The sequence below is a fragment of the Sminthopsis crassicaudata genome, chromosome 6 (genome assembly GCF_048593235.1).
Source record: "Sminthopsis crassicaudata isolate SCR6 chromosome 6, ASM4859323v1, whole genome shotgun sequence".
Classification (NCBI taxonomy): Eukaryota; Metazoa; Chordata; class Mammalia; order Dasyuromorphia; family Dasyuridae; genus Sminthopsis; species Sminthopsis crassicaudata.
This window is the reverse complement of record NC_133622.1, coordinates 227,301,243-227,373,331: the sequence shown is the minus strand read 5'-3', so window position 1 is coordinate 227,373,331 and position 72,089 is coordinate 227,301,243.

Sequence of the window (72,089 nt, the reverse complement as noted above, 5' to 3'; positions counted from 1 at the left end):
CAGGGTCCGGGTAAAATCTAATCTGAGTTTTAAAATATTTTGGCTTTCTCTTCTGAACTGCTAAATAATTAGCAGAGAAGAGCTAACAGCCTGTGCCAGATTCCTTTACCTCAGTGGCTTCTCTGATCCCAGAGCCCTTCCCAGCGCAATGGGCGCAGTGTGCCCCTACCCCACCGTCTGTGCTGGTCTTTCTTATTCCTCCCCTGAGAACTGACCTTTCCTGTTGAAACTCCAGATTCTCTTCAGCTGGTAAGTCGTGCTTCCAGTCCTTGTGGTATCTATCAGTCCTGAGCTAATTCTGAGACTTAATTTATCTAATTGGTTGTGAGGGAGTGAGGATGTTCACTGAGTCGTGTGTTTCCTCTCCGCCATCTTGGCTCCGCCCCCCAAACATTTTTCTAAAGAAGAAGTCAACTTAGCAAGCATTTTCTCCAGGGGACTACTTATATCTTGGGAGGATGAATACTTTTTAAGAAAAAAGAAACAGAAATATTATTGTTGATAATTAATATTGGGGAGTCTTGATTACAAAGTTGTTATAACAAAACCTTTATAAAGGGGAAAAGAAGGAAGCAAGTGGTTGAGATTTGCAATCTAAAGCAAGATAACCAAGATGGTATAAATGCAGAATGGCACATTGACATTCCCATGACTACAAACAGTCATTAAATGGAGCTAAATCTAACAGATTCTAAGAGTATAACGGGAAGCTCCAATTTTATAAAACTGTTCCTTTGAATTTTTCATAATTTACTCTCCAAACCAAATGAATTAGTAATACAACCAAGAAATTAGAAACTTTAAAGGAAAAATTATCAAAATTTTACATTTTTAAAAGGTTTGCTATAGTTTATTCAAAAGATATTGGTCACACACTCATACTCACACACATTCATAAATACAGTATTATGCATAAATATACAAAGAAATAAGTAACTTTCTGGAAACATTTTTCTTGAACTTTTTTTCTTTGTATTATTTAATCAAATAAATAAACAGCCTCTTTTTATTTGCATATTTATCTGCATAAATCAAATGTTCTCATGAGATACTAATACATTGTTGACAGGGTTGTGAAATAATCCAACTATTCTGGAGAATAATCTGGAACTATGCCCAAAGGACTATAAAACTATGTATATCCTTTGAACCAGCAGTGTCATTACTAAGTCTGTATCCCAAGGAAATCATAAAGGAGGGAAAATGATCGATTTGTACAAAAATATTTATAGCAGCTCTTTTTGTGATAATAAAAAAAATTGAAAAATGAGTAGATGCTCATCATTTGGGAAATGGCTGAACAAGTTGTGAGACAGGAAGGTAATGGAATATTATTGTTCTATAAAAAACAATGAACAAGCTGATTTTAAAAAGGTCTGGAAAGACTTGCATGAACTAATACTGAGTGAAACCAGCAGAACCAGGAATACATTGTACACAATAGCAGCAAGAATGTGTAATGATCAACTATGAAAGACTTGGTTCTCAGTGGTTCAGTGATCCCAATAGACTTTGGACAGAAAATGCCATCTGCATTCTGAAAAAGAACTAAGGAGACTGAATGTAAATAAACAACTTCTTTGTTCACTTCTTTTTTCTATTTTTTATCTCTCCCATGTTTTTTTTCCCTTTTCCTCTGATTTTTCTCTCCCAACATGATTCATAAAGCAATATGAGTCAAAAAAATAATTAAAAACAATTGGTCTCAATTTCTTCATTCATAAAGTGTAAACAAAAGATTAATGATATTATTGTCCTGCCAATTTCTTGACTTACGATTCTTTGCTCATGCAGTATAACCATAATCATTTGCATCCATTTTCTCTGTCCTTATCAACTGTCATATTGAAATATCAAGACTATTTTGTTTTGATGTTTGTAAACCTATTCACTCCAATAGTAAATTTTAAGAAAAAACTTACTAATTGATTGATTACTACTTTTGAGATTGACTGTCTCTTGTGCCTTACTTTATATTGTTGTATTATGTATCTTTATAAATTATCTCATTAATTAAGAAGAACATAGAGATTTTTCCTCCTGGGAGCCTAAGGCAGCAACAGAAAGAGTTGAATGGAAATTATTCTAAATTATCTAGGGAGTCATTCTTTACTATAAGTTGTTTAGTTTTCTTTGGCAAAAGTATTTTAGATCAGTCAGTCACCAAATATTCGTTTGCTCCTTTTATGTATGAGGCCATTTACTCAGCTCTGGAGATACAAATAAAATTGGGAAAGAAAAAAGATAAAGAACAAAATCAAAGTCATGGTCCTTCCTTTCACCTTCTCTACTCCTAACTAGTTATAAATAGAGATTCAAAGGTTTCTTCCAGACCTGCCAAGTAATACTACCTTAAATTTAAGATGTACAAAGACTATTCCTCCCAACACTCTTGTGAGATAGGACAGAAGCCTCAAGAGCAGACACACTTTTAAGTTTAGCTTTAAATTATTACCTGGTACATTTCTTGCTACATAGTAGTTAATTCATAAAAGCTTATATTTTGATTGAGGTAGGAAATGAAAGTATGATTCCATCTGTTTTATAGATGAAGAAATAATGAATCAGAATGCTTATAAGTGTCAGTCAGGACTCCGACAAATCCTATTGTGACAAAAATATCTCCCAGATGAAATCAGAAAAGTGGGAATAGAAGGTCATAGAAGAAAAACTGTCCTACATGAAAGAACCAGGCTCCTTAAAATATTATTGAGTCTAAGATCCTTTCAGTTAAAAAAATTCTAGGATAGTATGCTCTAAATGACCTATTATATTATTCCCTAATGAATTATTTCTTGTATAATATTATAACTTTCTATCACTTAAAAAGAGTTGACTCTTTACAGCAAATGCTAGAGGGATCCTTAATCCTTCTTTCATGCCTCACTCTTTCATCCGAAGCTATCAGAATTATATTTTAATAGTGATGATTCATTCAGATTATTGTGACACAGTGACAATAATTTTCAAGTACTACTTAAGTACTAGTAAAGAAATGATAAAACAAACACAAATACCTATGTGTACAAACACACTAGCTCCTACTGTATTCTTGTGGTGTAGGGTACGTTCAGGGAAAACCACCATTCATAGGACAGCTGCTGAGCTCTTCTCAGGGCTGCTTTCAACCTTTGGTTTCCATCTGATCTATCTCTCATTTGAAGTTTCAAGCTTTAGCATGCATATCAGCTGCAGGCCAGTAAACCATTTTGGTAACTGGACTAAAACAGGTTTAGGATAACCCAGGAGTCTCAAACTTTAAGGGGAGTTAGGAGATTTTCCACCCCAAACATGTGAATTATCCCCCTTTTACAATGGGTGGATCTGTGTTCCAATGGCCATGAATGCATCTGAAAATGGTGCTGTAAAGTGTTTAGAACTTGGTTAGACCTCAGAGACACTAAGATGATCCACTATATTGTAAATGATCACTAGTCATCTTGACTCTGTCCTATCACTGGATGACTCTGGAAGAGAAAGTGAAGTTGATAACTTCATGCAACTTTGCCTTACTTGAATCTAATTTATATACGAGTTAGACTACATCTGTCATAACATTTTACCATTTCTACCCATCTCAAAGTCTTGTAGTGATGGGCAAGTGACAAAGCAGCAGTTGTGGGTACACTTAGTCGTTTCCTGAAAACAGCAGTGGAATTTGGCAGCCCACCGGTTGTCTAGGCAGTTTTCTAAGAATTGTATAGCCCACCTCCAGATGTGAGGAAGGGGCTAGAAAATATGCCCTCTGTTTGCTTATCCAACATTTACCCGATTCCATGGCAGGAAGGGATCCCCACTACCCACACATATACACATTGTACAAAAACTTTTACAAAGATGATTCCACTCATAGTGGATAGTTATAGACAATATGACATCCAATTGAGAGCTGAAAGACAAACAATTCTTGTTGTAAGAGAACTCAAAATGTATCACATTCTACTAGCAGCCCTGAGTGAAACAAGGCTGACAAATGAAGTCCAACTTATTGAAATTTGAGCTGGCTGCATGTTTTCTGGATGCTTGCAATTAAGAGGAGTATCAGGAATGTATTACAGGTCTTTCAATCAAAACTAATCTAGGAAACAAGCTTGCATGGCTACAAAAAGGAATGGATGAAAGGCTTATGACAATGCAATTGCCAATTTCAGAAAAAAGCCATGTCATCATCATCAGTACTTGTGCTCCCCTCATGATGAACCAATAGTCATTTACTTTGAAGACTTGTGCATCACCTGACCTCATCTCCAATGCTATCTTATGTTTATCTAAATGCAATAAAACTTCATTGAGGCACTCTAGAAGGAAACATTAACCTTTAATAGTATGTGTCATTGTAAGGAGAAGAAACAGACAGAATTTGAGAATGATGAAGGTAATATGTGATGCAGAGAACTGGACTCATCATGGTCTTATCTTCTCCAAGTTAAATATTTTCATTCAACAAAAGTAGCAACCCTGAGTCAAAAAAGTACTAGAAGAATCAATCTATTTAGAGCTTCTCTAACAAGAATCAATTTGTTGCTAACAGTAAATACACAGTTGACAACAGTTGCACAGAAAAGGAGTGAGCAGCTTTCAGAGATTTTCTATGTAACACTGCATTTGCTCATCTGAGTCACTACACTTGCAAAATCAAGTCTGGTCTGACAAAACTGTGGGAAAATTCAGAACCAGCTAAATGAAAAATGAGAACTTGTAAAGGCCGGAACTAGAGAATTGTTAAGTACCGACTTAGCACTTAGTAAGAAACTAATAACAAGAACTCAACAAGAAGTGACAGCAGGACAGTACATTTGTCTCTAAAGAGGCAGAATTTGATTCCATCAAAAATAAAGTACAAATGAAGCTTAGAGAGAGATGCAAGTTCTTGACTCAGTAAGAAGGCAGATGAAATTCAGCTTTATGCCTAAAGTAACCATCCAAAGTGCTTTTATAATGCCCTCAGAGCTTTTTATGGGCCGAAGACCTAAGATGCAACTAAACTATTCAGTGCTGATGGAGCCACATTGATTAGAAATAAAGGCATGATATGGGAAAGATGGGATAAACACTCCCACAGCTTTTTCAACAGACTGTCATTTAGATGAAGACATTGACAGTTTACTTCAGGTTGAAATCCGTCTTTCCCTCCCTGAATTTCCAATTGAAGGAGAGGTTTTGAAGGCTAGTATACTTATTTCATGTGGCAAAACATCTAGTGATGATTCTATTCTCAGCTGAGAGTTAGAAGGTAGGGAGTTCATTGATCATACACAAGTAACTGAAAATTTCTATGTTATGTGGCAAGAGGAGGTTTTCCCCCAGAAGTTCAAGGATGCCTTCATTGTTCATCTCTATAAAGGTAAAATAATAGATTATCCTGCTGTAGTCACGGGAGTCTGTCTCTCAGTTATTTCTAGCAAGAATATTACCAGAGTATACTTTCTAGAGATGTACAATGAAGTTGACACACACATTGCCAAAGCTAGCTCAGTGTTTGGGAGGCTGGCAAGCAAAGTGTGGGAAAAAGAAGGGATTAGACTGATTACCAAACTGAAGATTTACAAAGCCATTGTGTTGACGTCATTGTTGTATACCTGTGAAACACAAACAGTATGCAAACATTATGCCAGGAAATTGAATCACTTCCATTGGAATTGTCTTGGGAAAATTGTGAAGATCACTTAGCAGGATAAAATACCAGATGCTGTAAACTGCCAAGCATTCAAACTCTACTGCAGATAGAGCAGCTCCACTGGGCTGGCCAAATTGAATGCCAAATGTAAGCTTGCCAAAACACTATTTTATGGAGAACTCACACAGGCCAAAAGCTTACACGATGATCAGAAAAAGCAATTCAAATACAATATTAACGTTATCTCTAAAAACTTTAGAATTGATTGCATGACATGGATGGCCCTAGTACAGGGCCATCCAGCATGATGTGCCTTCATCAGAGAAAATGCTCTGTCCTATGAGCAAAGCAGAATTTAAGAATCTCAAAAGAAACACAAGATATGTAAAATGAGTGAATTCACCCCAAATGTACATATGGACTAGTTGTACCAGACTTGTGGTCTACCACATTCTGAAATTATATTAGCATGATTAGCCACAATCAAACACCCTGTAACTTGACTCTAATATAGTGACATCATTTTGGCCTTTAAGAATGAAGGACAACAACCCACCATGTTTCAGGCACTATGAAAGTTGAATTTTACAATTATCTCTTTTGATATAATTATCCATCAAAAATAGTTATGTCTAATTAGGACAATGAGATTTAGTTTTAGAAAGGATTTTAAAGATCATACAATCTGACCCTTCAATTTTTTTTAGATGAGAAAATTGAGGCCCAGATATTTGAATGGACTCTGAAAGCTCGAATAAATGGCAAATAGCAGAGGACCTTATAACATTGTTTATAAACCAACCAGCAAAGCCTCTCAATCTTAAATAATGAATTTGCATCTTTTCCTTGTTACTACCTGAATGTTGTCAGCTTAACAGCTTTCCCTACCCATATGTAGACATAATCTATTTTCATGGCTTCTGGACACTTCTCATTTGCTTCAGCTCATTTTTAGATACTAAGAGTAAGGCTTTTAAATATCATTTTATCCATGATAGTCTCTGTACTAACCATCCCCAAACCCTTAACTTCTGATGCTATGAGCCTCTCTCTTCCCATTACCTAGGAATCTCTTTATCTTCTTCAAGCACTGCTATCATTGCTTTCATTCTAAGATCCGAACTGACTTCCGCAAAAGAAAGAAGTACTTATACAATATCTGCTCCAAATGTACTCAATTCTTTTACTCAAGGCTACTCCATTCCCTCAAAAAGCTATGAAATGGGAATTAGTCTTATCATTAGATAAAATTTTTTTTCTTCTGCATCATTTGAGAGAAAGTTTCAACAAGGATTTACTCAGTCATAGAGATTTCTTAAAAATTGCTTGCATAAAGCTCCACCAGTTAGAACCCATTTGTTGCCTGAGGACAAAACTCAGGAAATAATGTTTGGGATTTGTCAGCATTTGTCAAGGTTAAGTCATTAATGATAGGAGATATTTTACTTTTTTTCAGATGATAACGTGTGGAGTGCTGTCATGATGTGGAACCCTGAATTCTGCCAATGTGTGTGAGAAAATTTGTACAAATGCCATACATCTATGGTGCTATTTAGCGAGAGAAAACAATCCTCCCGGATTAGAGTTTGTTGATGGGTATTCCCATGTCTGAAAGCAACCCAGATTCTAATGAACCTAATTAAACCTGTTGTGCATGGCTCATTTTTTCTATCTTTGATCAAGTTGTCAGAATCTATTTTGATAACCATCCTTTCTCCTATTATTTACTAGCCAGAACACACCACAAATAGAGGGAAGCAACATATGGCACCTCCTTTTATGTTGCTATAATTGTTCCTTTTACCATTATTTCACAGTTCATAGGCAAAACATCACATGACATACTAAGGATTGGCGATTTTAATTTTATCTCAACAGTGTCACAAATAGTTGGAAGAGCCCTGAGATTTCTAGAGAAACCAAATCTTAGATAAAAGTTAAAATTGATTTGATGATTTAAAAAAAAAAAAAGAAAGCAAGGAGAGATAAAGAGTAGACTGTTCTTAGATTCATAAAGATAGATTAAGTCCTGAGTCACATGCTGGCAGTCAGGTTGGAAACAAATAATTAAACCCCTCAGTATCCCAGACATGTTTCTAAAACTATTAAGTGAAGTGCCAATCTGTGTCCATGGTTTCAGGGTTGGGAGGGAGATATTTCACTCTAGGAATTATTTATATTCTTGCAATCAAATAATAACAATAATAATAATAATAATAATAATACACAATAACTAAAAGACATATAACTCCTGCTATTAAATAGAAACAGTGCGAGGAACTTTGCAACCCTACAACAACCATGGGAAGTGGATGAAATTTTTGTTCACATTTTACAAATGAGGAAACTGAAACAAAGAAAAGTTAAGTGATTCGCTTGTTGTCATTGAGCTAGTAAATGCCAGGGAGAGATATGAATTAAGACCCAGTACTCTATTTGCTACACAACCCAGCTGCACCACACTCCCCAAAGAAGCACAATATAAAGAAATACAAATAAATGTAGAAAAATCTTTACTTTTAATATGATTTTGGAGGTATGTTGATGGACATAAAAATGACATGGAAATGAACATTATAAAATCAAATATTTGAGAGAAATCGTGGTACAACGAAAAGATGACTGATTCTAGGGATGAGAGATACATATAAATCTCTCCCTATAGTTTATTAACTTTGTTTTCTTGAGTAAATAATTCACATCATTTTTCAGTCTGTTCCTTACATCTATTTGAATTTTTCTCAGAGTATTAAATCTATGATCCTATGTTAGATGTCATCGACAGTGAGATATTTATTCCAAAAATATACATTGAATATCTCTAATGTATAAGTTAGCATACTTTCCATGCTGTACGGTATGAAGAAAAATAAATTATGACATTTGTTTTCAAGGATATTATGGTTGAGCATAGGAGTTAAAACATGCATATAAATAGTCAAAACACAACTTAAAGAAACAATTGATTTTGTTTGGTACCTTAAATTTTGTAAAGTATTTTGTATTTCATTTCAATCCCCAGCCTAGAAAACAAAGTTAATGACTATGTGATACCCATTTTATAGATAAGGAAACTGAAGCTCTGATGATTAGTGAACAAACTTAGCGAGCAAGGACTTCACTTCCCTTTGAGCATTCTGCTTAAAAGAACATATATCTACCTTGTTAGAGTGGAAAATTGCAAAAAGACAAACATAATATGTCATAGGAGTTCAGATGATGGGGAGTATGCCCTATGACCAGATGTAATTCTTTTCTTTTATGAATTAGTTGTTTTAAATGACATGCTGATACCCTTTATTCATCCTTTGAAGTAGCTCCTTGGTAAGTGGTGGGTAGTAGGCTCACTTTCACTCAGGAAGATCTGAGTTCAAATTCTACCTCAGGTACTCATTATCTATGTCATCAAGGTCAACCCCTTATCCTCACTGCAACTTATTTTTCAGTATAGATTGAATGAAGCTAATAATCTCATCTAATATATATTTGATATATTTGAAGTGCTTTACCAAATTAAATAAATCTATAAATACCAAATAAGCATTGTTATTCTAATATGCATTCACAGCCTGTGCCAATTAACTCTTCTCTAGAATTTCCAAAGCATGGACTTTAGGTCTTCTTTTAATTTTTTTCTTGAGAGCAATCCAGATTTATTCATTCTTATTATTTACTTATCTATAGTTCTGGTTATTTATTTATGTGGATATATGTATACATAGATATAGTTTGCACATAAATGTATATCTGCATTTATACCTATCACTGCTTTATAATTTTATCTGTAGCTATCTCATCTATCTATCCATTCATCTATTCATCCACACATCTATCTATTTGTCTGTCTATCTGTCTATCTATCTATATATCTATCTATCCATATATTTATATATATATATATATATATTAGCATTGTGACTACACTCAAACCATCCATCTCTTATGTCATCCTCATAATACAACCTTCTTTTATGACCATATGCTCCATGACTTACATTTCCTATGTCACTTTAATTATTCAAATTGTCTTTGAGAAATGTTCCACAACTTTATTACATCCAACATTTAAAGATCAGAGGCAAAGATTTTATTTTTTGTTTTCTTTATTTTTCTGGTTATCCATTCATATTGATTTTTAAAATAATATACATTTCTTTATAAATCATATTGATAGAGAAAAATCAGGACAAAAGGGAAGAGTCATGAGAGAAAAAAAAAACAGAAGAAAAAGGGAAAAAAAGTGAATATAACATGTGTTGATTTACATTCATTCTCCTCATACTTCTCTCTATCTGTATGGAGATGACATTTTTATGCAAAATATCTTGGGATTGCCTAGGTTCACTAACCCATTGAGTCCTTATAGTTGATCATTGAACAATATTTCTGTTACTATGTATAATGTATTCTTCATTCTACTTGTTTCACTCAACATCAGTCCATATAAATCTTTCCAAACCTTTCTACAATCAGCTTGTTCATTTCTTTTTATACACTCAATATAATCTACTATTCCATACACCATAAATTATTCAGTAATTCCTCAGTTGATGGACATCTCACTCCTTGCCACCCAAAAAAGAGCTATTACAAACACTATGGGTTTTTTCCCTCCCCAGTAGTGGAGCAAAGGGTAGACACATTTTTTTAAGTCTTAGGGCATAGTTCCAAATTTATCACCAGAATGGCTAATTCAAGAGACAAATATTTTAAAACATTAAAAATGGTTCTAGATTATGCAACTTTGGTCCACTCAGTCCTCAAGTTTCTGTAAAGAATTAAGAATAATATTTTGACTTTTAAAAGATCATACAATCTGACCCTTCATTTTTTTTAGATGAGAAAATTGAGGCCCAAATTGAGGCCCAAATTGTGGTGAAAAAGAAATCTGGGAAATGGAGGATGTTAACTGATCTAAGAAGAGTAAATGAACAGATGGAAACTATGGGAACTCTTCAGCCTGGACTTCCATCTCCTACTCAGTTGCCAAGAGAATGGCCTCTATGGGTTATAGACATTAAGGATTGTTTCTATTCTATTCCTCTAGATAAGGAGGATATGAAAAGATTTGCTTTTTCAGTGCCTAGTGTTAATTTGGCCGAGCCTTATAAAAGATATGAATGGACAGTTTTGCCACAGGGAATGAAAAACAGCCCTACTATGTGCCAAATGTATGTTGCAGCTGCTCTTGCTCCAGTAAGAAAAGCCTTTCCAAAAGTAATATTGTTACATTATATGGATGATATTTTGGGATGTGCACCTGAGGAACAAATGTTAGAGGCATGTCTACAAAGGACCATGGAAACATTAAAGTACTACAAACTGCATATAGCTACAGAAAAAATTCAAAGACATGCTCCTTTTCAATATTTAGGATATGAAGTATATCCTAAGACACTCACAGTACAAAAGCTTTCTTTAAGAACAGAGAAGTTGAACACCTTAAATGACTTTCAAAAATTAATAGGAGATATCCAATGGATGTGTCCAGTGTTAGGCTTAACTACCAATCAACTACAACCTCTATATGACATTTTAAGGGGAGACAGTGCTTTAAATTCACCACGCCAGCTTACAAAAGAAGCACAAAAGGCTTTGAGAGAAGTTGAACTGGCTTTATCCAATGTGGTTGAAAGAGTCACTCAAAAACCCTTGGAAATATCAGTTTTTGCTACAAAAGAGGCACCCACAGCAGTCCTTCATCAAGGAGACAGAATGATTGAGTGGGTGAACCTCCCAGCACAACCAGAACAAAGCCTTACACCTTACCCAGTGCTTGTGGCTAGGATTTTATTAAAGGCTATTAAGAGAGTAATACAATTATCTGGAATAAGTCCTGAAAAAATATACACATTCTATACTAACGCACAAATTAATGTATGCTGTGAGACCATCCCAGAATGGCAAATTTTATTGGCCACCGCTCCAAGTTTTGCACATGGATCTCCATTAAAGATTACCCGGCTACTACATAATTGGCGATGGATTTTTGAAGAAAAGGTTTCTAAGGTTCCTCTTAAAGGACCAACAATCTTTACAGATGCCTCCAAAGAAAATATTTGTGCCATATACTCTCATGATTTAACCATAAAGAGAGTAATCAGGACTCCTTTTCAATCCACTCAACAGAATGAATTATTTGCTATCATGCTAGCTCTTATTTATTACCCAGGAGACGTAAATATAATTACTGATTCAGCCTATTCAGTAGGTGTAGTACAAAGAATTGCCACAGCCCAAATAAAATTTGCAGCCTCCAATATTTATCAGCTCTTTAAGGAACTTCAAGAGCAAGTGAGAAAACATCCAGGCAAGATTTATATCTTGCATGTCCACTCACATAGTGGACTTCCAGGTCCCATTTTTGATGGAAATTCAAAGGCAGATAGCCTTCTAACCATGTTAGCCAGTAGTCCTTTATTTCAGGAAGCACAAGAATCTCATTCTAAATATCATCAGGCTGCTCGAGCTTTGCGTTTACAATTTGGAATCACAAGAGAGGAAGCTAGGAGCATAGTAAAAAGCTGTACAGCTTGTCTTCCTTTCCATGCTCCTATACTCCCTCCAGGGAAGAATCCTCATGGTTTGAGACCCAATGAAATCTGGCAAATGGATGTGACCCATTATAAATCTTTTGGTCGTCTATCTTTTATTCATGTCGTGGTAGACACCTTTTCAGGATTCACATTTGCAATGCCAGCAGCAAAAGAGACAGCCCGAGTGGTCACTGAATTCCTTATACAAGCTTTTGCAATTATGGGTGTGCCACAAGCAATAAAAACAGACAATGGACCTGCATATACGTCCAAACATTTTACACACTTTTGTGCACAGTATAAGATTTTACATACCACAGGCATACCCTTTAATCCTCAAGGGCAGGCAATAGTAGAGAGAAGAAACAGAGATATTAAGACACTCCTCCAAAAACAAAAGAAAGGGGGAGCCACAGGTAGCCCTAGGGAACTTCTAAATTTAGTTCTCTATACCATTAATTTTCTAATTTTTGACAAAGATGCACTGGCTCCAGCAGACAGGTTTTATAACCCACCAGAAGGGCAGTGTCCAGTGAGAGCATCTCCACTGTCCTTAGATAATCGCCAGGTGATGTGGAGAGATCCAGAAAGTGGTGAATGGAAGGGACCAGATAGGTTAACTGCCTGGGGGAGAGGGTTTGCTTGTATTTCTTCAGCAGGAGAAGGAATCAGATGGGTGCCAACGAGTCATATTCGCCTTGTCCATCAGAGAGAGACAGAAAAAGAGAAAGATCTCAAAATAAAGGAGAAGATCTAAGAAACATCTGACACTGAAAGAGCATGGATAATAAGAAGACTGTTAAAGAACTTTAAAACCAGCAGGAATCATTGGACTTCCTCACACAAGATGAGACTAATGGACAATGGACTTATGGACATTTATAAATTTTCAATTTATGATTATTTTATATACTTCTAGCATGTGTTACGTTACTATGTTACTATGTGCTTATGTAATTTATGTAATTATCTGTAATACTTCCCATATTGATGGATTTATGTTTCAAGGTCATTTATGTAATTATCTGTAATACTTCCCATATTGATGGATTTATGTTTCAAGGTCATGACTGTCCTATGTTCTAAATCAAAAGAAAGGGGGAGATGTTAGGATTACTAAGTGAGAACTCAGGTTGTCTGGATAGTGACGAGGTGAGAATTCAGGTTGGACAATTACAAGGTGAGAACTCAGGTTGACTTGATGGAAGGAGCAGGCTCATTGGCTGAGGTGGTTCTTCCCAGAAGCCCTTGCATTATCCCATGCCCATTCTCTGGGAGAATAAAAGAGAGGACTCCCAGAGATAAAGAGAAGACTCTGAATTGCATCAGGCTTGACGGGGCTCTCTGCAGGAAGGGAAGTCACTTCTAAGGACAAGAGTTAACAGCAACTGCCTGGAGACAACGGTTCGTTACAGGAAGAAGAATCTGTCGGAGAGATTTGAGTAGAAGACACAGCAGATCTCTTCCCAGAGAGCGATCCAGCAGCTTCTGGAGACGACAGCTCGTTACATTGTCTCATAGATAATGAGTTCAATTCAGGTTGCCAAGGACTTTGATTATCCTAAATTCAATTGTAATGAAAGACAATTAAACATTTGCTTTCTGTGTTCTGTGAAGAGTAAAATATATTAGCCTATTAAATATTAGTAATGGTCTTTAGATTTTGCAATTGTAAGTTAAACCAGGATTATTGGCATAGTAGTGTGTACAATGTTGAAAATAGAACCAACAAAGAATATGAAGAGTCATATATAAGATATATTACTATGGACAAGTCACTTAATCTCTCTCTCTCTCTCTCTCTCTCTCTCTCTCTCTCTCTCTCTCTCTCTCTCTCTCTTTTTCTCTATCTGTGTGTCTCTGTGTCTCTCTCTCTGTCTCTCTCTTTCTGTTTCTCTCTCTGTCTCTCTGTCTCTCTCTCTCTCTCTCTCTCTCTCTCTCCTCTTTCTCTCATTTTATATATGTATATACACATATTTATAAATATAATATGTATGTATATATCTTTGCAACTCTCTAATAAAATTATTGTAAGAATTCAATTAGGTTAAGTACATGAAACATAAACCAAATTTAGCAGTGTTATTATTCTACTCTACAAAAAGGCAGTATAGTATTTGAGATAAATAAACATTGGATAGATACAGAAAAAGGATTTGACAAAATCTAAAACCCATTCCTATTAAAACACTATAAAAACACTATATAGTATAGAAATAAATAGAATGTTCCTTAAAATGATCAATAGTATCTATTTAAAACCATCAGCAATCACCAAAGGTATTCAATTCAATATTGTATTGGAAATATTAGCTTTGGTGATAAAAGGAGAAAAAGAGGTTAAATGAATTATAGTAGATAATGAGGAAACCAAATTATCACTCTATGCAGGTGATATGATGGTATACTTATAGAATCCAAGAGAGTCAATTAAAAACCACTAGAAATAATTTACTACTTTAACAAAGTAACAGAATACAAACTAAATCTACATAAATCACATTATTTTATATATTATCACCAAACTCCAGCAGCAAAAGATGCAAAGACAAATTCCATTTAAAATAACTGTAGATCACATTAAAAAGATGGGGATCTACCTACCAAGAAAAAGTCAGAAGCTATATATGAACATAATTACAAACATTGCTGAAGTATAGACTAAGCTAATATAATAAAAATGACAATACTGCCTAAATTAATTTATTTATTCAGGCCATGCCAATCTGACTTCAAGAAATTACTTCACAGAAATAGAAAATATAATAATAAAATTCATTTGGAAGAACAAAAAATCAAGAATTTCAAGGGAATTAATGAAACAAAATGCAAATGAAGGTAGCCTAGCTGTACCAGATTTAAAACTATATTATAAAGCCCCAGTCATCAAAGCAATTTGGTATTGGCTAAGAAATAAAGTAGTCAATCAGAAAAATAGGTTAGGTTCACAGGGGAAAACAGTTAATGACTATAGTAATCTTGTGTTTGACAAACCCAAAGACTCTAGCCTTTGAAATAACAACTCACTATTTGACAAAAACTGCTGGGAAAATTGGAAATTAGTGTGGCAGAAACTAGGCATTGACCCACACCTAACATCTTCTAAAAAGATAAGGTGCAAATGGATTCATTATTTAAACATAAAGAATGATATTATAAATAAATTAGAAGAGCAAAAGAGCTCTGTGGAGAAGGAAGGAATTTGTGAACAAAGAAGAACTTGAGTAAATTATTGAATGTAAAATGAGTAATTTTGATTATAATAAGTTAAAAAGGTTTTGTAGAAACAAAACTAATGCTGACAAGATTAGAAAGGAAGCAATAAAGTGGGGGAAATTTTACATTCAAGAAATCTTACAAAGGCCTCATTTCTAAAATAAGTGGAGAATTTTTTTTCAAATTTATAAAAATTAAACTCATTCTCTGATTAATAAATGGTCAAAGGATATGAATAATATTCAGAAGAAATTGAAACTAATTTTAGTCATATGAAAAGATGCTCTAGGGGGCAGCTAGGTGATGCAGTGGGTAGACCACCAGCCTTGAATTCAGGAGGACCTGAGTTCAAATCTGATCTCAGACACTTAATACATCCTAGCTGTGTGACCCTGGGCAAGTCACTTAACCCCAATTGCCTCAGCCAAAAAAAAAAAAAAAAAAAAAAAAAAAAAGAAAAGATGCTCTAAATCACTATTGATCAGAGAAATGCAGATTAAGACAACTCTGAGGTACCACTACATATCTCCCAGATTAGCTAATGTGACATGAAAAGGTAATGGCAAATGTTGGAGGGGATGTGGGAAAACTGGGACACTAATACATTTTTGTATGAACTGATCTAATCATTCTGGAAAGCAGTTGTGCAAACAACAGCAGTGTCTCTACAGGGTCCATATCTCAAAGATAGTATGAAAGAGGGAAAGAGACACACATGTGCAAAAATGTTTGTAGCAGCCTTTTTTGTAGTGGAAAGAAACTGGAAACTGTGTGGATAGCCATCAGTTGGAGAAGGGCTGAATAAATTATGGTATGTGAATGTTATGGAATATTATTGTTCTGTAAGAAATGACCAGCAGGATGATTTCAGAAAGGCCTGGAGAGACTTACATGAACTGATGCTGAGTGAAATGAGCAGGACCAGGAGATCATTATACACAGCAAGATTATATGATGATTAATTCTGATGGATGTAGTTTTCCTCAATAATGAGATGATTCAGAACAGTTCCAATGGTCTTTTAATGAAGAAAGCCATTTTCATCTAGAGAAAGGACAATGGGAACTGAATGTCGACCACAACATAGTATTTTCATTCTTTTTATTGTTGTTTGCTTGTATTTTGTTTTCTTTCTCATTTTCCCCTTTTTGATCTGATTTTTCTTGTGCAGCATGATATTTGTGAAAATATATATTTAAGAATTGCACATGTTTAACATATTTTTGGTCATTTACCATCTAGAGGAGGGAATGGGAGGAAGAGAGGGAAAAAATTAGAGCACACAGTTTTGTAAGGGAGGAATGTTGAAAATTAGCCATGTGTATATTTTGAAAATAAATAGCTTTAGTTAACAAAAAAGAAAGCTAAGAATAAACAACAACATTGGAATAAATAAGATCAGATATAAGACACACACTGGCTGTGAGATGCAAGTACATTTAACCTCTTAGTATTCCAGAAAGATTTCTAAGACTAAGTTTCAGAGGAGGGACATTTCAGAGTGATAAAAAGACTTTCTTTTTTAGAAATCCACAAACAAAAGAAAGCATGGGTTCAACACCTATCCTCATTCTTATTTACAAGCAGTTGGAAATTGCGATATCAAAGCATTAAACTAAGAAATAAATAAGACTACATAACCATGTCTATTTGGAGTTACATTGGATTTGGGAAGATATAACCAGTATATTACATAGTTAGAAAGAAGAATCAGTAGGTCTTTATTTACAAGTAAAACTTATGTAAACCTTTTCTCTATCTATTTCTTTCTCAAATCATTCTAAAGTCATTTTCCTTATAATTCTAATTCATATCCTCCAATGCCTGCTATATACACAACTCTTAATTAGAAATTTTATACATTGGTCAGTAGGAAAAATGTGATACTGCAAGCATCATGATGAAAGTGCAGAAAAGTGAGCTTTTAATTAATGATGTGACAGTAATACTAGAAGTATTTTCTAGGAAATCACAAAAAGAGTTTAAGGTATGAGGAAAATAGTTATGATTGTGTATCAATAAGGAACATTGTTAAGAATGCGTGTGATATGGTGCTTATTATTTAACTAATTATTCTTTCTAAATACTAAAGTGAATTTGACTCTTTGAAATGACATTTAATTTATCACTTTCTAGTTTTGATAGGAAAATCCAGATAGCAGTTCTTCTTGTAATTCTAATTCAACACATATAAAACTGAGTGCCTCTCTCTTAAAAAAAATTCCCTTCCCTTCTCACTGACTTATTTAGTCCCATTATATAATGGTCCCCTTATTTACATAATTTGGAAATCTAGTCATCTGTGATTCTAGTCTATTCTGTAACCCAATTACTTGTTCTGTCCTTTCATCTATATCACCTCAATATCACTATTACTAATTACCACAATTCTACTATCACTAAAGCCATGGATCTTCATAATTTCTAGTTTGGATTATTATGCTGACCTTTTAATTTGCCTTTCTTTTTCAATCATATGCACATTTAATAATGTTTCAAGTAAATAATAATGAGCAATTTTCTAAATTCTAACCTCTGATCATATTTCTCCTTGTTTCAAAAGTCTGCGTTTCCCATTATTTACTTAAGGAAATAGAAACTCTGTATTCTGTGGTTCACAACCCTTTATAATCTGTTACCAATAGTTATCACCAGACATTTCACATGATTTTCTTTAATGTAGTTTATATTACAGGCAAATTGGAATATTATTAGTCCCTTACTCTTATTCTCTGTTTATTAGAAGTTGAAATAATGAGGCTTATGGAAAAATACAGAGGGAAACCAAATGCTCAGTATTCAGACTTAATATGAATTCTGATCCAAGTAATTGAATTAATAATAAATAAGTGTTTGAATTTAATTATACCTTTGACTATAAATTTTAGGATAACATTGGATGTGAAAGATTAAATTTATATTTTGCACAAATTTCCTTCTTTTAGGATACTTTACCATTATCATTTCTGATGTACGTATGTAGTTATGTGTGTAGATACACAATACATGCATACATATATAAGTAGTATATATATATATATCTACATATATATGTGTGTGTGTGTATATATATATATATATATATATATATATATATATATATATATATATATATTTATATATATATGAGATAAAGTTGTGGGGAGCTAGCTGTCATTCACTAAAGAGAATATACAATCCAGTGAAAATGTATATCCACTGAAAAAAATGAAGGAATAGAATCAGACTTTATTCAAGGTAGCAAAACATTTCTTTCTTTTTTTTTAACATTTTAAAATCTTTTTAAAATATTTAAAATATTTAAAGTATTAAAATATAAAACTATAGTGGCTAGCACATAATAGGTATGTAATAATTGTTTTTTTTTTTGATGTATAAATTAATTTCCTTTATAGAATGAAGAAAATAAAATGATTTATGAGATCCTTTTTGGCTCTAAATTTATGAGACTATAAAAATAAATATACCAAAATTTTGTGATTCATCTGTGTGGGAAACTCGATCTATGCAAACTGTCATTAGGTTTAAGATAGTACACATCAAACTTGAATACATGAAGGACCTTTTAATTCATTAGCATGGGGATACTTATTTTATGCCCCAACACCAATATAAATTGACATCAATCTATGACTTATTAAATCAATTTTAAGGAATTATTTGATGTCCATGAAGGTTGTATATGTTGTCCAGAGTCACACAAGGCTTGAACTCAGAACTTCCTGATACCAAGCCTGGAATTTTATCCATTATTCTATGTTGCCCTTATAATAAATTTTATGGAAGTATATCTATCAAAGAAAATTCCTTTTAATGAACGACATGTTTTTCTTCACAAATGTATTAGGGCAACAAATATCTGCTGAAGCTACCAAAATTGGAGCGGCCAGATTTTCCGAAGATATTTGGTGGTTGACTTTACAGTGGGAAAAATACTTTGCATCTGCAAAAGTACCAAATTGGGCAATACCTTTGGGGGAAAAAAAAAAAAAGTGTGCTGATGCTTGTGGAAATAAAGAGGCTAAAACAACATTCACAAGCACCTGGAATCCTGGAGCTAATGGCCTGTGTAATTTTCCCCTCCGCAGCTCTACCAGCATGACTGAATCCTTCCTCCTTACCATGTTCATGCTACTTAAGTACAGCATGATGTGCAGCAAAGCATGGGGCTGGCTGTGCCAAAGAGCAACCACCAGGGACTGAGCGACTCATACTTGGCCTGGGCACAATCCTCAATGTAAAATCACAGAACTGTGAGCAGAGCTGCTGATGCTGGCAATCCTCACTTGTCATAAATGTACTAAGCTGTGTTCCAAGCCTAAGGAGTTTGTGGACTGGCACAAATTTATTTTAAAAGGCAAGATAATAATGAAATTATTAATAATGATGATATCAACAACTGCAATCATCACCATCTGATTTCATTTCCTCATTCAGACAGAGACAAGATGTTCTTTCTCCTCATCTCAGCCTCCTGGCTGGCTTCCTTTGATACTTTCATGATTCAATTCAAATATTACCTTGTGCAGGAAGCCTTTCCAGGTCCCTATCTTCAGTTCTCCCACTGTTAATGTCTCACTTATGAGACTATCTTCCATCTGCTTTCTACAATTCTTGTATGAATATACATAGTCATTTAATTGTTCTGTCCTCCACCAGAGTTAGATATCTTGATAATGAAACCATACTTTGCTCTTTGTATCTTCAAATTTTAGTTCAATTTCTAACTCATGGAAAGTCCTTAACAAGTAGCAGCTAGATGGTACAGTGCTGGTGCTTGAGTCAAGAAGAACTGAGTTCCGTATGGCCTTAATTACTTACCAGTTGTATCACCCAGGGTAAGTCACTTAATCTCAGTTTACCTCAGTTTCTTTATCTATGAAAAGGAATAATAATAGTGCCTACCTCCTAGGGTTGTTGTGAGGATAAATGAAATAGTAAGTGTCAAGTACACAATAAGTGCTATATGTTTATTATTGTTACTTTTTAGTGTTTTTCTAGTAATTTACCCAATTTTAAACTTAAGAGATTATGAAAGATGGGAGAAATGTAATTTTAAGAACTAAAGATCTTTCAAATAAAGGAGAAATATATTTCTGAAACAACCTCTCTAAATAGGTAATACAGTTACTATTATCACCATTTGTTTTTAGATGAGAGACCTTAGAAAAGTAAGTGACTTTCTTATCACCTATTAAATAGGATATATGAGGTGTTTGGGGAAAAAAAAAAAAAAAAAAAAAAACTAGGATGAAAAACTAGTATGAAAGGTTGCTGAGCCCTTGCAGAGCTTATGCCCTTACTGAGCTTAAGCAATTTACTGCTGCTTAGATGCCATTGATGAACATCTTCACCTGATTCTCACCTGCCATTTTGGCAGATAAAATAAACCAGATTGAGGATTACCAAAAGGCTTCAAACCTGTTGGTAAATTAGGGAGATGTCTACCCCAAGCAAGTGATAATTTTCTCTCTATTTTTTTTAATTATTATTTTCAGGTACAAAGAGAAAGTATTTATTTAATCCCAGGAGAAAAAGGCCCAGACACACACCTGGGAACCATCCCAGCTCCCACCATATGCTCATGCAACCTGACCAGCTTCTGCTTTATCTAGTATTTAAAAGACAAAAGACCCGATCCTTTTTATTGGATAGCTTAAAAGGATGCAACCATCCTTGACCAATGGTCACCAATGTTGTCTGCTTCCCACAGAAAGGGACAGTTTTCTCCAGTGGAATGGACTGATGAAACACATTTGTTCCAAAGCCATGAAAACAAAAAAAGCAGTTGCTGTGGAGAATTTAAAGCATAGTCAGATATCTAAGATGCCAAAGTCACCCACTATATCCTGGGTTATTGCCAGTAATTCTGACATTTGCTTTGTTACTAGACTGTCATAACTCACGAAGAGAAAGTGATAATTTTATGTATATCTGTGTCACTTCAATCCAATTCATGTGCAAGTCAAGTCATAATACTGTGATGTCATTGGTCCACTTCAAAAATGGAGGATGAGCAACATTATTACTGAGTATTGGGACAGAACATGAATGACTCTAAGTCCAGCACTCTGTCAAGTACACCAGACCATCAATATGATCAGTGAAAAGAGCCTCCATTGATAAGTATCGATAAAATAGTCCATCATTAAGTCATTATATCATTTTTGCTTCTTATTATAAATATTATAATGTAGTTATTTGAGAGGGATATTAACAGATACATACATATAGAGATACAAAGACAGATATGTAGATTGTTAGATATAGATATAAGCAGATATAGATAAAAACAAATATAGATAAATAAATACATATAGATAGTAGATGTACACATAGATAGGCAGATATAGATATAAGTAACCATAGATGCAGATATAGATAGATACAGATAGATATAAAAGAGATAAGTGTATATGTGTATATGTCCATTTGTATATATATATACATATATGTGTATATATGTATATGTGTGTATGTATGTATTTGTGGATATATGCTTATTTATATATGTAGTAGAGATCATGAGATCATTTGTTTGAACAACAAAAAGGTTAAACTAAATTGGAGTCTTAGTCCTGCCTCTCACATTCCCTTGTTGGACCCACATAATTCAATAGGCAGAACAATATTAAGAAAAGTCCTGAGTAATAAAGAAGCATTACTTATTTTTATTACCTCTGTGATCTTGTATGAGTTATCTCATTTCTGTAAGCCACATTTCTTTTTATGTCTGGAAAAAAAAGCATCAAACTATGCTTCCTAAGGTTCACTCAGTTTCAAACCAAATGGATATTATTTTTCTCCTTGTATAATTTGTTTTACTAACAAGTATACAATTTGATTGCTCATATAGAGACTTGATTCAGAAATATGTCTACATTACTTAATAAATTTTAAATTCTTCATGTTTTAGTTCATCTTTCATAGCTTATATAGATTTAAAGCTAGTAGGATACTCTGAGATTATAATTATAGAAACCCTACTATTTTTAAGAAGGGGAATACAGACCTCAAAGAAGTTAAGTGACTTGCTCAGGGCCACACAGCCAACAAGTAGTAAGATTCAGATTCATTTGATCCATTTTCCAAATCCAACAGTTTTTTTCTACTCTGTCATCTCACTCCTTGGGAATGTTAGGACATAAATCCCAGTTATTTTTAGAGAAGTCTACTGAGTAAGATTTCTCATTGACTCTGACAACAAGATGAAGTATAAAATGAATGGGTTTTTTGGTTTGTTTATTTTTCAATTAGTGACCAATTCTTTTATCTGCCCCATGCCATGAAATTCCAGGAGACATTTATCTACAATTCCTTTTCTCTTTCAGAATATTGACAGCAAGAATGTCAATATGGATAGAGCTTTGTACATTGCTGGGTGTATACATTGCTTAGTCATTGCAATATCTTGGAGTAGTCCCAGTTAAATTTTTGTTTTGTAGGTGGATTAAAAATAATGAGATTATTATTAGCCTATGTCTTCTTTTCTGCTATTTTATGAAAAATCTGGATGACTGTGTGTGGGTAGCTAGTAGGAGAAGCACAAAGCACTAAAGACAATTTTTGTTATAGTTCTCTTTCATGGTGAATTCAGCATAAAATACAAAGAGCAAAAAAATCATGATGTAGAAAGTAATTGAATGTAATGAAGTTCCATTTGAATCTAGGCTAGACACAATGTACCATGCTACACAAGCCTTAGCAATGACCTTCCAGACTCATTGCTTAATGATCATAGTTATCAAGAATCCAAAGTCTGATGAATACTTGTCTGGGTGCTCAGGAAAGTAAAATTAGACATTTTTTTTCTATAATAGTATAACAAATAACCAGCAGGCACTCAATTAAATTGGACATAGACTTACATTATTAACACCCACATTGTCTCAGGCTCTTTACATGGTACAAAAAAGGGGAAAAAAAGGTGAGGTTGTTAATGTGTTCTAGAAATTCAAACTCACCTCTTTGTAAAGCCCCATCCAAGGTGTAATATTCTTCTCTAAAATGTAATATTCTCTGTTAAAGCTTTCTTGGGGTCTCTGGAGTCGGTCTTCATTTTAGTACAGTAATCACCACAAGTGCAGATAGGGGTTAATCCAAATCCTTTATCGTCTCTTTCCAAGTCTTGTCTCATTATCTGCGGCCCGGTTAGCTTTCTTATAGTCCAGATCCTTTATTATCTCCTTCCTGGGGCTGGGCAGCTTTCTGGAGAGCCTTTCAGTCTGGCCTTGGTTCTGAGAGCTCCAACTCCCGCCTGCCTTCTCCGGCTTCTGAATCTCCCCGACTGAATCCTGGCTGAGGCTCCTAGTTTATATATGCTCTCTTATCAAAGGTGTGAATCTTGTAGAACTATAGTAAGTACTAATTACATGTACTGAACTAGAGAACTATTAAGCACCTTGTTAAATAACCATTGTCTCTATCAATTCCACTGACTTAGCACCTTGTTTCAAGTTCTGGCCCATTATACAAAATACTGCAAGAATTACAAAATTTGGCTAAGGTATAGTCCCTGCTTTCCTGGAGCTATGTAGTCAAGCACACCAGGAAAAGGTAGTGGTACAACCAAGGCTGCTAGCTGATTCACTAGATAAATTATAGAAGGATAGAACCATAGAAGTCCTGATTTCCAATATTATCCCAGAAATTTCTTAGATGATAATAACTGTAGTACCTGTCTTACAAGAATATTGTGAATCTTAAGAAAGATAATGAGACAGGTAAATGCAAGTCATTTAAGCTCTATTTTCCTTAGTTTCCTTATCTGCAAAATGAGATAGCAATAATGCTTACCTCCTTAGAGTAATTTTGAAGGTAAAATGAGATAATATTTGTAAAATATTTTATTAAAATGATATATACCTTCTAAATTAAATTCTATGGATGTCCATCAATTGGAGAATGGTTGGGTAAATTATGGTATATGAAGGTTATGGAATATTATTGCTCTGTAAGAAATGACCAGCAGGAGGAATACAGAGAGGCTTGGAGAGACTTAAATCAACTGATGCTGAGTGAAATGAGCAGAACCAGAAGATCACTGTACACTTCAACAACAATACTGTATGAGGATGTATTCTGATGGAAGTGGATATCTTCAACATAAGGAAGATCCAACTCACTTCCAGCTGATCGATGATGGACAGAAAGAACTATACCCAGAGAAGGAACACTGGGAAGTGAATGTAAATTGTTAGCACAACTGTCTATTTACCCAGGTTACTTATACCTTCGGAAGCTAATAATTAATGTGCAACAAGAAAATGGTATTTACACACATATATTGTGTCTAGGTTATATTGTAACACATGTAAAATGTATGGGATTACCTGTCATCGGGGGGAGGGATTGGAGGGAGGGGGATAAAAAAAATAAATTTAAAAAATAAATAAATTAATTAATTAAATTCTATATAAATTCTGTTGTTTATTTGGGACAACTAGGTGATACAGTGGATAGAGTACTGAAGAGATTCATCTTTCTAAATTCAAATCTGGCCTCAGATGTTTCCTATCTCAGTAACTCTAGGCAAGTCACAATCTCCTTTGCTCAGTTTCCTCAATTGTGAAATGAGCTGGAGAAGGGAATGGCAAACCACTCCAAAATCTTTGCCAAGAAAATGCCCAACAGTCTAGAAGATTCAGGTACAAATTAAATGACTTAACAACAGGAAAAAACAAATAAACAAATAAACAAAAAACAAAACAAAACAAACAAACAAACAAAAAACTTGAGTATCCCAGGAGAAGTAGTAAATGAGAAACCATGTGGATATTTTCCAAAGGAAAATTTCAAGTTCAGGTCAGAAATATTTTCTGATGATGTTTATACAAAAAGAGTCATATAGAAGGCATGACTTGACTAGCAAGTGTGAGAAATATTAAGCTGGCTTGGTTATTGAGGTCCAACCCCTCCTTCTAAGTGCCAGTAGATTCTGAACAAGGGCATTTAATCTTTCACTCCTCCATTTCTTCCCAATTGAAATGTCACTAGGGTGTTCTAAAGTAAAGAGAAAATGTTTTGAACAACTCCTAACAGGGAAAATAAATGCAAAGATGTCATATAGTCCAGAGTGCCTGTGCGTAATGAACACTTTGTCAGACCAAGCAATCTAGCTAGATTTGGCACATTCAGCTTCATAAAGAACCATTTCAACTTTATTCAACACCTCTCATTTGAACTAATCAGGACCACTTCAGCAAATGACCAGGAAGAGGAAATTCATAGACCAACTGTTGAATAAGTCTGTACTTTCAAATGTCAAGGACATCCCTAAAGAGAAAAATAAAGGAAGAAAATTTATTCTGGGGAGTTTAAATTTGATTCAGTGGCTAAAATTGTCTGAGAATCTTGACTTCCTACATATAAGTTTAAAGAAATAATAATTTCAAAGTAGTAACAATCCCTCCTAATTTTCTTTTTCTTTATACTGAATGGGCAAAAATCATACAATTTGTAAATCACTTATGGATTGTTCTAGTGAGCAAACCAAGAGCTAGGTGAAGATTCTGTTCTTATGTAGAAGCTAGGGATACCTAATTGGACCTTGACAAATCTGACATCAGTGACAAAAATGGCATGTTTCTAGTACATATTTTTATGACATAACCCCCTGCCTCTAAAAAGCCCACATTCTACCCACAGAGAAACATATATATCTATAGTAATACACACAAAATAAACACAACATTTCAGGTTGAGAGCTGGTTTCAGTTGAAAACTAGTTTCTGCAGTGTTTAAAGTACTCCCTCACAATAATACTAGAGTCGTACAATACTAGAAATATTACTTTGGAAATACCAATGAGGCCAGGTCAAAATAAGTAAATAAATAAAGTTATACCCCTAATTAGGCTAGGTGGCACAATGAATAGAACACTGGGCTTGAATCAGGAAGACTCAACTTCATGAGTTCAAATCTGGCTTCAAATACTTACTAACAGAGCAAGTCACTTAAGCCTATTTATCCCAGTTTCCTAATCTGTAAAACAAAATCCAGAGAAGACAGTGGTGTACCACTTTAATATATTTTCTGTGGTGTCACAAAGCCATGCCATTTCATATATGGAACAGACTTCCAAAAATATCTAGACCAACTCATACGTAAAAAAGGACCATCTTTTCAATATCTCCAACTAGTGTATTTTCTTAGAGCTTTCAAATGACAATTATCTCCTAAAGCTGAGCAACCTACTTTTGGATAATTCTGTCAGGAGTCAGGGAATATTTTCCTTCGATAGAGTTTAAATTTGGATCTCTTATCCATTATTCCACTTCTGTTTTACTAGGATAATAGAACATTTCTGATTCTTCTTCCATATAACATAATAATACAGAAAAAAGTAAGATAGAGACAGAGAAAGAGAGAGGGAAAGAGATAAAAAGAGAGAAGGCAAGAAAGGGAAAGATAGGGAGAGAAAAGACAGACAGAGAGACAGAATAGAGAGACAGAGAGACAGAGTGAGAGACACAGAAACAGAGGGACACAGAGAGGAAAAGGGAGAGAGAGGGAGATAGAGAAAGAAAGAGAGGGAGAAGGAGAAAGAGAAAGAGGGAGAGAGAGGAAGAGACATGAAATCAGTTCTAGATTTTCACAGTTTTCACTATCTTGTTTGCTAAAGGACATGTGGATTTCATTTCTCACAATTCCACTCACTAAACATGTGATCATGGTACATGAACCTCCTTTTCCTAATCTCTAAAGGATAGATGATAATAACTGTAGTACCTGTCTTACAAGAATATTGTGAATCTTAAGAAAGATAATAAGAAAGGTAAAATGTGTATGGTTAAAAGATCAAAATATGGATGCCAGCCCTCATCAGAGAAAATATTCAGTAGCATAATAGCTAACATTTATATAGCAAATTAAGTCATGCAGAGCATTTAGAAATATTGTCTCATTTAATTCTTATAACAGCATTGGACAATATGCTTTATTATTTTCTCTATTTTATGATAAGAAAACTGAGACAGGCAGACATTAAGTGACTTTTCCAAGGTCACACAGTCAGTATGTATCTAATCTTGGATTTGAACTCAGGTCTTCCTAAAGCCAGGTCCAGTGACATCCTCAGAACTCTCTATTATCTTAATTGTATTCTTCATGGGAGGGATTATGAATGTTACATAGGATAAATGCATCATTTTATAAACAAGAAAATTCAATCCCTGACAGAGAATTTTCCTGAGGTAACATGAAAGTAATAGATAGAGGGAGGATTAGGAATCAGAGAGGATCTTTGAATATGAATCAACTGTATTCACTTGATAAAAAATTAAGTGACTTTTATGTTTGAGACACTGAGAGAGGCTCTATGTAAACAAGGACAAAAATTAGTCTCTACTCTTAAGTGGATGATTTTCCCCTAAGATACAAAACATGGACTCAGCTTAGTGTTTATAAATATTTAACAACTAGTTCTCTATTGAGGTAGGACATGTACAAGGCACACTTAAGTTTAGTCTACCTTATTTCCACTTTTTCCACTCTTTTCTTAAGCCTAAACAATCAAAAATCTAAAAAACCATGCCAAAATTTGTGGTTTTTTCTTGTTTTCATTATTAAACTTTATTTTCAATTTCTAGAATAAAACATTTTATACAATATAGTACAATTATAAGGTGATTGTACATGAAAATGAAAATCTATCCACAACTTACTTTCTTCCAAATACACAACAAAATCATGATTTTTAGATATAAATTGCTCACATTGAAAAATAAATTAGCTAGTTAGAGTTGGCTCCAGCACACCGTGGAGATGGGTAAGTGCAAAATATATAGAAAATTATTTCATGATGGGGAAAATATAATTATATGAGAAAGACATTTTGGAGGTCAGTTATTCTCCTAGGTGGAAATAACTGGAGATTATGTTCAAGATACGAAGGTAAAGATGCACAAAACAAATGATGGTAGGAAATAGTATCTCTTGAAAAATAAAGTGCATGTGGCAATTTTGCTGAATTGACAAGTACACAAATGGGAAATGATTGGGTAGGTACCAAGTGGAATGTAAATTATGAAAGAACATACACCTAGAAGCAAAAAGATACCTTAGAGATAATCAAACACAACCCCTTCATTTTAGAGATCATAGATTCATAGAGTTAAAGTTGGAAGGGGTATTGGAAATCATAAAGTCAAACTCCATGTTATATTTGAGAAAACTGAGGCCCAATGAGCCCAAGATTTCAAACTCAGTTCTGCTAGTTACAGGGTCACATATTTTTCCACTGCAATAGGCTACCTCCTTCTAGTAACCTTATTTCTAGCAAAATATGATGTATATTGCTGCAGCTAGCTAATAATATAGAGATAATGGAATTTAAAAAATTTAAATTTTAAATTTTTAAAAGTTCTTAATAGCAGAATCAGAGAGGGAGAGTAAAGGGAGTGAATATGGTCAAAATACCAAGGATTTTCTGTTAGTTGTTATTAAATCTGTAAATGAATTAAAGACTTCTCTGTGGCTAAAGGTAAACTAGAAGATACATATCAGAGACATGACTCAAAGACATATCTTCTAGGCACCAAGACCAGGATATCAGATATAGGTATAGACATATCTATACATGCATTATTGATGTTTCTTGTCCTTTATTATTTTAAAAGGACCGATAATATCACAGGTGATATCTTGACCCATCCATAAATTTAATTTTAGTGAGGTTGAATTTTACAAAGTTATCAGTTTTGCTCTCTCTCCCAGATTCATTGAAGTCCAGAAGCAAAATAAAAATCAAGATGTATGTCAATGTCCCAGGATGCAGTGGATGCCCTTGGAATCCTAGATTTCTGATCAAGCTCTAAAGCTCCAAAGCATTAGCTTCTACTACTTTCATAAATTTTGGAACACATAGTTCTAATCCACCCCATTCCATTGGGGGAAGTTTTCACTTGCTTGGGGTCATTATACGCTTAACTTATCAATAGATTTTAGGTCTGTCTATTACCCTCAACCTGATATAGCCCATCTGTCAAGATGGTTCACCAGTCTATGGCTTTTGTACACACTGCTATTGCTTTCTGGAATTGGTGAAATATGGAAACCAAAGGTAGATGAGCAGCCCTGAAGACAGTTTAGTAAACCCTTTCATCAGAAATGCTAATTCTCCCCAGCATTATATGTGACAATTAGATGGCTAGGACTTGTGATCAGGAAGATCCAAGTTCAAATCTGGCCTCAGACACTTGCTAGTTATGTAACCCTAAGAAAGTCACTTTATCTTAAGCCACTGGAGAAGGAAATAGCAAACTACCAGTATCTTTGCCAAGAAACCCCAAGTATAGTATTGATATTCTATGGTCCAGGAACCCTAAGATTCAGATAGTAACAACTACAAATATGCATTGTATAAGCATACACATATGCATCTATGTAAATTATCTTAATATAGTGATAGCATTTTGGTCCTTTTCAAGCATGAAAAATAAACAAAACAAAACAAAAACAATCTAACGTCTCCATAAAAATGATTATGATGAGGAGGTGGAGATAAGAAGGCATTTCTTAAGTTGGTGTGAGTACACATTGGTCCTAATTCTTCTTCCTGTGGGAGCAGGATCATGAGTTACAAAATATTTCTAAAAGCAGGGGTCTCTAGGTAAGAAGTTCTGTCTCATAAGTAGTCTCTTGTTCCCTTAAAAAATTGTTTATTCTTCATTCCAGTATAATATTCATGCAGGAGGTTAGAGACATGACAAATGAAGACTCCAAGCAGAACTGCTGACCCCTGAAGAGAATAATTGAAGAAAATGGGTAATTTCTACGCTCAATTGCCATTTACTGGTTGTTTCTGGAATTTATAGAATTATTCTTTAGATTGAAGACAGAAATTCTCAAAATATTGTCTAAGCATGCCTGGGATTGCCCAAGTCATTTTCAGGGTATCTATAAAGTCAACGCTATCCTTAATAATACTAAAACATTTTTATTTTGAATATGGTAAGCATCAATAGCTTTAATCCACATAAAAATGCTATTTGGAGTCTTCAATAAAGTTCAAGATTGTAACATAATCCTTAGTCCAGAAAGTTTGAGAATCACTGGTTTAGGACTTCAGACTGAGAAAGATGAATGCATTTAAAGTAAGATTAATGTGGCTACTAAAATGCTGATGAAATTCTAATTGATATATCCAGTCTGGAAGAATGACATATTAATATTTGCCTTTTAAATGATTTTATTGCTGATCTATGGTTATGATTATGTATAGTTCTTGTCAGAAGGATTCACAATGTTTCTAATTTGTGAAGACATTAGGAATCTTGTTCATTAGTTATTTCTCACAGCCAGTATGTTTTGTCTACACCTACTTCCTAGAATAGACAATTAGAAGATGAGTGCTATTAATCCCCTTGCCCTTACACCCTTAGGATACAATGAGTGAGAGCTGGAAAGGACCTTTTGGGTATTCTAATGCACCATCACCCCCATTATACATATGAAGGAAACTGGGATTTAGGAAAATAGTTCAGGGATAGGATAATGAAAGCAACAGTTAAATGATTTTCAAGATAATGCAGTTTGATTACCTAATTTTCATTATGTTTTATTCTGAACTTAACAAAACATATCTCTGAACAGAATAGAATAGAAAAAAGTATGAATATGTTCTATATATAATTTGTTTTACCCCCAACCAAAAATTAAACTCGAAATACAAAAATTAAAAGGAGAAATCAATAAAATTGAAAGTAAAAAAACTATTGAATTAATAAATAAAACCAAGAGTTGGTTTTATGAAAAAGCCAATAAAATAGATAAACCTTTGGTAAATTTGATCAAAAAAAAGAAAGAGGGAAATCAAATTGATAGTCTTACAAATGAAAAGGGGGATCTTTCCACCAATGAAGAGGAAATTAGAGAAATAATAAGGAGTTACTTTGCCCAACTTTATGCCAATAAATTTGATAACTTAAGTGAAATGGATGACTTCCTCCAAAAATATAGGCTCCCTAGATTAACAGAGGAGGAGATAAATTGCTTAAATAGTCCCATTTCAGAAAAAGAAATAGAACAAGCTATTAATCAACTCCCCAGGAAAAAATCCCCAGGGCCAGATGGATTCACATGTGAATTCTACCAAACATTTAAAGAACAATTAGCCCCAATGTTATATAAATTATTTGAAAAAATAGGGGATGAAGGAGTCCTACCAAATTCCTTTTATGACACAGACATGGTACTGATACCTAAACCTGGTAGATCGAAAACTGAGAAAGAAAATTATAGACCAATCTCCTTAATGAATATTGATGCTAAAATCTTAAATAAGATATTAGCAAAAAGACTTCAGAAAATCATCTCCAAGATAATACACTATGATCAAGTAGGATTTATTCCAGGAATGCAGGGCTGGTTTAATATTAGGAAAACTATTAATATAATTGACCATATTAATAATCAAATTAATAAGAACCATATGATCATCTCAATAGATGCAGAAAAAGCATTTGACAAAATCCAACATCCATTCCTACTAAAAACTCTTGAGAGTATAGGAATAAATGGATTATTCCTTAGAATAATCAGGAGTATATATTTAAGACCGTCAGTAAGCATAATATGCAATAGAAATAAACTGCAACCTTTCCCAGTAAGATCAGGAGTGAAACAAGGTTGCCCACTATCACCATTACTATTCAATATAGTACTAGAAACGCTAGCCTCGGCAATAAGAGCCGAGAAAGAGATTCAAGGAATTAGAGTAGAAAATGAGGAAATTAAACTATCACTTTTTGCAGATGACATGATGGTATACTTAGAGAACCCCAAAGACTCTGCTAAAAAGCTACTAGAAATAATTCAAAATTTCAGCAAAGTGGCAGGATACAAAATAAATCCACATAAATCCTCGGCATTTTTATATATCACTAACAAAATGCAACAGCAAGAGATACAAAGAGAAATTCCATTCCAAACAAATGTTGAGAGTATAAAATATTTGGGAATCCATCTACCAAAGAAAAGTCAGGAATTATATGAGAAAAATTACAAAACACTTGCCACAAAAATAAAATCAGATTTAAATAATTGGAAAGACATTCAGTGCTCTTGGATAGGCCGAGCGAATATAATAAAGATGACAATACTCCCCAAACTAATCTATTTATTTAGTGCTATACCAATCAGACTCCCAAGAAAGTATTTTAATGACCTAGAAAAAATAACAACAAAATTCATATGGAAGAATAAAAGGTCAAGAATTGCAAGGGAACTAATGAAAAAAAACTCAGAGGAAGGTGGTCTAAGTGTACCTGATCTAAAGCTATATTATATAGCAGCAGTCACCAAAACCATTTGGTATTGGCTAAGAAATAGACCAGTAGATCAGTGGAACAGATTAGATACAAAGGACAAAAAAGGGTACATCTATAGCAATCTAATCTTTGACAAACTCAAAGATTCCAACATTAGGGATAAAAATTCATTATTCGGAAAAAACTGTTGGGAAAACTGGAAATTAGTATGGCAGAAATTAGATATGGATCCACACTTAACACCATATACCAAGATAAGATCAAAATGGGTCCATGATTTAGGCATAAAGAGGGAGATAATAAATAGATTAGAGGAACAGAGGATAATCTACCTCTCAGACTTGTGGAGGAGGAAGGAATTTATGACCAGAGGAGAACTAGAGATCATTATTGATCACAAAATAGAAGATTTTGATTACATCAAACTAAAAAGTTTCTGTACAAATAATACTAATGCAAACAAGATTAGAAGGGAAGTAACAAATTGGGAAAATATTTTTAAAAACAAAGGTTCTGACAAAGGTCTCATTTCCAAAATATATAGAGAACTGACCATAATTTATAAGAAACCGAACCATTCTCCAATTGATAAATGGTCAAAGGATATGAACAGACAATTCTCAGAGGAAGAAATTGAAACTATATCCACTCACATGAAAGAGTGTTCCAAATCACTACTGATCAGAGAAATGCAAATTAAGACCACTCTGAGATACCACTACACACCTGTCAGATTGGCTAAGATGACAGGAACAAATAATGACAAATGTTGGAGGGGATGTGGGGAAATTGGGACACTAATACATTGCTGGTGGAGTTGTGAAAGAATCCAGCCATTCTGGAGAGCAATCTGGAATTATGCCCAAAAAGTTATCAAACTGTGCATACCCTTTGACCCAGCAGCGCTACTACTGGGCTTATATCCCAAAGAAATACTAAAGAGCGGAAAGAGACATATATGTGCCAAAATGTTTGTGGCAGCTCTTTTTGTTGTAGCTAGAAACTGGAAGATGAATGGATGTCCATCAGTTGGAGAATGGTTGGGTAAATTGTGGTATATGAAGGTTATGGAATATTATTGCTCTGTAAGAAATGACCAGCAGGAGGAATACAGAGAGGGTTGGAGAGACTTAAATCAACTGATGCTGAGTGAAATGAGCAGAACCAGAAGATCACTCTATACTTCAACAACAATACTGTATGGGGATGTATTCTGATGGAAGTGGATATCTTCAACATAAAGAAGATCCAACTCACTTCCAGTTGATCAATGATGGACAGAAATAACTATACCCAGAGAAGGAACACTGGGAAGTGAATGTAAATTGTTAGCACTAATATCTGTCTGCCCAGGTTGCATGTACCTTCGGATTCTAATGTTTATTGTGCAACAAGAAAATGATATTCACACACATGTATTGTACTTAGACTGTATTGTAACACATGTAAAATGTATGGTATTGCCTGTCGTCGGGAGGAGGGAATAGAGGGAGGGGGGGTAATTTGGAAAAATGAATACAAGGGATAATATTATAAAATATATATATAATAAAAAAAAATAATTTGTTTTACTTTAAAATTTCTAATAAATTATAAGTGTAATGTTCAAAGCTATTCTTGGTTTCTTTCCGGAAATTATTCCATTTCTCTTATGTGTGCAAACACAAAAACATTTTAATAGCCCTCCCTCCCTCTTTTTTTTCCTTCATTCCTTCCTTTCCTCTTTCTTTCCTTCTTTCCTCTTACCCTCCCTCTTTCCTTTCCTCTTTCACCTTTTCTCCCTCCTTCCCTTCCTTTCTTTTTCCCTCCCTTCTTCTTTCCCTTCATTTTTTTCTTTCTTCCTTTCCTCCTTCCTTTCTTCATTTTTTCTTCCCTTTGTCTTTTCCTCTCTCCTTCCCTCTGTTGCTTCTATCTTCTTTCCCTCACTTCTTCTTTTCCTCTCTTCCTTCCTTCTTTCCTCCTTCCCTTCCTTACATCCTTCTGTCCTTCCTTCCTTCCTTCTCTTCCTTCTTTCCTTCTTTCCTTTTTTCCTTTCTTCTTTTCTCTTTTTGTCTTTCATTATCTGGCTGAGGTTTCCATCAATCTTTCAATCTCAGTTCCCTCCTTAATAAATGAGGACAATAAGAATTCCTGCCTTATGAGTTTGTGATGATCTAGTAGAGAAGTGTTTTGCAAAAGTTAAAGTACTACATGAATATTAGCTATCCTTTTTTATTTTTAATTGATTTTTTATTTTTTAATTTTTACTAAAACTTTTTATTTTCAAGACATATGCATGAATAATTTTGTAAAACCTTGTAAAACCTTATGTTCCCATTTTTCTCCCTCTTCCCTCCATCGCCTTCCCTAAATGGCAAATAATCCAATATGTGTTAAACATGGAAAAATATGTTAAATCCAATATATGCATACATATTTATACAATTATCCTTCTGCACAAGAAAAATAAAATCAAAAAGGGAAAAAAAAAAGAGAAAGAAATTAAATTGCAAGCAAACAACAAAAAGAGTGAAAATGATATATTGTGATCTACACTTAGTTCCCACAGTCCTTCTCTCTGGGTGTGTTTTGTTTGTTTTGTTTGTTTGTTTGTTTGTTTGTTTTTAATCACAAGATTCATTGGAAACTGACCTGAAATTCATCCCATTGTTGAAAAAGAGGCCATGGCTTTTCAGAAATGGATCATCATATAATTTTTCTTGTTGCCCATGTAACAATGATCTCCTGGGTCCCTGCCTCATTTTCACTCAGCAATCAGCCACATGTAGGGTCTCCTCCAGGCCTCTCTAAAATCATCCTGCTGGTCATTTCTTATAGAAAAATAATGTTCCATAACATTCATATACCATAACTTATTCAGCAATTCTCCAACTGATGAGCATCCACTAAGTTTCCAGTTTCTTGAATGTCTATTATATTATAATTTATTATTTTTAATATATTTACTTATTAAAAATTGAAAGCAAAATAAAAATAAATACAACAAGAACAGAAAAAGAAAAAGAAAAAGAATGTCGTCCCCACTCTATGGAGGGCAGTGTCTTGCTGGGTCCTAGTGAATGGCCAAGTGTATGCAGGCTGCTTTGGGGTAGATGTAAAAAAAAAAAAAGTGCCCAGCAGAACATCAAGGATTGGATTTTGCAATTTAGAGATTAGGAGTCTTACTCAAGATCACAGAGCTAGGATATGGAAGAATTTAAGTCTTGAATAGAGTTCTTTCTCACTCTAAGAATTGGTTCTCTACTCAATAAACCATTCTATATTTTGAACATCTTTCTATCTGTCTGCCCATGTGTGAACGAATACAAATGTGATACCTAGTTCTTTGGATAATCATGGAAAAATTTGAGATGTATCCTTTGTAGGTCAAGTCAAACATAGGAACATGATATTTGACCAAATTTTCAAAACAATGGATTTTTACTGACATGTTAAGGCAAATTAAATCACATGTATGTCAACAATTATACAACATCATGTTGAATGAAAATGAAATCAAGTGAAAATTTTTCTTGAGTCCCTCAAAATAGAAGTCTTTCTTTATTATAAACAATAAACATTTAAAAGGCATATTTTAGTTTATCCCAGTGCTCCTGAAGATTCATTTCTACTTTGATTCTTCTCAATGCCAATCAAAAGGGAAAAAAAAAAAGCAAAAAGACAAGCTGTTATTCTTTTCTACTATTAAATATTCATTGAGGATATCTGAGATATATATATATATATATATATATATATATATATATATATATATATATATATATACATAAATAGTACACAGACCACACATTTATATATGCAGTCAAGAAAACATGTAAAACAGCCTTCTGTATGCCATCCTATTGATGATAATGATATCCTTAATACTGTTAATTATTAACTTCTCTCACTTCATTATTTTAAGATAACAACTAATATTTTGTAATGTATTAACAGTTACACCTTACACATATCATTATATTTGATCTCTACAACAATCCTGGGATTTAGATGTTATTTCTCCATTTTACACATGGGGAAACAGATACTTGAGAGAGATTAAGTACTTTAATTACAGTTATATGCTGAGTAATTGTTTGAGCAGTATTTGAATTCTGGTCTTTTTGTATTTAAGTCCAACCTTCTTGGACCACATAGCACATTATTTACAGATATTGTGTCTTGGTTAAGGTCAATCCTCATTTCTCTGATACAGACCTCAATTCCTGTGCACCTTAGGTGATTATGTTCTGGAACTCATCAATCAATAGCATTCATTAAGTATCTACTCTGTGCCAGGTACTGTGCTAAATTCTAGAAACACAATTAAAAAAAAAAAAAAAAAAAAAAAAGATAGTCCCTTTTCTCCAAGAGAACTCCGTCTAATGGAGGATATATATGTGTGTGTGTGTGTGTGTGTGTGTGTGTGTGTGTGTGTGTGTGTGTGTGTGTGTGTGAACAAGATATTTACAGGATAAATAAGAAATGATCAATAAATATAAAACATTATAATTAAAAAGGATCAGAAAATGATTCATGTAGAAGGCAGAAATTTAGTTGGAACTTGAAGAAACTCAGAAAAGTAAAAAAGTGAAGAAGAGGAAAGAGAGAATTCTAGGGATTATTAACAGCCAGAAAAAAATGCCCAGAGATATGAGATAAAATATCTTGTTTAAGAAGCAAAAAGTTGTCCAATGGTTTTGCATCAAGAGTGGGATGAGGTAGTGATAATGTACAGTGTAGAATGCTACAGCCACAAGATTCATCTTCTTCTTTCAGGCCCAGTTCCAATAGATTTGTGATGGAGAGAGCCATCTGCATCCAGAAAAAGGACTGTGGAGACTGAATGTGAATTATAGTATTTTTACTTTTTATTCTTGTTTGCTTCATTTTTTATTTTCATGCTTTTTTTTTTCTTTTTGATCTGATTTTTCTTGTGGAATGTGGAAATTTGTAAATGTTTGACATATATTGGATTATTTTCTGTCTACGGGAGGATGTGGGGGAAAGGGAGAAAAATCTGGACCACAAGGTTGTGCAAGGATGAATGTTGAAAACTATCTTTGCATATATTTTGAAAATAAAGCTATTATTTAAAAAAAATATTCATCATCTTGTGATTTTTTTGTGTATGTGTGAGACAAGTAATATACAGTTCTTTATGGAATGTATATTCAGTATCTTTTCAGTTTGATTATTTTTTCTAGAAACTGAGTTTTATTTGGATAGTATTTGGAAAAACCTGGATCATTGTCCTACTTAGTTGTTGAGCCACAGTTCTCTTTTAATGCCCTGACCTCATTTCCCTAATTGTCCTATTCAGTTATTCTGCCTCAGGTTATAACCATTCCCTTTTAATGTTAGGATAAAGGTGTTATATCTTAGACCTTAGGCTATACTTATTCCCTCCTATTGTTTGATGGGATGAAGGTCTTTATCCATTTTAGACATCATTAGAATATCAGGAGCCTCTCCAGTACCTCCCATTATGTCATCCTAGGTTGCCTCCTCTCCATTAGGTCAGACCCATCCAGGTACCTCCTCCATTATGTCATTGTTCCTGTTAACCTATAAAAAATCCTGTATCCCATATTCAGTGTTGGATTCTTTTGAGAAGATAGTCTCCTTCAGCCCTGGGATCAACTATGGATCCATTGGTCCCAGTAAATCTTTCCATTTAATAAAGTATATATTGAATACTCTCTAATCTCTGTCTTGCTCAGTTTCTCTGGCATTACATAATGAAGGATCAAAAGAGATTATCATAGAGGTAGCATTTTTGACAGTTGGGAGAAGTGTCATAAACTGGGCCAAGATCTGCAATGAAATGAACATTCAATTCAACTTTATTATTATTATTATTATTATTATTATTATTATTATTATTATTATTATTATTATTATTTGCTGAGTCAATTGGAGTTAAGTGACTTGTATAGGATCACACAGCTAGAAAGTATAAAGAGTCTGAGACAAGATTTGAACTCAGGTCCTAGTGACTTCAGGGCTGGTGCTCTATCCATTGAGCCATGTAGTTGCCCCTCAATTCAACTTTTTAAAGACAAATTCATTTAGGAAAGGTGAATATGGGGCACAGATATGGAAACTTATTGTTTGATTTTTGTTGTCGTGTGATTATTATATGGTAATGATAGATGTGATGAGATTGGGCATCCCCACATGGTCCAGACTAGAATTTCAACAGCGACTTTCCTTTCACTTTCAACTTGCTCTATTTCCTCCTGGATTAATCTTATCCCTATTTAGGTAAACTGGTAGTCCCCTGTTTCCAGCTCCTCATACTCCGGATAGTCTTTTTGAAAATAATCACTTGAAAACTTTAGACTTACTAAAGTTTAGAATTCCCAAGCCAAATGATCTACCAGCCTTGGCCTCCATCAATAGCAAAGGGATTATAGGCAGGTTTCAGTACTTTATTGATTGTTCAACCTAAGTACTAAAATCAGTTAAGCTAATAAATAGATGATGCTGATGGCCTCTTAATATAGATGCCTTGATGCAAACCTTATCACTCCTCTTGAGTTTTAGGACTTTGGGATTTTACAATAATAAATATCATGCTGTATTCCCTATACATTAGGATATAATGAATATATATTCTGAGAGTGATAAAGCTATTCATGAATGTATCTGAAAAATTTAAGTAGATATTTGCATTCACTAGGGTGTGGTTTTTTTTTTTGTTTTGTTTTGTTTTTTTTAATACAAATTGATGTTTTCTTACATAAAGTAGAGTTATGGTCTCCTGGATACACCATGGTTATTCCCACCAGTGTTCCATTATTCATGTTCTTTATACTCCTCTCATTTACTCTGATCAGAATGCATCACCCTAGTTATCTGTCTTTCCAGATTCTAGTGTTCTTGTAAACTTATTTTGTCCACTCATTTATGATGATGATTTATGATGATCTAGCTCAACCTAAAATGACTTTTTTTTTCACCTTTAGTCTGACTGTATTTATCACAGGCAAAATTCAACTTTGATAAAGCTTATTGGCTATCCCCTAGATAGCAAGTACTCTAATATATAGTAAACATGTACACTTCTTCTATACATATTTCCACAATTATCATGCTGAACAAGAAAATTCAGATTGATCTAATGTTTAGAACAGAAAACTGAGCTAGTGAGATCTGATATGTCCCTGATCATGTTGCTAATAAGTGGCAGTCAAGATTCAAATCTAGGTCAAATTTCAAAGTTCATTCCTTATTTCTTTATCTCCTAGGGTAGATTAGATTATGAGACATTATTGTTGTTAATTTGTTTTTCAGTCTTATTCACCTCTTTATGACCCAATTTGGAGCTCTCTTGACAGAGATACAGCAATGGTTTGCCATTTCCTTTTCCTAGTCTGTGTGATAAAGATATTCTATTTTATTTACACTATTCATAATTTATGGCCCAGTTTTAAACAGAGTAGGTACAGTTTAAATGGGTGTTGAATAAGGTAGGCAGAATTCATGAATGTTTTGTTGTTCCTTCTCAATATATAAATAGAAATAGAAACTATTTAAATGGAAACATTTTAATAAAATCAGGTAATGTGTTAGAAAATAGTTTTGTAATAATATGTTATTTGCAACTTCATGCCTTCATTCATTTTCAGGCTTCTTTTTTTTTTTTTTTCTTCTGTTTATTCTGTGATCCAGTAATCCTCACTTTCTTGTTGTTTCTCTTAGATGAAACACTCTTTCTTAAATCCATGGTTTTCATGGCTGTTTCCTAAACCTAGAAAACTTTCCCACATTCAAATGACATCCTGGATTCCCTATTTTTTTTTTTTTTTCCCCAAAATCGACTCTCTGCAAAGGGTATCTTTTTTTGTTTGTTTGTTTGTTTTGTTTTGTTTTTCTAGTACTTCTCAACACTCAGGCTAATTCCTTCCCTCTAAGACTACTTCCCATTTAGTTTGTATGAATCTTGTACATAAATATTTGCTTATATGTGGTCTCCTTACAAAACAATTAGAACTCCTTAAAGGAAGGGAACAAGTCTTGTGGTTTTGCCTTTCTTTGTATTCCTAGGACTTCATACAGTGCCTAACACATATTAGGTGTTCAATAAGGCTTGACTACGTTAATCCTGATCATGGTGAAGAGGAAGAGAACAATTATCTTATGAGCATAGACTATCCTATTTTATACTTATATGAATGTTTATTCTTAGAAGACAATTGAGAAAGATAATTTCTGCTGATATATCTACTAAGGAGTAAAATGATTTAATATTTGTATGGATGACACCTTGCTATAAAAGAGCTTATATGTTGTCAAATCAAAAGCTCTTTTGTAATAAAGATATAATAATTAAAATAGTATAATTCTCTACAAGATTCAATTAACTTTGAAACAGTAAAGATATAAATATTCATGAATATATCTCATGAAAGCTATGTTATTATCTACTAATAGTCTCATCTGGTATGCCCTGTTTAATTGTATATTTGATGCAATGCTTTGTATAAATGGGAGCATAAATATATTGGTTAGTAATTGTTGATATATACTCTCATTAGTGTCTTTATTTTTTCAATATTAATAAAACATGAAATATTTTCCATGTCTTCGATATCCTCCCTTCCTTCAGATCATATATCAGTCCTTCAATGCCTTCATGATTCTATTATCTTGGCTATGTAGCTCTTCACATACATTGATTTCTTCTGCTTTTTTAATATTATTTAATACTTTTAAAAATCTGTAATATATATTGATACTATTATTGTTGCATTCAGAAGTGGTGGTTTGATTGTGTATGATGAGAAGAAAGTTTATAAAAATGTGTTATTACAAATCTTTTACATTTTCTATTTTTAGTGCTGATTCTATTTTCAGTGCTGATTCTATTTTCATGCTACAATGTTTTTGGAATTCCTTTATTGAAATAAATATCTTATCAAAATTTCTTTAATCTAATTTTGTCCTCTAGTACTCCACTTTCTATTTTATGGGATAATGCTTCTCAAAATTCTTAGAATTTTATAAATATGGTTACTTGTGTCTGGCAGCTGTCTCTTATAGTTCAGCAGGTAAAATTTGTGCAACCTTGTTCTCCTTTCTATGAACATTCACTTACATTTGATACCTGGATAAAATCATTAAAGCCTAGGCTGCCAGGGCCTTACAGCAGTCTTTGGGGCATAAACTTGAAGACAAGCAGATCAGGAGATGCAAACGATCTGTCTTTATTCACTCATCCTCTCAGTGGGGGAGCTGAAAGTAAGAGAGTGAGTTCCACTCAGAGCTGTCTATTAATGCTTTCTCTCTTCTGGGATTACTTTGTGCCCACCCACTCAGCACTACCATAGATAGATCCACAAAAGGGAGACTTGTGGAGTTAGCCTTGCATCCCAGGAGGAGATCCAGCAAGAGGACACACTCCTCACTACCTCAAGAACCTGTTAGGAGTTCCTTTAATTTCTGCAAGACACAACCTCCTGTCTCAGAGACCAAGCCCCTTTTTACCTCCTGGGCCTGCCCTGCCAATTTATGAGACATTCAGTCTATGTGGCATGTCTCAGAGAGAGAGGGATTCCCCTAACAAGAATCTTTGAATGTAAAATTTTTCCCAATTTATTGCTTCCATTCTAATCTTGTCTGCATTGATTTTGTTTGTACAAAAAATATTTTAACTTAATATAATCACAATTATCCATTTTGTATTCCATAATGTACTCCATTTCTTTTTCTGGCCACAAATTCCTTAATTCTTACTTCCTTACATGACATGATGTCATGACATGCATGTGAATTGGATTTAAGTGAGAGAGGACTGTACAAAATCACCAGTCTCCTTCTAAGGCATCTAGGTCCAATGGCAAAATATATATCAGAACAACCTTACATGCAATGTAAAACCTTGGCTTTTTTAAGCTAAGGTTTTTAATAGATCTCATTTTGACTGATGCAGTGATCACTCAGTTATTAAGGCTAGGTAAGAAATAATGCAGAAAACTATCTCTTTTACCTAGTCAAAAAATATTTATCTCAAAATGGAAAACCCTCAGGATTTCTGGCTTACACAAAAACAATTGCTGTTACATTTACTCTAAGGATAAAAGGCCCCAAAAAGGAATAAATCTGAACTTGAGATCTATTGTTGGTTAATCAGTAGGATCCAGAGTTATTTGGGCTTAAGATGTTGTCATTGCTCATAAACCTTGACATATTTTGTAAGGTTTCAGTGATCAAAATTTACATCCCTTTAGGAAGAGCACTCACATGTAAAGTATGATACAGCATGTGGACAAGGGAAGGGAAGGGAAAGAAGAAAGAAAAAAGAGAAGGGAAGAGAAGAGAAGGAAAGGAAAGGAGAGAGACAGGAAGAGGAAGAGAATGTTGCCCAAGTGGTCAGTTCCAGTTGGATATCCAGTGGGACACCTCTTATTGTTAAAAAGTTTCTTGTTTATCTTTTATTCTCAAGGAGAAACATGACATCAAGGAAGGAATGCTGTGGAACACACATGAATTGAATTAACTAAGTAAAAGAATGAGTAGAGATATTAGCTTGTTGGTGATATTCTTCATTATGGAGTGATCCCTAGAAAAATAAAATAAGCAATTGCTAGAGTATTCGAAGTCTTTAAAACCCAGAACTTATCCTCTATTAGGATGGTCTCTTCAAAATTCTCTTATCACAGTGAGAAAACTTCCTCTACAATCCACTTTTTTTGTAATTTATAATCTTATATTGTTGTTTGGGTCATTGAAAGATGAAATACCTTTGCCAGAGTAACATAACTCAGTTCATTCTGTCCTTGAGGCTAGATATCTATTTACTATGGCAGAATGAATCTCCAGGACTGAATATTATTATCCCTATTTTCTGGTTAAACAAACCAACGCAGAATGTGCATTGACTAGTCCAGGGTAACTCAGATACGATTTAAGCAAGTGTTGCAATTATTCTTTGATCCAAGGACTTTCGATTCTAGCTTAGTCCATCACTCACTTCATTAAAGTATTTACTCTTCTGTAGGAAATATAAATAGTTAAATGACTATTGGGAAAATAGTGGAAAGTACCAAGGAAACTATTTCACACAGAGAGAACATCATGCAGTGACAGACTGGGCATATTAAGTGAACAAAATGGCATTTTTATTGTAAAGATGGAGTGCATTAGGCACAGCCAATTTCATTCAAATGGCTTCATTCCCTTTGCTTGTGCTTAAAATGATGGTGGATTGAATAAATAAATAAAAAAAAGTCAAAATCTGAAATATCAGGCTTTAACCCATACAACAAATCTGCAAAAAATTGAATAACAAAGGGCATCACATTAGACAGTGAAATGTTGGCCGTTGTTTCTTTATTCTTATTCTTAGAATACATTTTCCAACTTTATAAGTTAATGGATGGCTTTACTGACATACAGATCAAAAACTTTCTAATTTTTCCCAAGATTATTTATAAATCACTTGAAAGTAAATCACTGGACAGAGATGAATAGGACTTCTCTGACCATCTCAGATTATATCTAAATCATGTCCTTATAAGTGGGTCACAACCCAAACTTAATTTTAAAATAATTATAACGTAGTTTGGGATTTTTATGGCATTATTAACTTGATAGATTAGATAAAACAGAGCATGTAGTTGCTTGTAATTCTAGTTCTGAGTATATTTGTATCTTTAATATAATATATTTTATATAAGTATATGTTGTACTTATATATATAGAGTATATAAGTATATATTATACTTATATAAATATATATGCACATTTATGTGTATACATGTACATATAAGTGTGCTGGTATATATGGATACACATGTATTTGTAGATTTGTATGTATGTCTTTCTTTTTATTCTGGCCAAAGAATAAAATGTCATATTAGAAATATAAGTATTTTTAAAATCTAGTTAAATTTATAGATCATGAATCTGAAATGAAAGACAATTTTATAGTGGTGATAATAACCAATAGTAAAATAGTAGAAAGGACAAAACCATATTATGTGATTTCTCAAGGGACAGTTAAATATGGTAATGCTCATATACCCTTGGCCAGGGTATTTAACTATTATTTGAATTTTAAAGTTAGGAAAATATTAAATGTACTTTTAGTATCATAACCTACATAAAGCTGAGCAAGGTCTCTCATTTGATCTCATAGGATTTTACAGACTTTTACATTTTCTTCATATTTTAATTTGTAGGTGACATAACGGTGTAGTAGATTCAAGATGACATAGTAATATCTAAAATATCTAAAACCCCTTAATCCTGATATAATGAAAGGAAATGTAATGGAAATGAATGTAAACCCATACACTGGGATTCAAAAAGTCAATTATGGACATATAGGGTAGGATATATGTGTTTAGATAACATATCATGAAAAAAAAAGATTCAGAGCTTTAATGATCTTTTTCTTTTTAATAATCTCTTTGACAAAAAAAAAAAAAAAACTCAGTAGTGATACCAAGTCAAAGGTTTTTAGTTTCTCAATTTTTCCACACCTCCTCTAACATTTGTCATTTTCTTTTTCTGTCATAATAGCCAATTGGATAGATGTCAGATGCTACATCAGAGTTGTTTCAATTTACATTTGTTGAATCAATAGTGATTGAGATTCCTTTATATGATCATAGATACATTTGAATACATTGAAAACTATTCTTTTATATAATTTGATCATTTATCAGTTGGGGATCAGTTTTTATTTTTAAAATTTTGATTCAGTTCTATATATGTTTGAGAAATGAAATATATTTCATATTTCAGAGATAAGATTACTGTATATTTCCATCTGCATATATATTCTCTTCTGTAGAGGACCAGGAGGTAAGAATCCATTCCAGGTCGTGAGTCTTACAGTAACTTGACTCACCAAAACTTCCTTTTCTTATTGAAATAGCAAAGACTGCTTGTCAATATATAAATTAATAATCTAGAAATTGAAGCAAAATGCAAAGACTACTTTTTGGATTATAGGAAAACCTTTGAACTTGGGACAGGAAAAAAAGCCCCCAATAGAGACTAAAGTCATTTGGGAGAAATATACTTGAGACAACAGGATGATAAACTTGTGTATCTCAACTATTTTTATCCCAATCTAATTAACCAAGATCCAGGGCTTAGTCATTTAGATCTCATTAGATCTTGTTTATTAGAGAAAACTATAGGAATTTCTAATAGTGCAGTTTATATCAAGTCTATGAGCATTTGATATATATATATATATATATATATATATATATATATATATATTTGTCTCTCTGATCAATAAATTTTGAAGTGTTCAAAGCATTCATATTCTAGACTCTCTTGCCTGGCTCCAAAATGTTTTCACACCCTTAACTCACTACAGCAGCTGGACTCCAATACTCCTCCACCTCTGTTTTTTTTTTTTCCTCTTTCATCCTGTCCATCTCAAAAAAATATTTTGCTCCTCACTGTTATCTGGTCCAATCCACTTTCATATATATATATATATATATATATATATATATATATATATATATATATATATATATATATATATATATATATATATATATATATATATATATATATATATATATATATATTAATATTGAATGAACCATGTATGTTATTCTCTCTTTAAGCCAATTCCAATGAGAAGTTTCACATGCTCTTCCCACAGAGATACCTCTACTATCTTTACCTTTACTATAAAAGCTCGTATGTGTCTTTTTATCCCTTTCCTCATTCTATTTCACCCCCTGGCCCTTCTCCCAGCATATTCCTTTTTCTCACTCCTTAATTTTTTTAGATTTAATTCCATCATATTCAACTTACACTTGTGACTTCTGTTAATGCTCATTCCTTCTAACTGCTATAATTATGACAAAGTCATTAAGAATTACAAATATCTTTTATGTAGTTATATATTTTTAAAAATAACCTTATTCAATCCCTCATGATTATTCTTTACTGTTCATCTTTTTTATGTTTCTCTTGAGTCTTCTACTGGAAAGTTAAATTTTCTATTCAGTTTTTGTCTTTTCATGAAGAGTACCTTAAAGTTATCAAATTCATTAAATGTGTATTATTTTTTTTCCTGAAGGATTATATTTAGTTTAATTGATTTATGTGATTCTTGGTTGTAAGTCTAACTTCTTTGCCCGTCAAACTATTACCTTCCAAGCCCTTCAATCCTTAAAGGTAGAATTTGCTAAAATAATTATTCTGATTGGGGCTTAAAAATATTTGAATAGTTTTTGCTTTTTTTCTGGCTGTTTGCAATATTTTCTCCTTTACCTGGGAACTCTGGAATTTGTCTATAATATTCCATTGGAGGTTTTCATTTGGGGATCTCATGAAGAAAAGCAACAATTAATTCTTTCAATTTATATTTTACCCTCTGGTTCTAGAATCTCAGAGCAGTTTCTCTTGACAATTTTTTGAAAGATGATATTTAAAGTTTTCTTTTGTTTTTTTTAGGTCAGTCAATAATTCTTAAAATTATTCTCCATCACTGTATTTGAAGTCATTTTTTTTTTCCTACAATGAGATATTTCACACACACTCTAATTGTTTCTTGATGTCTCCTGAAGCCATGCTTCTACTTGCCAAGGCCTAATTTTTAAGGAGCTTTTGAATTTCCTTTTGTATGGGGCCAATTCTGCTTTTTAAAGCAATATTGTTTTCATTAAACTTTTGTGCCTGCTTTATCATTTGTCCTATTCTGTTTTTAAGTTGCTGATTTCTTCAATATTTTGTCTCCTTTACCAAGCTGTTGATTTTTTTAATGATTTTCTTAAATTTCTCTCATCACTCTTCTCCAATTTTTCCCCCTTTCTCTTTTTTGTTTAATTTTTCAACTTTTTGAGGTCTTTTCAAACAAATTTCAAACAATTCCCTTTGTCAAGGCTTTGGATGCAGCAGTTTTACTTAACATAACCAGAGAGAGTTTTTGTTTGTTTGTTTATGATGATGGTGGTGATGGTGGTGGTGGTGGTGGTTTGTGTGTGTGTGTGTGTGTGTGTGTAAAACTGTCTTCAGGGCTAACTCTGTGGGTCTATGAGTTTTCAGTTCTTCCAAGGTAATATTATCTAAAAAGAGGTGTGATCAGTACTTTCATGTTCTGTGTTTGATATATGAGTGACTGCAAGCATATTTTTTTTTCCTTGTCCTAAAACTATGAACAGGGTCCCTGTCCTTTTACTGTCTACTGCATAGTGTTTCTCCTCACCCTTGAATCATTAGTGTGCACTACAATTTCCATTTTCGTACAGACAATGCAATAGAGTCCTGCACACAATCCCAGTAAAATAACTCATGTAATCTTTTTCTTCTGACCTTGTTGTCCAACCTTCTTACCATCTGTCAGTTGAATATTCCGGTAGCCACTATTGCCACTGCTGATTCACTCATCACCAAGGCTTGGAGTGTGGCCTGCATGAGTGTAGACTGCATTTGACTCTCAACTTGTGCAATAAGTCTTTTTAATAATTTTAATCAATCCACACTGGCAAAAAGGCAACTCCTCTCAGCATCAATGATCATTTTAAAATATTTAGTATTACTGAATAATTACTAAATATTCAGTGTGAGCATTTGCACTTTAGAAATTAACAAATAGCATAAACTCAGACTTCTGCAGAGAGGATAGAGTTGGGAGGTATCTCCTTCCTACTTTGCACTGACCTTAACCAAATAAATTTTAATTCATGAATTTTAAAAGATCAGAAGATTTTGGACTTTTTGTTGTAGTTGTAAACATAAATATAATGGTTGATTGCAAAGTCAGCATCAGTAATTAAAACAAGGCATAATGAAGAAAGACAGCTCTTGGAGTCACAAAACCCCAGAAGAAAGTTGTAGCACAACAAAAGGGAATTTTAGAGCAGAAGCAAGGAAGAATAGGACTTCAAGCATTATGAGTTACTCTTTCATGTTCACATGAGTACACATGTACTTTTTCTGCTGAACTTGTATATAGTTGTGGAAGATTATGTTCCTGTTAAATTTTTTGAACCAGTTATTCTTAGTTTACTCTAGTAAACAACCATTTCTAAAACTGATCTCAACTGATAAGCATGATATAAAAAAAATCAATGAGATTTTTGAGCTAGATTATTAGAGCAACTAAGTCATAAAACTTCTGTATTACCTCAAGAACCACGTGGAGAGAGTTTGCTAGTCATTGGCCTTCCAGCAACCTACCAACCAGCATTAGTGGGCATGTGGGGAATGGGTGCACAATCTGAGTGACATTTATTAATATTTAACAATACAAATGTTAATTTGAAAAAGGAGAGAATGTCAGAATCTAAAAGGAGCAAATAAAAGCTTCTTTGAGGAGGTGGCAGATGGCTTGTAATTATTTCTGAGTTGCCCACTACTAGAAGAATGCTTTTCATAAAATAAAAGCTTAATAAATATCAGTTAATGTTGCTGAGTGAAATGAGCAGAACCAGAAGATCACTATACACTTCAACAACAATACTGTATGAGGATGTATTCTGATGGAAGTGGAAATCTTCAACATAAAGAAGATCCAACTCACTTCCAGTTGATCAATGATGGACAGAGGTAGCTACACCCAGAGAAGAAACACTGGGAAGTGAATGTAAATTGTTAGCACTACTGTCTATCTACCCAGGTTACTTATACCTTCGGAAGCTAATACTTAACGTGCAACAAGAAAATGGGATTTACACACATATATTGTATCTAGGTTATATTGTAACACATGTAAAATGTATGGGATTACCTGTCATGTCATTGGGGGGAGGGAGTGGAGGGAGGGAGGGGATAATTTGGAAAAATGAATAAAAATAAATAAATAAACAAATAAATAAATAGATAAATAAATAAAAATAATTATCAGTTAAAATTCAATTGGGTCAAATTGGACTATCTCTTAGCAGGTCTTTTTGACTGAGTTGTCAGGCTTACTCTTGGATGTATATAACCTAGAATGGATCATATTTGATGAAAGAAACCACTGTTGGAATATGTGGGTGGAAAGAAATTGGGAGATTGGTATTGTCAAGCTCTCTTTCCTCTGCAATTTGGCTTGATTAGTCCAGAACATAATAAAATAAAGGGAATTTTTCTTCCCACCACCTCCCCTTCATCTCTACCTCCATTTGTTCTGAAAGGATACAGATTTTTTTCAAACAGAAAGAAAATACAATATAACACCCCAGTAATTGAATTGGAAAAGATAGGGTGAGTTTTAGCATAATCAACCAGATATATCAAACTCTAATTTCCTGATTAACTTAGTGGTTCTGAGTCTGTGTCCTTCCGTGTTCTCTGTCTATCTGTCTTTCACTCTTATTTCTGCTTTCTACAACGTATGTATCATTCAATTCCCAAAAACCCAACCTTTCAATTAAAAGAGAGATATATGTACCACCATTTGTAATCTGGTACTAAGATTAGTCTTCATAGTTACATTGAGTTTCTCTCTATCTGTCTCTGTCTCTTTCGTCTCCATTTCTCTGTTATCTCCCTGTTTCTATCTGTGGGTCTCTGTCTCTGACTCTGGCTTTCTTGTTCTCTCTTAACTTCTCTATCTCTGTCTCTTTTCTCTCTATCTTTTCCCCTCTGTTTTCTGTCTCTTTGTCAGTTTCCCCCCCATTTCTGCTTTCTACAATGCACAAATTTCTATATTTTCTCATATTTTTTGCTTCTGAATCTTCTTCATATAACCCATCATTTTACAGATTTAGGAATTAAATTAAGTTATATTCATTGAATTGACCAAACCACATATATATTAAGCAAAGAAATATAACCTTTTAATCCAAGAATTATGGCTACAAATTAAGCTTTTATTTTCTTGAATCCTTCTGCCAATGGTATCTATAGCATGAGAGGTCCACATTACCTTCTTGGGATCTTTCCCCAATCAAGAATGTGCAATTGTGAATCCTAGATATTCATAAATATGTGACTTTACAAGTCAATTAACTTTCTGAACCCTTGGTCACACATATTGAAAGTGGGTATAATAATATCTGAACTATAATTCTCAAAAAGATCAAAGGGATCGAAAGTGATTCAAGATTATGTAAAGTATATTCTATACATATAAGCTATTATTAGTATTAGAATAGTTGTAGAAGTGACAGGAGTAACCATATCAGAACACTAGCATTAAAATTATAGTAATGTATACACTAGTATTTGAGATAACAAAATACTACTAATACATTTTAATTGTAGTGGAATGATGTTAAATGTGGCGTTTAATAGCAGTAATAAAATAATAGTTGTAGAATGAGTAGTAGCAGTAGTAGCAACAATAGTCAAAGTGGTAGAAAGAATAGTATTGATGATGGTGGTAGTAATATTAATAAGAAATACAATGAACAGTATAAATCCTGAATTTGTTGCCTGTCAAAACCTATGAGAAGTCTATAAACCATACCTGACCTCAGTTTCCTCCTCTTTAAGATGAAGAGCTTTGAACTTTTTGGCCTCAAAGGTCAGTATGATCTATTATTATAAACTTAGAAGAAAAAATGGAAAATATAGCAAAAGTAATGAGAGAACAGCAACAGTGAAAGAAATAATAAATTAATAGGTGAATATTAAAAGCTATAATATTAAGAGGTGCAATAGCAGTTAAATATCACTACTAATACTGAGAGTTATAACTGTTAACATTATAGGAGTATGCTTCTCTTGACTCAATACCTTTCTCATAAATTTGGGAAATACTCTACTGAACAGAGTTCCATACGTTCATGTATTTAGAGCAAGAGGAAAACTCAAGGAAGTAATTAATTCAATGCCTAGTCCAATCCCATCATTTTTCAAATGACAAACTAAACTTTGAGGAAATTGAAATGGTTTTTCCAATAATATACAAGTTATAATCTTTGGAGGGATTATTTCAGCTAAAGGCCTATGACTTCAGAGCTGATATTCTTTGCACTACATTCTAATAAGGCAGCCTCCATTTTCTTTTCTAAACAATCATTGGTTGTGCTATCAGGAAAATAATTAAGGAAAATTAAATTAAAAAGTAAATAATTAGACAACATTACTCATCACCTTTGTAATATTTTATGACTTACAACCCAAACTATAGTGAACATGTTTTAGTTTGTGAATGCACTTAGGAAAATGTGGTGCTGATGATAGAATAAAATAGTCCAAGTAAAATAAGGTTTAAATAATGCATTAAGAGATGTTTTCTCTGTGTGAAAATATAATCCAAGTTAGACTACCTGAGATGTATTAAGGAAGGAGTAATAAGTCATCCTACCTGATGTTCCTTAGTGATAGGCTTTGTGGGATGCAACACCCAGAGAGAATTAACAATGATTTACATAAAACATAGGGTTGAGTTGAGAACCATATTTCATTATATGATGGGAATACACTATGCACTTTGCTAAGTTCTTGATAAATTTCTAATGAATTGAAGTGAATAATGAGGCTACAAAATACTTCAATAATGGCTAATATTTTTTTTTCATTTTCTTTTGATATTATTTGACTAGATTATTATTTGACTAGATTCCTTTCTCTTCCAAACACAGAATAGGATAAGGCAGTTAGAAATGGCTAGAGGTATTAACAGTGCCATAAGCACTATCATTTCTTGTACTCTCTACACATACCAATAGGAATAATATTAAATATCCATATAGCATGTTAATATTTGCATTTGAGCATTTAACATTGATTAGCTTTTATACAAAAATATTTACTTCAAAGATATAGCCTGAAATATAGATAGACTAGGACTGTATGAACTTTCTACTTCATCTCTGAGGAAACAGAATAAGTAATTCTACTTTGCATTTCATATGTTGCACGTGTACTGAACATTTCATTATAAAAGGAGACTTTCAATATTTTTTTCTTCTCAACTCAATCACAAATTTGTTCAAAACTATATGTTAATCCTAAATGTATTTATTTGTTTTCACTAGAATGTACATACACACACACACACACACATCTGATGGCAAAATGTAATACTCCACTCAGAAAGAGATAACAATGAATATTAAATGAATACATCATTTATATATATATATATATATATATATATTTATTTATTTATATATATATATATATTTATTTATATATATATATACACATATATATATATCTTTATATGTGTGTATATATACAATTTATATATGTGTATATATATATATATAATTTATATATATGTGTATATATATACATGTATATATAATCTATTTTTTGCCAAAAAACAAGTAAATTACTAGTGATATATATATATATATATATATATATATATATATATATATATATATATATATTCTGTGTGTGTATGTGTGTGTATGTATATATGCATGTATGTATGTATATATATATATATATATATATATATATATATATATATATATATATTTCTGGCAAAAATAGATTCATTAAAAAAAACACCTTGTTAAATGTTAGAGTGTAATTTTCTTTTCCCTTTCTTTTCATGATATTAGACTCAAGCTATTATACTCATGATGAAATGTAAACTGTAAGATTAGATAAAATATGCACTTTAATTGTTTAAAAGAAAAATTGCACTGTGGTTTTATATGGGACGTCAATATTTCCAGAAAATAATGATTATTGCTTAAGGACATGTACTGCAAGCTCTGTGTGTACTTTATTTGAAATGTGACCCTCCTTAAGAGGACAGTTGGCTAAGGAAGTCAGATGTAAATCTAATGGAACCCAAAGCCCTCTTTCTCTGTGATTAGCATATTTCCTTAGCATTTGCAATATCTTAAGAACTGTTCATTCCAATTCTTGAAAGCCAATTAAAAGCCCTCCTGTGGGCTCAGCATGAAGATCTCATGCATACCTCAAAAATACTAACACACACATAACACCTCCTTGTTGAAGAATGATATAATGAAGAAAAAAACAGTGGGTTTCTTTACTTGAAAATAACATGGAATGTGGTCACTCCTTGTAGTACTGAAAGGAAAGGAGCATTTGCATCTTCAAATGTAGCTCATATCACTGCATGGTGTACAATCATCAGAGTTGATTGGAAGAATATGCAGATATGGAAATTGAAATTACCATGATACATTACATTAAAGATGTTAAAAGTACGAATATTTGCATTTGGGAACAAAATGTGCTATGGTCAAATTCTTTATTTTATTTCTGTCTTCAGAATTCAGTATCAGTTTCCAACTCCTCCATGAAAGCTGCCCAGCCATTCTAGTACTTGTTGATCTATGTTACTTGTGCCTTGTGATGTGCTTTATCCCAAATTTTAGCTGCCAAATAGAATCTACCTTGAGGGGTATGTTTCAGTCTTGTGCAGGTAGGTTTTGTTTGCTTTTAAGTCCCTTGAGGTCAGACATTCTATCATAATTTTTTTGTTATTGCTAAATTCCCAGTGGTGCTGAATGTTGTATATGGACAACATGTAACATTTGTTGTTGTTGTTACTAAATTTCTTCTCCTTTTATTTTTATATCTAGACTAGTGACTCTCATGCTTTGTCCACTTCCAACTATCAACCTTTCAAAAAAAGAATGGTATATTTTTTATTCCATGTAAGGAGCGACAGAGGGTACATGAAAAGGGAAGTATGGATAAGCAACGAGTAAGGAAATAATAAGAAAAGATAATGGGAAAAGTAATGGTATGATTCTGATTTTATAGAATAGACAGGAACAATATTTTTTTTCAAACTATTTGGCACTGAGAAATATCTCCAAAGTATAATCTCCTAACCAGAAATCTCAATATTAAAGTTTTATTTTGCTCCATTTCCTCTCAAAAACTCATGAGCCCCAATCAATGTCTTTACTTTTAACAATCAGCCAGATGGCATATCTCAAAACAAAGACATCTAATGAAACAGTAACATAACTATGGAATATTTTCTATAAATCTGAGGCAATGGTATTTCATGTATGATATTTGGAATAGCCCTGCTTCTGATGACTTAAAAATTCATCACTGTCATCAATTGAGAGGTCTATGATGGGCATAAACAGGATGGTACATAAAACAAATGAAAATTAGAAATAGGCATCAAGCAATTGTATAACAGGGAAATAAAATGATTAGGTCAGTAGAAAGATCCAGAAATGACATATAGGGAGCCAAATTATTCCATTAATACTTCATGATTTTGGGAGAAGGCAAGGATGACCAGCAGCACAAAAAGTGAACTTATGGTGAACTTTCTGAAGAACATGAACAATAGTCACACAGAATAGGCAAGAGTGAGTGAACTAACTGGTATGTGCATTGTAGGAGAGAATTTCAGAATCTTTATATGATCCCAGACCTATGTGACTTGGGATATACTCTTAAATAAATAAATAAATAAATAAATAAATAAATAAATAAATAAATAAATAAATAAATAAATATCTATATATATATATATAGATAGATAGATATCTATCTATCTATCTATCTATATACACACACACACACACACACACACACACACACACACATACATACAAAGAGAGCACATCATCAGTGAGTACATATCTGGGATTCATGATCCTATAGAACATGTGTGGATAGCACAATATATAAAGACACATGAAGAAGTACACATACAGAGATGGAACTTACGCCTCTAATAATTCTAGTCATGGACAATTTCTGGTGATGGCAACACCGGCTGGGTATATGGGTATATAAAGAATTGATGTCTCTTCTAAGTGTTGCTCTCCATTTATCTACTATGGTAGCTAATGCATAGTATTTTATTGGACTTGTAGTTTTATGCTCCCTGGTTATGAAGCTTCCATTTTCTATAAGATTCTGAAAGAAGTCCAATTAAGTCATCTTCTAGCTAAGTCAATTCCATCTGATAGAGTGCAACAACTTAAATATGTTTTCCTGATAAAGGGGGTAGAGTCTTATCTCTTTAGTCATAAGCAAGTCTATTAGAAATACCAAAAAAAATAAGGTAGAGCAATACAGTGCAGTTTGGCTTTCGAAGATACATACTCCTGTTAAAAGGATTTATGTCTTTTACTGAAACATTTATTTGATTTACGCTTAGACCATCTTTTCAACTGCTCTTCAATTAACTTACAATGTCACTGTATCTCTCAAAACCATTTTAGTATATTTATCCCCTTTCCCCCACTTCTACATTTTTAGTTTTCTTTTATAAGTTATATTTCTTCATTGGAATGTAAGTTTCTTGAGAACAGAGACTGTTTTTCTTTGTTGTTGCGTTTATATGCAAAAGATTTAATCATATGTCCTACTCTAGTAGAACAGATCTATCTAGTAGGGTAGATCTCTCTATCTGTTATCTATCATCTATCTATCTATCTATCTATCTATCTATCTATCTATCTATCTATCTATCAGCTTACTTGATTGAACCACATAACACTAGGGAATGGCTTTGTCTCCCTTGGTCAGCAAGGCACTCAGTAAGAGTTAGGCATATGGAATTAACTGAGTATGAGAGTCACGTGATCCATCTGTTACTTTTCAAACAAATTATAAATTGAACTGGGTACAGGTTGGATGACTAATAAGTCAGATATTTCAATAATCTTAGGGGAAAAGATCATTAGTGATGTTCTAAGCCTTGGTGTGAGATTTGTAAGTAGAGAAAACAAGGTTGAATGTGAAAGATATTATAAAAATAGAAATTACAAGATTTGGCAACTGATATGCTATGTGAGTTAAGGGATAATGACAAGTTCACAATACTACTCATATAACATCCCCGGGGACTAGATGTGTGATAGTACCCTCAACAGAATTAAAGAGGAGAGAATTGAAAGGAAAGAAAGTGAGGTCATTTTATTCATCTTGAATCATGATTCCTTAGGGACATTTCATTTTCTATATTCAGAAGATAATTGGAGAAGTAAAAATGAAACTCAAGGCAGGGATGAGAGATGGATACATTTTTTGCACGTTATTTGAATAAGGTAATAGTTAATTTGACATAAGTAATAGCATTTGATGAAGTAACAATAGAGAGAGTGTAGATGGAGAAGGAGAACTAGGAAAAAATCTTGGGAAAGAATCACAGAAAGGGGACATGATGTAGATAACATGAGCAAAGAAGAAAAAGAGAAAGTTTGACAGAAAGAACATCAAAAAAGAGCAATGTTATGAAAACAGAAGAGAGAGAATACACAGGAAATTTGTTGGTCAAGTGTGAAATAAAGCAGTTAGAAAAACTTTGGAGGGAGAAATCCACACAGCAGATTTAGTCATTCAAAATTGAGGAGCAATTTTTTAAAAAGGGAAATATATTCAGTATAGAGACTTCTTTTGAAGAATTTGAAGAAGCAAAAAGAAACGAGATATGAACTTGGAAGAATTTAGTGAAAGGTTTTCTTGTTTATTTTGAAGCTATGGGGCTTAGAGAGCTACTAAATAGAATATAGGGAGAGATCTGGAAATATTGGGAATACGAAGGGGAGTTTGTTGTAAACCACCTTGACCAAGACCTCATAATGGTTCCTATTGCAACTTTGCCACCATCAACAATAATTTAAAGCAAATCAGTTTCTTTCCATGGTTCCATATTTCTCCTTTATAAAAATGGAACATTGGGGTTCATATTCTCTAAGATTTCCTTTAGCTCTCTAATTCTGTGATTTATTTCCCTCAAAAATCTATTTTTCCTACTTCTAAAATAGGAAAGAAGAGACTGGATGCTAAATATATGAGAGATAGTGTAGTGGGGGCAGGGATGATAATGGAGCCTTAGTTCTAGTTTAATTACATAACACTTTTGAATCCATAGATCATCCATTGTTCTCAGTATTAATGATATCGGTAGTAGAAGTAGTAAAAGTAGCAATAGTATTAACAATAGGAATAGTAATATACATTTATATATTCCTCCGAGGTTTTGCAAAATGCCTAATATCCATTGTCTTATTTGATTGTGACAGTCATCAAATAAGTACATTAAATATTATTATCATTCTGATTTTATAGATGAGTCAGTCCATGAATAAATATTTACAATGTACTTCTATGTCAAACATTAGGCTAAGAACTCGGACACAAAGAAAGGAAAAATATAATTCTTGCTCTTAAGAAACTCACAGTATAATGAGGGAGACAATATGCAAATGATTATATGCAAAAAGATATACATAGGACAAATGGTAGATAATTGACTAGTGTCTTTTTAGTATTAGATAATAATAATAATAATAATAGATAGAGGAAATAAGATAGAGATAATAATAGATAGAGGAAAGACTAGTGTCTTTTTAGTGTTAAGAGAAAATGGTAAAAAATTTCTTGTTGCAAAAAAGATTTTCTTGGGAAGCCAGAGCAGCCAGTAGTTAGATATGAGGAGGGAGAGCATTTCAGATGGGAGCCGGGAACATGCTTGGAATCATGAGTTACAGCGGTCTTATGTGAGGAAGAGCAAGGAGACTAATGTCACTGGATTGTAAAATATATGGTAGGAGGTAGATATAAAACGATAAGGGTATTGTGAAATGGAAAAGGCAAGTGATTTGACCATTGTCTCAGCTCATGAGTGTCTGGACCAAGATTCCAACCTGCTTATGTATAATATGTTGTCTCTCAAATTTTCCCTCAGGGCTGCAATCACAACATATTCATGCACCTGGGAAGTAGAATGATACAGTACACAACAGTCAATTTAGACACCAGACTGTAACTCCACCTACACGATCTTGTTAAACTCATCTGTGTGAACTTCAGTTTCTTCTTTTATAAAATGAAATGGTGGTATCTGATAATCCCTAAAGTACCTTTCTCGCTCTGAATTTATGATTCTATGAATCTACACTGCAGCTGATTAATAAGTGACTCTTAAATGTGGGAATGAATTTTAGGTATATGGTGCCACAGAAAGCTTAAAGAACAATTTGGAATCTCATCCATACTGACAAAATTTCCTCAGTCTCGTGGCTTTTCTTCCTGATATTTTCTACTTAATAGCACTCTCTCCCTAGTATTAGGATGAGCTGAGACTGGGGAAATAGGACACTATGTGTGACTACTAATCCGAAGATGATTTTCTAATCACCTGTTGACTGTCATACTGGTCTCTGATAGGAGCCGATATCTATCTGTCTAGAACTGCAGCCCTGCAACATTAATTTGAGTATCATGGAGGAATTGCCATCCAGAGTATATTTGTTGTTATTAAACTTTGGTCCATTTTCAATTAAGCTTCTTATAATTGGGCACTAAAATTTTCAATGGCAAGTTTTGTTTAGCCTCCTCTAACAATAATAGGCCAATAAACAGGAGAAAATCAAGGACCACTGGCAATACCTGCTGACTGGCTTAGGCTATCTGAAGCTAATGAGAGTTATTTTAAAACCTGCCTGACAGCCTGCCAATTTTGAAGCGTGCTCCATTGCGAGCATGCTGTTAAATGAGTGGAAGTTGGGTTCTGACATACAACTAATCATGTCAGACTGCCAAAAGTCATCAGGGTGATGGTGACAATGTTTCTTTAAGGGGAATCATTCTACATCCTCAGCAGCAGCCACTAAAGGCTGCAGATCCCTTGCTTTTTAAAGAGAAGAGGGGAGAAGCCTCCACTCAGCTTCATGAAAAATGTGGGCCTGTCTAAATGGCAGTCTCAGTCTGAGTAATCCCGCCAAAGCAGAGCTTCCACAAGAGTGTAAATCTCAGGGCAAGATTCTTACTGTGCAATCTGGCAACAGGCAAAATGCTCTGTTATGTCCCAAAAGTTAAATGTTTGCTTTCAATTCACTCCATAAAGAAAACTTGTTGGAGTGGAATGAAAGAAGAAATGTCTCGACATATTTGCTCAAAAGAACTAAGCCAATATTTGATGTTCCAAAGTTTCTGGCAAGCTGAAAGCAAATGATCTGATTTTCTAACCATGATTAAATACTATAACTACGACACATGTGCTATATGTGAATTTTTTGAAGCATCATTTAAAAGAAAAAAAAAGAATCATTATCTTTGCATTTGATCAATCATGCGAACATAGATTGAGAGTTGCAAGGAACACTGAGACAACTAGTCCAACTCATTAATGAGAAAACTGGGCTTCAGAGAGCTTATTAAATGGAATTTAAGCCAAATTCTCTGTCTAAGGAGGTAGACCATACTGCCTCTTGATTAGTCACTTAACATTTATTAAGTTCCTGCTATATGTGATATGATATAAGAGGCACTGATGATATAAATTTTAAACAGGGAAAAAAAGAACAACTAGCAGCTCAATGGATAGAGAGCACTGATCCTTGAGTCAGGAAGACCTGACTTTAAATCTTACCTCAGATACTTACTAGCTGTGTGATTCTGGGCAAGTGACTTAATCTTTACCTTAATTCACTGGTGAATAATACGCCAGTGTTTCTATCAAGAAAATCGCATGGGTAGTATTGCATGTTATGATCCACAGCCTCACAAACAGTTGGAGACTTGTGTGTGATATGCTGTAGTAGGTACTGGTAATATGTGTGTGTGTGTGTGTGTGTGTGTGTGTGAGAGAGAGAGAGAGAGAGAGAGAGAGAGAGAGAGAGAGAGAGAGAGAGAGAGAGAGAGAGAGAGAGAGAGATTTACAAAATTTACAAAAAATTTCATGTGCATTATTTCCAGGGCTCTGGAGATAATCTGGAAGTATTTTGGTTACCTTCAGAAATTGAAATTTAAGAAAGTTAAGGGAGTTGCCCTAAGCCATATTCCTGATAAGTATATGAAACACAATTTGAACCCTGATCTCCTATTTCCATGTTGATTAACCATTCCATTATATTATATAATCAATCTGTAACAGGTTAATAGAAGTTAAATGATCTAATTCTTGGGAATCTTCTGAGTTTAATCTACATTCAAAATGTGAATTATAACCTTCAGGCAGCCCTCTTTATTTTATTCTTCTACTTGTCATGACTTTTAGTCTGCCTTTCCCCCTCCTTTCTCTTCCTCTCTCCCACTCTATGCTTCTAGCTTTCTTGAGTATGTTAACTTTCCTCGTTAAAATATAAGGTTCTTGAGGAGAGGGAATCTTTCTACTCTAACCCTAAAAGGAACATTTTCCAACTTCCATTGACTAGCACAATGTTTAATAAATGTTACTCTCTTTGACTTATTGTATCAATGTTGCAAGGTTAGCTCCCATATCTATACTCATATATTCTGAAGAAGGGGATGAACAAACAAAAAGAATGAAGCTGAAAAATTGGCCTGAACAGTTTTACAGTATTCAAACCAAATTGAATATCAGAAGACTATTAGGAAAGCTTGGTTTATTTTAACAATAAGAAAGTAATGAAACACTTGACTTGGTGGGTGATTTGCATAAAGCCCTTCCTATTGGTAGAATTTGATTACTCAATGGCCCTTGTTTGTGTGATGGTGGTGCTAGTGAGAGCTAGACAAAAGAAAGTTTCTGGTCTGTTATCTTCTAGATTAGAGAGGGAAGAAATGTAGTTCCAAACTCTCTTTAAAGGAAAGAAAATATGGGAAGAAGTTTGACATGTAGAAGAGTCAGTGTCTCTATCACATCCCTCGTGGTAAACTTAAAAGAGAGATTGGGAAATTTTTCCTTTGGTAAAATCTGGGACTCTCTTGATTTAGTTTAGTTATCGCTTTCCTAATGATAAAAATGTATTTTCTTTGTATATAGTCTCATACGTATATTTTCCCCTTACTTCTCTTTTACTCTTTGCATCGACAAATTAATTTATTTGCTACTTCCTATGTGTATATATTATGGCATTTGGAGGGAAGGGAGTCAAGTTTTGAAGATGTAGCTTTGGCCACACTTTCCCAATTAAGGGATAGCAACAAGAAACACAATTGGAAGTTGAAAAAAGACAAACTAAAAATCTTCAACAAAACAAAATCGAATCAAACAAACAAAAAATTGTCCCCAAAGTATTTAAGAAGCTAAATAAATATAGTTCTAGTTTACTACTCTTTCTCTCAGAGAAGAACAGAATGGCCAATCTCTGGCCCCAACTTTCTGTTTCTTCTCCTGGATCCAATCAGATTCTACTGGTGATAAAAGTGGAATGAGGATTCTAAAATTACCTATGCTGATTCCCTTTCAGTAATAATTAGCTAGAAGTAGGTGGAAACACATAATGTATCGACAAAATACACCAAAAACAAACACTACAATATGTTGTTGATGCATTTAGACCAATGGTTTCATTAGTGCAAGCAATTTTTATTTCTTGTGGAAAGTTCTTTTATTTATAACTTCTAGTATAAGAGAATTCCCCAGGGTACTGAAGTGGTTTAGTCTGGATCACAGACCTAATTGTTTTTCCTGTTTGACCTTTGTTCTGGAAGAGGACCACAAAATCAGGGAAGTGATGCAATGGCATGCAAGTGAATTGAACATAATTGAGGAAGGGCTGTGCATTTTCTCCCCAGAGACATCTGGATCCAGTAACAAGATATAGATCAAGACAAGTGGAGATGATCCTGAATGAAATGGGAGACCTTGGCCTTTTAAAGTTAATGTCTTTCACAGGTCTCAGTTTCACTAGGCAACAAACATCCAGTGATTAAGGTTAGATAGCAATTAAAGCAAAGAATGGCCTTTTACTCTGGTGAAAAAAAAATCTAAATAAATAAATCAGGGAGGGGAAGACCTTCAGGGTTTCTGGATAAAGCAGAAATGATCGCTATTTACTTTCACCCTGAGCCAATCTGGACCCAAAAAATGACTAAATGAAACTTGGCCTAGGACCTATACCAATATACCAATCAGTTGGGTTTAAGGCATGTCCTGAAAAAAGAAATCTAGCCAGTGAATTCCAAAACATCTGGAGAGGGTCCAGCAATAAATCACTCAATAAAGAAAATTGGTTTTTAGAATAACCATAGGAAGGGTATGATGGTGTGGTACCATACATAGGCAGAGGGAAGGGGAAAAAACCAGGAATGAGAGAAGAAAAAAGGGAGAATAAGAAGGAAGGAAGAAGGAGGAAAAGAGAAGGAAGGAGGAGGGTAAGGAAGGAGAAATGAAAGGGAAGAAGGAAGGAAAGAAGGAAGAAATGGAGGAAGGGGGCTTAGTAGGGCAGCTCTACTTACAGAGGAAATTATTTGTTCATCATTCTTAATGCTGACTCTGACATCAGGGAGGTGATGCCATATGTCTTAGAAGTAATTCATGAAATGACTCCAAACTAGCAATCTGACTACTTTTCAATACTTGCTTCCATTAAAAACTTAAACACACACACACACACACAAATCCTATGAAATAAAATTACTCATCTTCCACCTTGGCGTTTTATCTGTGACAATAATGACTGCAGAATTTATTTTAAAAATAAGGATTCCCTCCCCCCCATTATTAGCACAAAAATTAGCACAAATCTAATTTTTGTTTTAAAAAATCATTGTCAATTTGTACTTTATTGTTTAATTTAAAATCTTGTTGAAGGTATTTGCCATTTTATCTGGAGCCCTTTTTGAGAAATACACATTTTTTTACACACTATTTACTCTTAATACTATGACAAGCTTCCTCTCACTTTTGAATATGAATGAATCCCCACTTGACAATGGGGATATTTCTTCTACTGCTGCAAATTCTAGATCTCTCCATACTTTTCTTAGTAGAACATCTTTATAAATGGGATTAAAAATTCAGAGCAATGTGGGATTTGCCCCAAAACTGAACCTAGAAAAGCTGGATAGTCATTGAATTATTTCAGCAGCTTTGAAACAAAAAAGGAAAAGACAACACAAGGCAGAGTCCTGTGGCATGGAAGGGGGAGAGAGTTATGTCAAGCAGACTCTCCACCAGTAGACTTTTACTATAGTCCAGGTGTGATATAATGACTTATCTGAATATAATTATTAAGAGATAGAGACTAAATTTGTCATTTTTTTTGTTCTAGGGAATTCTTAGGAGAGTAATCTCTCTTTACTCATCTAGATTGATATCTCTTTTATAAACTTCAATTTTAAAGTTTAGTATAGGGACAACAAGTAAACTTCCCAGAATTCCAAAACCAGTTATTTGTCAGGCTTTGTCTTGAGCCTTAACTTTTTAGACACCCAGGCTGACCTTTAATACACTGTGCAACACCGCCTCATGAACATACACACACATGCACATATGCTCATACACACACACACACACAGAAAAAATACAAGGGTCTTCACCCCATTCCATCCCCTTAGTGTAGACAGAGGAGAGATATAAATGATTGGTTACCAAAGGAAACTGACCAAAAAGCAAGCCAAATTGAAATTTCCTTTGTGTATGGTTTGTATAGCAAACCATGGTGGAAAGGAGACAGGTTCAAATACTGCCTCCAATCATTTAACTAACTATATGACCAAAGAATAAATCTTCCCAAACCTCAGTTCTCTGAAACTTAGATTAATTTTTTCACCAATTACTTCTGGGAATCTCAAAGAGACTGTGTTTTAAACCCTAAAATTCAATGAAAGCTATTTTAAGGTGTTTCTTTTAACTGAGCATTTTTAAAGCTTCTGCATTTATCACTGTAGTATTTTATTTAGGCATAAAAATCATTTGAAATCTCTTGGTTAAAAAATGCAGTTTAAAAGTCAAATATGTATTTCCTGAATATTGATTTTCTTTACCTCTTCTGTTTTGAAAAAGTGCTGTTCATTAAAACTTAAATCTGAGAAAAAAAAATATGCCCTAGAAAAAATAAACTGTAATGGAACTCTTTAGAAAGGGTAATATTAATCGGTTAATATTATGGGCAAAACTTTTATAAATAAAAGTATAAAAATATGTTCTTTGAATAATACTAACATCATATTTTGACAGAAACTTCGGAAGACCTATTTCTAAAAAATGAGTAATTTTTGATGAACTAAAAAAATTAAATGTTTTATAAATTAAGGCTACTTATTTTATTTCTGCTCTTCAAGTCATCAAAAAGCATTTACTGAGTACCACCTGTGCTCCACATTTTGCTAAATGTAACTACAAAAGACAAATATAGGTTCTCCACATTCAAGATATTTACGTTCTCAGTTTATTATATATATTTTTTCATTTACATTTCTACCAAAAACGCAGTAGATTATATTTAACTTCTGTCTTCTTCTTCCTCCCCCAAATGACAATGTGTGTCAAATTTTCTAATTTTCTAATATATTTTTCTATATTTTCTAAAATTTTCTAAATTTTCTAAGAAGTAAATCATAATTATCTGATTACATGTCAGTAGTTTGCCAGGGAACTAACATAATGAAATGTCAGGTTTATAAGAATTTATTTTTTTATTTTTTTTTATTTTTTTGGTAAATTAAAAGTAAATTTAAATATTATGCAAGAGGTTGCATAGGCAAGTCACTTGCCCTGGACAAGTCACTTAACCCTGTTTCCCTCAGTTTTTTCACTTGTAAGATGAATTGAAGAAGGAAATGACAAACTACTCAGTATCTTTGCCAAGAGAACACTAATGGGATCACAAAAAAGACAGGACTGAAACAAGTGAACATTATCAATAATTTGAATTAGCTAATTAATGATCTTGTTATTATTATTATCAGCAGCAACAAAGACTGCTCATTTTCTTATCTTGCCTTTTATTCACATCAGAACATTTGCTCTTTTGTAGTCCAATAGTATATCTAGATAGTATATCTATTATTTCTCAATGATCTTTCAGATCTCACTAAAAGTGGGACATCATTCATAGGTAAACATTCATCTCATGGCTATACAAGTAGTAATCTATTTTATTAAAAGACTCATTACTGAAAACATGAAAAGTGAAAAAGATTTTTTTTTTCAAAAGCATTCCATTTTTAATGATTTTCTACTAAGGTACAGAAGAATTCATATTTATATTGATGTAGGTACCACCTATATGGGCAAAATTCACAGGATCTTAAAATCTAGGTTGGGAATAACTCTAGAGGTAATCTACTCTAATATTTTCATTTTACAGTTGAGGAGAGTAAGTCTGTGGGTTCCTGAAGATTATATATGTAGAAGCAGCAAAGCCAAGCTTTAAAAATGGATCTCCACTCTAAATCCAGGGTATTTCCTGCTATAGAAAAATGAGGCTTTATAGCTTTTCTTTTAATTTATTTGCCTGTTTTCTTAAAGAATAAAGAAGTGTTCCATTATTACCATAATAAAGACCTAAATAATTATTGGCATTATGGAATTTGGGGATATGGATCACACAGCTTTCTTTCTCAATTAAGAATTGTTATAACCACTTCCTCTTTCTGAAACTTAGTTTTCTTATCTATAATAGTGTGGGGGGGTAAGGTATCTCTAAGGTCTACTCAAGCACTAAAGTTATCCTTGAAATGTATTTCATTTTCTTAAAAATGTAAGGATTTGCAAGAAATATTTGCATGTCTTCAAACTTGGATGAATGAATTATAAATACAAAATTAGATTTTAAAATGCTATCTGGTTTTTAAAATTCAACGATTTTACAATTTACGAATGTAATCTGTGTACCAAACTTCGGTTTTGCACCCTTTCCTATTTGAAATGGAAATCCAAACAAGAGAATATTTTCTGTAAAGACAAAGAACACTACCTTGAGGCTCCATCTGATCAATATAAGGAGAGAGGAACTCTTCACATTCCTTTATTAGTATCAAAGTGATTTAGTAATAATTGGTTACATAAACCTTCCATGCATTTATTTGAAAGGTCTCCAGAATGCTCTTCACTTAAGGATTTATCCTGATGCTTTTAGAAGGATTGCTACATTCAGGAGCTCAAGATTTATCCTGTTTGGGGCTAGAAAGATCCAACACCCTTTAGAATAGATTCACTAATACCTTTCAGTGATATGCAGTAGAAAATGAGTTTATGGCACAGAATGAGAACAGGCATCAACACAGGGAGCCAAAAGCTGAATACAGGAGCCCAACCCTGGAGATATCACCATGGAGACGAGAAAAGCCCAAGTTAGTGAAACCCATGAAAAGAAAAGCTATGATCAAAAAGAGAGCCACAGATAAATTAAAATCAAATCCTTTTGGCAGCAGCAGAAGTAATATTTATAATCTCCTTCTATTCATGCCTTTATTTTAAATTCCACCTCTCAACTCAGTAAATGTCTCTGGCCTACAGGACCAGACATTCCAACTCCAGTTCACTACTTCATCATAACAGAAGTTATTTCAAGGTACATTAGGCTTCCCCAGCTGGGATAAACAAGGTTGTAATATGATGTGTTTGTTCCTTTAAAAAAAATTATAAAAGAATAGAGCTTTCAGTAACCAGTGAGCTGAGACTGCTGTGTCTTGAAATCTCTAGTCACTTTGAGAGATATTAACTAGACCCTATTCTGTTCTATGCTTTAAGAGGATGGGGGTAAAAGGGAGTAGCAAATATTTCATGTGGCTTTTAGAGTGAAATATGGCTTGAAAAACACTGTAGAGAAGAATGAACAATCATAAACCCAAGAAGAAAGGACAGAGGCATGTTTTAGTTGGTCGGCTTTACTTACCGCTAAGATGTTTCAGGCATAGTCAATTGAAATGCTACAGGAATCAAAAAAGACATCTCTTACTATCTTGAAAATGGTATTTATTGAAATAGAAAAGCACATTTCAGAAAAGGGCAGAGACATGCTACATTTTGTTTAGAACTGCCTTCAAGAGGCAAAAATGGGCATAAATCTAAATAAAAACAGAAAGAAATAAAAGAAAAGAAGGAAGGAAGAAAAGAAGGAAAGACATAGCAATAGAGAAGAGTAGCATCACTAATTTACAGAGACTTAAAGACAATCTAATCCATCTCTTACAATTTATAGTTGAGCTAATAGGAGTCCAAGGAAAAAGTCAAGTGGCTTGTATATGTCACACAGCCACTAAAGGAAATGCTTGAGTTTGAAGCAAGGTCTTCATTTTACCAGACTGGTTTTCTAGTCATATAAACATGGCAGACTTTCAGAATCAACAGCAGAATTAGCTCTCTGTCTAGAGATTTAGGAAGAAAACAATGCTTTTATTCCAACAAATCCAAATCTTAACTTTTCCTACCTTATTTTTTTTTTTTTTCTGCTCTGAAAGATATGTCGATGTTATTTAGACAACACAGTAGAAAGAGACAGGGATGACCTGTAAAGATAGCATAAATCAATAACAGCAAAAATGAGAAAAGAATAGACATTTTCCTTTCTATACCGTTTTCCATGGTACTAAACTAAACTGATTTTAAGAAAAATATGTTTTCCCCCCTTGGGCCACTTCAAAATAATCTCCTCATTATAATTATAGAAGAAGATCATATCTGAACTTATTTGAAAAGTATAAGTGAAAATGTATAAATGTTTCATTATAACTATTTTACTGAAAATGGTGGTTCTGTCTCAATAAATCTTCAATGATTTTGTATAGCATTCTCTAATGTAACATTGCCATCGAATCTGTACAGGATTCCATAATATAACATTTCCATTGATTTCCAAGTATGTTCTCAGAACCATAATAATAAGTGCTAGGGGAATTACAAGAGAAATCGGGTCTGTAGTTCTTGGCCTTGGCAAATTTTACTAAAAAATGCAAGACATCTTAAAATATGAGGATCCCAAAGTAGAAAACAGGGAATAAATTGGTCCTTATATAAACACAGGTCAACAACATAGATATTTGGAGATCTTTTAAAAGTTTGCACAGGTATAGTTCTGTATCTATCATCTACCTATTTTCATATTTATCCCTATGTCTAATTCTATTCCTATCTGTCTCTATATCTATACTTACTTCTATATCCATATTTACATCTGTTTTTGGATCTATCTATCCAAAATTGATCTATCATCACCTTCACCTTTATCTTCATCTCTGCCTCTACCTCTGTCTATGTTTCTTCTCCATCCATGTTTATATCAATTATCTACATTTTCATTTGCCTATGTTTAGAGATATTGGCTATAATTGACAAATTACTGGAAAGTTAGCTATGTTAAATTACACACATACACACACACACACACACACACAGAGTTCTCTCATATCCTTAATAGTGTTTAGTGATGTACAGAATCTTTATTTGATCCAATCTCTACTGAGAGTTTCTTCAATTTTAGCTTTTCCTGCATCCTAGTTGCGTTTAAATACTTAACAGTCATATTAGCTTTCACAAAAGAATATTTATTTCAAAAATATGTATGTAAAAACACTTTCTACTTTCATTGTGGGACATATTTTTTTTTCCTCCTTCACAACCTCATATTCTGAGGAGGGTAAAGGGATTAGATTTATAGTCTAGATCACTTCCTACACTCCAAGATCAAAGGCTCTCAGATCAAGTTCTATGCAAACTGACTTTTTAGACTTCTCTGCTGGAATAACTGTCTGGTTGCAACATCTGAATGGGAATCCTGCCTTTGAGGCCATTGGATCAAATCCAATAGAGATTTATCCATATACACCTAATTGAGAAGGGTAAATGAAACAGAGCAAACAAAGCAGAATGCCTCCATTTTAGGTATTATGGGAATGAGAAAGAAAATTTTCATTATATATCCTGAGATGAAACAGAGTCACTATCTACAACTCTTAATGAGGTAGAGTATTGGGCCTTATGATTTGTCCCACTGCTAAGACTCAGAAATCTGAGACAGGGTCAGATTAGTTTGTTGGGCTTTTTTTGTTCACAAAGAGAACCAACATGACACCACTACATTAGAGTCAAGTTACAGTATATCTGATTGTGGATGATCAGATCAAAAGGAGCTTGGGATACTCTGCCATCAGTTTGACACACATAGTCCACCTATGAATATTTTTGGTGACTTCTGTAACTTTTCACATCTTTTATTTCTTCTGAGCTAATTCAATTTTTCTGTGCTCATAGAACATAGCACCTTCTTTGATAAGGGAACACTCTGCTTGGAGGTCTGATGCCTGTGTCTCTCATGTCATAGAATCAATTCTAAAATGCATAAGAGAGCTCTTGAGATTGTCCTTCTATTGCTTTTTTCTGACCACCTTGTGAGTGCTTGCCATGTTTGAGTTCTCCATAAAATAATCTTTTTAGCAGGTGTATATTTGGCACTAGAACAATGTGGCCAGCCCAACAGTGTTGTGGTCTCTGCAGTAGAACTTGGAATATTTAGTTTGAAACAGTCCTCAATGTCTGGTGTCTTATCCTGCCAGGTGATCTTCAGAATCTTCCTAAGATAATTCAAATAGAAGCAATTCAGTTTGATGCCATGGCACTGGTATACTGTCCAGGTTTCACAGACATACAAGAATGAAGTCAGACAATAATTCTGTAAACCTCCATTTTGGTAATCTAATATCTTTCCTCTACTACACTTTCCTTTGGAGCCTCCCAAACATTGAGCTAGCTCTAACAATCAGGGCAACAATCTCATAATCAATGTGAACATCTCTGGAAAGTATACTCCAAGACTACTTTCATATGGTAAAACATGGATTCTGATTCTATTTCAGCTAAGATTTACAAGGTGGGAGGGTCCATTGCTCATAAAAAAGATGGCTGAAATTTTCTAGATTATATGGCAAGAGGAGGTTATGCCCCAGGAGCTCAACGATGTTGCTCTTACCTGTTTTTATAAAGGTAAAGGGAGTAGATTGTTCTGTGACAATCACAGAAGGGTCTCTCTTTTATTCATTGTAAGCAAGACAATATCATCTAACCTTTTAATGTATTCTAAGCCCTCTGGGCTTTGTTACCACTTAGGATTTAAATGTTAGAGTTCTAATACACGTGACAGATGAATTCTGTTTTCTTCAATTAGCATCTGAGCTACTTGCTACTTGAGATTTCATAACCTCCCTGATATTATGACCTTCTTTGAGAATGAAGAACATACAAAAATCTTTGTGAGTATAACTGCCTCACTGGGAATCCCAACTGGGACTGGGCTCTCAGACTTGTTTCCTCCCTTCCTTCCTTCCTTGCTCTGTATATTGAGGTTCTTTCCCTTCCAGACTGATTTTTTTTTAATTAGGTAAAAGAGATCATTCCTTGCCTCAATTCTTACCTGGACTTAATCGTCAATTGGATATCACCTTAGACTGAGACATATAAAAAACCTTAGCTTAAAAAGGCCAACATCTTCTACTTCATCCAAGGCCAGTATTGGAGCTTTGGCACTGCACTCAAACAGCTCTGGAAGAGAACATGATGCTGGTGACCTTGCTCTAGCCTAACTCACTTAAATCCAACTCACTTGCATATTGTGGCATCATCTTCCTAATACCATGGGCCTCTTCTAGAACAAGGGACAAACAATAACAAACACCTAGGATTTATGAAACATTTTATGAACTTTAATGATGAATTTAGTCCCTCAACAGGTTTGTGAGCTACTTTAAAGTCAGAATTTTATCATATTCTTATTTAAGTAACACTGAATAAAGTTCTTAGTACACGTAAATATTTCAGTAATCCCTTTCTTGTATTCATTATTATATGTTGCATTCTACTAATAGAATATGATCTCCTTGAGAGTAGAAATTATTCTTTTTTATATAGTAGATACTTAATATTTATTAGTTGAAGTGAATTGAATTCAATTTGCTGTTTATATATATATATATATATATATATATATATATATATATATCTTTACTGCAAAACTGAATGGCAGATTCTTAAAAGCATAGATTGTTTGTGTGTGTGTGTGTGTGTGTGTCCAGAATTTATTATTTCAAAATTATAGAATATGTCAATGACCTGTGACATTCTATGTGAGGTACCACTCATTCCCAATTCCAGCTTAATACTATCATATGATATAGATATTTTTTAAACTTGTTATAGTCAAAAAGAAACTGATCACAACCAAATTATATACAAGCAACTTGGTACTAATCTCCCCTACAGAATCTGATTTTTAAGTGGCTTGGCCCAAACTAAATGAATTTCTAGTTTGTTTGGTTTTTTTAAAGATTTTCCAGAATATGTGTGTGGTTATACATATGCACACAGATGAATATGCATGTATATATTTATGTGTGAATACATGTGCATGCATGTATGCATATGTGCAATGTACATATTTCACTAGTATGATCCTTGAGAATTCTGAGCTCTATACATGCTATCACAATAGGAATTCATTGGAAGCCTTACATATAGAAACCTTTTGTGTTGTAGACATAAAAAACAGAATAGTGAATTGCAAATATACCACAGTGTTGTATTTATTAAAAGATAAATTGATTAAATTTGAATGAAAGAATTAATAAACGAGTTTTTTAAAAATCACCTACTATGTTTCAAAGATTGTGTTAGGCATTAAACTTCTACCTTTAAAATTATTAAGAAAGTTAAAATAAATGTTAAACCTACATGACTAAACTTCTCTGTTAATGATTTTTATAAAGAAAATCTGGGATTTTTTTTACTTAAAAGCTACCTCAAACTATTTCTCTTCAACCAAGCTCAGTTTTGTACATTAGTTCTTTGCCTCACGGTGCTATAAATGTGATTCCTTTCAAGACTTCTTTTTCTGAAGTGAACTTCACAAGATGGGTATCTGCACTGGGATTTTCTTTCAAAGGTACTCTCTATTTCCCTTTCCACCACTGTCTGTGTATCTAGTTGTCTTTCAGTCTCCAGTGGCATGTGAC